At 46.7% G+C, this 72,089-nt stretch overlaps 1 protein-coding gene and 1 pseudogene across 2 annotated transcripts; both read left to right on the top strand.

Moving 5' to 3' along the window:
* The first annotated feature begins 9,920 nt into the window (after positions 1 to 9,920).
* On the top strand, positions 9,921 to 10,075 carry LOC144492018 (U2 spliceosomal RNA; annotated as a pseudogene).
* Positions 10,076 to 11,804: 1,729 nt separating this feature from the next.
* On the top strand, positions 11,805 to 44,726 carry mon1a (MON1 secretory trafficking family member A). Of its 2 annotated transcripts, XM_078209908.1 has the most exons (6): positions 11,805 to 12,009; positions 24,982 to 25,127; positions 32,325 to 32,777; positions 35,400 to 36,165; positions 40,968 to 41,115; positions 44,495 to 44,726. In XM_078209908.1, the coding sequence occupies exons 2-6, from the start codon at positions 25,001 to 25,003 to the stop codon at positions 44,633 to 44,635; spliced, it is 1,635 nt and encodes a 544-aa protein (XP_078066034.1). In that variant the 5' UTR covers positions 11,805 to 12,009; positions 24,982 to 25,000; the 3' UTR covers positions 44,636 to 44,726. The 2 variants fall into 2 exon arrangements, with proteins under 2 accessions (XP_078066034.1, XP_078066035.1); XM_078209909.1 differs by lacking the exon at positions 32,325 to 32,777.
* Positions 44,727 to 72,089: the final 27,363 nt, after the last annotated feature.

A 72,089-nucleotide genomic window follows, 5' to 3' on the forward strand; every position in this document is an offset into this window, starting at 1 on the left:
AGCATGACTACATGGGTAAGGGGAGGCTCTGGGGAATCATTTGGCCTATATTAGCCGATGGTGTGGCAGCACTGGCAGTAACCTAGGTGCAAACATTGGCGTACAGCACAGAGCAGGAGTATTTAAAATGAAAGAGGAATAACAATTGGTGCAAACAATTACCCAAATTGTCCATTTTCTGCGGTAACTGTGATCCTCCAGGTGTAGCGACAGCATCAGAAGTAAGTTTCTCCTTTTTTAAGCTGATGTCCGTCGGGCATCTGTACGGCAGAGTGGGAGCAACAGGATTTTCTTTCCAATCTTTGTGCCCTACCCCTTTGCTGCCTTTCTGTATGTTGGAGTAAACTGGTTCTCCTTTATCTGTGCTCCCAGTGGCAGCATTGCTCCTTGTCTCTGGGTGTGGTATATTTCTAAGAGTAGGATTGTTAGACATGGTTTGAATGTCAGAATTTTGAACCTCTTATGTTTCCGTCACTTGGCTTTGATAAAATCTGTGACAAATGGACATTAATAAGTTATAAAAGCAAATTACTGTGGATGCTGGAATCTGAAACCAAAAGAGAAAACGCTGGAAAATCTCAGCAGGTCTGGCAGCCTTTGTCAAAGGGTCATCTGGACTCGAAACGTCAGCTCCTTTCTCTCCTTACAGATGCTGCCAGACCTGCTGAGATTTTCCAGCATTTTCTCTTTTGGATTAATAAATTATATTCTGCTTTTCTCTCTGTTAATCCCCACAATGTCCTCGCAAAGCTTAACGCATTAAAAAGGTTGAACAGGTGAGCTTACCTGGCTTCTGTCAATTTTACTTTAACTAAGCGATAGGATGTGCTTAATATTTTTAAATTCATTCATGGATGTAGGTATCCCAGCCCTGAGGACATTTAAAAGTCAACCACATTGCTGTGGATCTGGAGTCACATGTAGGCCAGACCAGGTAAAGACAGCAGATTTCCTTCCCTAATGAACCAGATGGGCTTTTACGACACTTTTTATTGAATTCAAATTTCACCATTTGTCATGGTGGGATTTGAACCTGTGTACTCAGAGCATTACCCTGGATTACCTGTCCAGTGACAATACCATTATGCCACCACCTCCCCAGTCTATGAGGCAGAGGTGATTAAATATATTTCCTGATAGCATGCATCAAACTCCTCCATATTAAGTACGGCAAACTTGAATTCTTTATTAACTTCTTAAGGCATTTAGACCACCAAAACAATGTTGATGAAAATCCAATCCTTCACCAACAGGTGCCTTACCAGAATCTTTAGGATGATGTGGAGTTGCCAGCGTTGGACTAGGGTAGGCACGGTAAGTAGTTTCACAACACTAGGTTAAAGTCCAACAGGTTTATTTGGTAGCACAAGCTTTGGGAGCATTGACCCTTCATCAGGTGAGTGAAGAGTTGGGTTCACAAACAGGACATATATAGACACAAACTCAATTACAAGATAATGGTTGGAATGCGAGTCTTAACAAGTAATCAAGTCTTTACAGGTGCAGACAATGTGAGTGGAGAGAGGGTTAAGCACAGGTTAAAGAGGCGTGAATTGTCTCCAGCCAGGACAGTTAGTGAGATTTTGCAAGCCCAGACAAGTCATGGGGGTTACAGATAGTGTGACATGAACCCAAGATCCCGGTTGAGGCCATCCTCGTGTGCGGAACTTGGCTATTGGTTTCTGCTCAGCGATTCTGCGTTGTCGTGTGTTGTGAAGGCCGCCTTGGAGAGCGCTTACCCGAAGATCAGAAGCTGAATGCCCGTGACTGCTGAAGTGTTCCCCAACAGGAAGAGAATACTCTTGCCTGGTGATTGTTGAGGGGTGTCCATTCATCTGTTGTCGTAGCATCTGCATGGTCTCCCCAATGTACCATGCCTCGGGACATCCTTTCCTGCAGTGTATCAGGTAGACAACGTTGGCCGAATCACAAGAGTCTGTACCATGTACCTGGTGGATGGTGTTCTCATGTGAGAAGATGGCATCCGTGTCGATGATCCGGCACATCTTGCAGAGGTTACTATGGCAGGGTTGTGTGGGATCGTGGTCACTTTCTCTGAAGACTGGGTAGTTTGCTTCAGGTTACTTGAAGGCAAGAAGTGGGGGTGTGGGGATGGCCTTGGCGAGATGTTCGTCTTCATCGATGTCATGTTGATGGCTCCGGAGAAGATGTCGTAGCTTCTCTGCTCCGGGGAAGTACTGGATGACGAAGGGTACTCTGTCTGCTGTGTCCCGTGTTTGTCTTCTGAGGAGGTCTGTACGGTTTTTCACTGTTGCGTGTCGGAACTGTCAATTGGTGAGTTGAGCGTCATATCCTGTTCTTACGAGGGCATCTTTCAGCATCTGAAGATGTCTTTTGCAATTCTCCTCATCTGAGCAGATCCTGTGTATACGGAGGGCTTGTCCGTAGGGGATGGCTTCTCTAACATGTTTAGGGTGGAAGCTGGAGAAGTGGAGCATCGTGAGGTTATCCATGGGCTTGCTGAGGGTGACCATCCTTGGTGGAGATGCGTGTGTCCAAGAATGCAAACGATTATGGTGAGTAGTCCATGGTGAGTCTGAAGGTGGGATGGAACTTGTTGATGTCATGATATAGTTGTTTCGATGATTGTTCGCCATGAGTCCAAAGGAAAAAAATGTCATCAATGTATCTAGTGTATAGGGTAGGTGGAAGTTCCTGTGTAGTGAAGAGGTCTTGTTCGAACGTGTGCTTGAAGATGTTGGCATATTGAGGTGTGAATTGGGTTCCCATGGCTGTTCCATGTGTCTGGATGAAGAACTGGTTGTTGAAGGTGAAGGCATTGTGGTTCAGGATGAAGCGAATGAGTTGTAGAATTGTGTCTGGAGATTGGCAGTTGTCGGCATTGAGTCCTGAGGCAGTTGCGGCAATGCCATCGTTGTGGGGGATGCTGGTGTAGAGTGCCGAGATATCCATTGTGACGAGGAATATTCCTGGTTCAACTGCTCCACGGGTGTTCAGTTTCTTTAAGAAGTGCGTAGAGTCCTCGATGTCATCGTAATGTCAACATGTCATCGATGAAGACGAACATCTCGCCAAGGCCATCTCCACACCTTCAAACAATCGCGCAACCTCAAACAGACCATTGTACGCAGCAAATTACCCAGTTTTCAGGAGAACAGTGACCACGACACCACACAAACCTGCCACAGCAACCTCTGCAAGACGTGCCGGATCATCGACACGGATGCCATCTTCACACGTGAGAATACCATCTACCAGGTACACGTGCCAGGTACTCTTGTGATTCAGCCAACATTGTCTACCTGATACGCTGCAGGAAAAGATGTCCTGAGACATGGTACATTGGGGAGACCATGCAGACGCTATGACAACGGATGAATGAACACCACTCGACAGTCACCAGGCAAGAGTGTTCTCTTCTTGTTGGGGAACACTTCAGCGGTCATGGGCATTCAGCCTCTGATTTTCGGGTAAGCGTTCTCCAAGGCGGCCTTCACGACACACGACAAAACGCAGAATCACTGAGTAGAGACTGATAGCCAAGTTCCGCACACATGAGGACGGCCTCAACCGGGATCTTGGGTTCATGTCACACTATCTGTAACCCCCACAACTTGCCTGGGCTTGCAAAATCTTACTCACTGTCCTGGCTGGAGACAATTCTCATCTCTTTAACCTGTGCTTAACCCTCTCTCCACTCACATTGTCTGCACCTGTAAAGACTTGATTACCTGTTAAGACTCGCATTCCAACCATTATCTTGTAATTGAGTTTGTGTCTATATATGCCCTGTTTGTGAACCCAACTCTTTACTCACCTGATGAAGGGACAGTGCACTGAAAGCTCGTGCTACTAAATAAACCTGTTGGACTTTAACCTGGTGTTGTGAGGTTACTTACAGAATTCTTAGGATACACTGGCCAAATGCCATCAATAATGTTAGGCTATGGGAGGCGACAAAACAACACACAATGGACCTCCAAATCAAAAGGTGAAAGCGGAGTTGGAGAGGTCATACTTTGAGGAACCCGCTAGACAACATTACAGGGCAAACTCTCACATGGAACCCCCAAGGAAAGAGAAAGCATGGCAGACCATGAAATACATGGAGGTGGGATACAGAAAAGGAGATTACAGCCACAGGCTACACGTGGCAACAATTGGAGAGTTTGGCCCAAAACAGGATTAGATAGAGAGAATGGCCGGTACTTTACAACCTCGCTCGGGCGAGGCTCGTAAAATCCTCCCCGAGGCCAAAGCAGAGTTCCGTTCTGTGAGCCTCGCCTGCCCCGGAATCAGGGGTAAAATTCCGGCAAATGTGTCTGTGGCCTATGCTCCGTCAAGGAGTGAAAAGGCTAAGAAGAAGAAGGTAGCATACAACAACAATTTGCATTTATACGTGCCTGCACTTCACAAGAGTGTTATCAAACAAAACTTCACATCCAGAAATCTAAGGAGATACGAAGACATCCAACAAAAGCTTGAAGATGGAAGTAGGTTTTATGCAGTGTCTCAAGGGAGGAAAAGGAGGTGTAGATGTTCAGGGAGGAAAAAAGCAGCCCACTTGATTGGCATTCCTTCCACAAACATTCACTCCCTCTACTACTAAACATCTGGAAGGACAAGGGCAGCAGACATCTGGGAACGCCAGCACCTGGAAGTACCCTCCATGTCACTCACTATCCTGACTTGGAAAGTCAAGCTGTTCCTCCAGCTGTCGCTGGGTCAATATCCTGGAACTCTCTCCCTGACTGCACTGTGGGTGTACCCGCCTCACAGAGATTCTGAGTTTCAAGAAGGCAGCTCACTCCCACCTTCTCAAGGTCAATTGGCAATGGGCAATTGACCTTGAGAAGCTGGCCTTCATCCTGTAAATTAATAAACGAGAAATCCAGACCTCAGAGCCTCGGCAGCTGGAAGCATGGCCGCCAATGGTGGAGCGATTAAAATTGGGGATGCTGAAGAGGCCAGAATTGGAGGACTATTTGGGGGGTTGTTGGGTTGGAACGGATTACAGGGCTAGGGAAAGACAAAGTGATGGAGGAATTTGAATAAGTGGGGAGAACAATATGGCTCTATGTGACAGGATAAGCCACATCAACGTACGGAACACAATATTCAAACATTTTTTTATTATTTATTCATGGGACATGAGTGTCGCTGGCTGGGCCAGCATTTATTGCCCATCCCTATTTGCCCTTGGAGGGCAGTTGAGAGACAACCACCTTACTGTGGCTCTGGAGTCATGTATGCCAGACCAGGTAAAGACGGCAGACTTTCTTCCCGAAAGGACATCAGTGAACCAGATTCGTTTTTCTGACAATCGACAATGGTTTCATGGTCATCAGTAGATTCTTAATTCCAGATATTTTTTATTGAATTCAAATTCCACCAGCTGCTGTGGCGGGATTCGAACCCAGCTCCCCAGAACATTAGCTGAGCTTCTGGATTAATAGTCTAGCGATAATGCCACGAGGCCATTGCAGTAAAACTGCTGATTAAACAGTATAAGCAGGGACCTAGGTGGGACCTGCCTGCCATCTTTGCCAGAGATGTAACATCACAAAGGGAAAGCTTGAAATAATAAGGGAAAGAATTTAGAAATAATAATAATGTAAAATCAACTTCAGCTTCCTTCACATTGGCTCAATGCAAATTTCTACATCAACGTCAGTACTTACATATACAGTACTTACCAAAGCGTTCTCTCTTCAAATATTGACAGTAACCTAAAACTTCTCTATGTGCATTATGAAACATTAATTTGATGATTTCTCATCGCAGTCTTCTGAACAGTTCTCTCTGGCTGCTCTTTTGATCTATTTCTCTGTCTTGTTATAAATTTTAATGACGTTCTATGACAAATGCAAATTAACCTTTTGGTTGTAACAATCGTACCATTGTTCAGAACAACAGTAAACACCCAGGCGAACACAGGACATTCATAAAAAACAATGTACTGTAATTATACATGGAACAATGGATCTTGGGAGTCAGGTGCAGACCGCAGTTTAATGAAAGAGTTGGAAAGGTTTGCACATTAAGCAGGAGTCATCAGGAATGATTGATTCAATTTGAAGGGTTCAAGTGATTCAGAGCTGGAAAGTTTGGATTGGTCTTCGCTGTCATCATCTCTTCTGTTTTCTAAAACAGTGACTACGCACTTAATTCACACCTGTAGTGTGAAGTGATGCTTTATTAGGGTATTATTGTCCAATTACAACTTGTGCACATCTACCTAATTATAATATCACCAAGCACATATTTCTTTCTGCATAGTTATGAAGAGGAAGCTTTCCTTCCTCAAGAAATGGCTTGATGCAGAATATATAACTAATCATCATGGAAAGATTGGCAAAGTGCAAAGGGAGTAGTAGTTGGGATCAGGCAGCAGATATAGGGGGAGGCAACGGTACTGTCACTGGACGAGTGATCCTGAGACCTAGCATAGTGCTCCAGGGATCTAGGTTTGAATCCCACCATGGCAGATGGTAGGTTTTGAATTCAATTAAAAATATCTGGAATTAAGAATCTACTGGTGACCATGAAACCATTGTTGATTGTCGGAAAAACTCATCTGTGGCGGCACGGTAGCACAGTGGTTAGCACTGCTGCTTCACAGCGCCAGGGACCCGGGTTTGATTCCCGGCTTGGGTCACTGTCTGTGTGGAGTTTGCATGTTCTCCTTGTGTTTGCGTGGCTTTTCTCTGGGTGCTCCGGTTTCCTCCCACATTCTGAAAGATGTGCTGGTTAGGTGTATTGACCTGAACAGGCGCCGGACTCTGGCGACTAGGGGAATCCCTACACCCTGCTAACAAACGCTGACAGGAACATCAGCCATGATGTGGAGATGCCGGCGTTGGACTGGGGTAAACACAGTAAGAAGTTTAACAACACCAGGTTAAAGTCCAACAGGTTTATTTGGTAGCAAAAGCCACACAAGCTTTCGGAGCTCCAAGCCCCTTCTTCAGGTGAGTGGGAATTCTGTTCACAAACAGGGCATATAAAGACACAGACTCAATTTACATGAATAATGGTTGGAATGCGAATACTTACAGCTAATCAAGTCTTTAAGAAACAAAACAACGTGAGTGGAGAGAGCATCAAGACAGGCTAAAAAGATGTGTATTGTCTCCAGACAAGACAGCCAGTGAAACTCTGCAGGTCCAGGCAACTGTGGGGGTTACAGATAGTGTGACATGAACCCAATATCCCGGTTGAGGCCGTCCTCGTGTGTGCACACATCAGCAACATACCAAATATCTCCCATGTTTGTCATACCCAACAACTTTCCGGTCCAGCAAAATGATCCAAAATAATGTTGGTGACATCTAACATGGAGCAACAATGTCTTCGTGAGACTTTGATGTTGCACAGCCTCTTCATCACCAGTTCAAGTGGCGGACTGGCTGTTCCACCAGTCACATGCCTAAAGGTCAAAATGAACTCCACTGAATGAGAAAACAGCCCAAGGGAAAGTCAGGGGAATTTGAGTTCAATGAAAAGCAGAACATGAAAGGGTGAATTTTCCACTTATGTGCCCCTCCCCTCCCAATGTGGCGTTGTGCCAGCTAGAGACTTTGTACTGAGAAAAAAAACTGTTGGACACAGTCTCCCAACCATTACAGTGTGTGGATAGGAAGTTGTGGGCTGCCTATGTGTCATCTCCTGGTATTGACCACCAGAGCTTCTGTATGGGGAACGCACAGGCAGAAAATCTGCTCTCAATTTGGATGGCAAATCTTCACCCCCTGTGTGAGTTTAATGTCCTTTATGTAGCATTGAATCCATTCTCATGAATTGTTAACTCGTTCATTCAATTGCAAGGTTACTTTAGGTTTTCAAATTGTAGAGGCAGGACTTTATCGAGTCATAGACGTTTACAGCATGGAAACAGGCCCTTCGGCCCAACTTGTCCATGCCGCCCTTTTTTTAAAAAAACCCCTAAGCTAATCGCAATTGCCTGCATTTGGCCCATATCCCTCTATATCCATCGTACCCATGTAACTATCTGAATGCTTTTTAAAAGATGAAATTGTACCCGCCTCTACTACTACCTCTGGCAGCTTGTTCCAGACACTCACCACCCTCTGTGTGAAAAAAACTGCCCCTCTGGACACTTTTGTATCTCTCCCCTCTCACCTTATACCTATGCCCTCTAGTTTTAGACTCCCCTACCTTTGGGAAAAGATATTGACTATCTACCTTGTCTATGCCCCTCATTATTTTATAGACCTCTATAAGGTCACCCCTCAGCCTCCTACGCTCCAGAGAAAAAAGTCCCAGTCTATTCAGCCTCTCCTTATAACTCAATCCATCAAGTCCCGGTAGCATCCTAGTAAATCTTTTCTGCACTCTTTCTAGTTTAATAATACCCTTTCTATAACAGGGTCACCAGAATTGCACACAGTATTCCAAGTGTGGCCTTACCAATGTCTTGTACAACTTCAACAAGACGTCCCAACTCCTGTATTCATTGTTCTGACCGATGAAACCAAGCATGCTGAATGCCTTCTTCACCACTCCTCCACCTGTGACTCCACTTTCAAGGAGCTATGAACATGTACCCCTAGATCTCTTTGTTCTGTAACTCTCCCCAATGCCCTACCATTAACTGAGTAAGTCCTGCCCTGGTTCAATCTACCAAAATGCATCACCTCGCATTTGTCTAAATTAAACCCCATCTGCCATTCATCAGCCCACTGGCCCAATTGATCAAGATCCCGTTGCAATTGGAGATAACTTTCTTCACTATCCACTATGCCACCAATCTTGGTGTCATCTGCAAACTTACTAACCATGCCCCCTATATTCTCATCCAAATCATTAATATAAATGACAAATAACAGTGGGCCCAGCACTGATCCCTGAGGCACTCCGCTGGTCACAGGCCTCCAGTTTGGAAAACAACTCTCTACAACCACCCTCTGGCTTCTGTCAAGAAACCAATTTTGTATCCATTTAGATACCTCACCCTGGATCCTGTGAGATTTAACTTTATGCAACAACCTACCATGCGGTACCTTGTCAAAGGCCTTGCTAAAGTCCATGTAGACAACATCAACTGCACTGCCCTCATCTACCTTCTTGGTTACCCCTTCAAAAAACTCAATTAAATTTGTGAGACATGATTTTCCACTCACAAAGCCATGCTGACTGTCCCTAATCAGTCCTTGCATCTCTAAATGCCTGTAGATCCTGTCTCTCAAAATACCTTCCAACAATTTACCCACCACAGATGTGAGGCTCACTGGCCTGTAGTTCCCAGGCTTTTCCCTGCAGCCCTTTTTAAACAAAGGCACAGCATTTGCCACTCTCCAATCTTCAGGCACCTCACCCGTGACTATCGATGATTCAAATATCTTGGCTAGGGGGCCCGCAATTTCCTCCCTAGCCTTATAGGCATGTGTTAGCCTCGAATAAATTACAGAGGACATTCAATTTATCCATATTTTGGTCTATGTTAAACTCCTGATAACAAGATGGTGAAGGGTGTAACAAGAACCAATCTTTACTCAGCTTAGGTTTATTCATAGAGTGAAAGATTACAAGCGTATACCTCTTACCCAACCAGACTGCAGTGTCAATAAGTCTCTCTTTATGTGTACTCAAGTGACAACACAATCAATGCCCTCCACCTTTACCTATTTTTAAAAATACTTTTCCAATTCAATCAAATCAAGTCCAATTCAGAGTCTCAACAAGTTGAGACATTTCCGATCCAGGCTGACAAGACAGGGCATGCAATCCTCTACCCTGTCTTGGGCCTGATCTACATGAGCCAAGCTGATTGGAGTAGGCAGATGTCTCCGCCCCCCCCCCAGGCTTGATTTCATTTGCATCTTAGCCAAAAGGCCGAGATACCGCTTTTAAAAATTGCTTCATATGAAGCTTAAATGCAACCCACTGGCCACAACCAAGTGCAGCATCTGCAGACTATTGCTTCTCGGCCTTTTGGCTAAGATCAAGTGTAGTATGGTTGGCAGCCCATGGTCGGCCGCACTATGTTTCATATGAAGCAATTTTTTAAAGCGGCATCTCGGCCTTTTGGCTAAGATGCAAATTAGCTCAAGTCTTGGAGGCGGAACCTCCCCCTTGTCCAATCAGCTTGGCTCATGTAGATCAGGTCCAGGACAGGGTGGTTTGGTCGTTCGCCCTGTCTTGTCAGCCTGGATCTGAAATGTCTCAACTTGTTGAGACTCTGAATTGGATTTGATTTGATTGAATTGGAAAAGTATAAAAAAAAATCTGCAGACTACACTTGATCTTAGCCAAAAGCCCTCCACCTTTACCTATTTAACTACAATTCACCTATTATTAAGTGTGGCTTCAGGTGCCAATAATATTGGCTAACTGACTATGGAACAAAAGAAACATTGCAAAGTTAGGCTGTTCAGCCACTCAGAACTGCTGCACTATACAATTCAATCATGGCTACTTTGCCGGTCAACTTCATGTGCCACCTTTGGATCATAAAATGATAACAGCACAGAGAAGGAGACAATCTGGCCAGTCAGGCTGATTCTCTGCAAGACCAATTTAATTTATTCTTTCACATGCTGTAGGTATCACTGAGTGGGCGGCCATTTATTGCCTATCACTAATTGCCCTTGAGAAGGTGGCAGTGAGTTGCTATCTTCAACCGCTGCAGTCCGTGCGGTATCAGTACATACAGTCTATCCCATTCAGCAGGGTAGTAGTGCCTCAAAGCGAAGACAGGATGGCACCTCCACAAGGACTGTGAGGTGGTTGTCTGACTGATACTGTCATGGAGAGATGCATTTGTGACAGGTAGATTGATGAGGAAGTGGGTTTCTCCCTCACCACCTGCCGCAGACCCTTCCTAACGGCTATGTCCCAGAGTACATTCTGTGCTCTATGCTTCCTCCAAGTTGTCTTCAAATGGAGGAGCTTGGGGGTAACGTGGTAATCGTCAGGGGTTTTCCTTGCCCATCTTTCACCTGATAGCATGAGACATCATGGGTCCAGAGTTGATGTTGAAATCTCCTAGGGCTGTACGCCACTTTGCCACCATCTTGCAATGCCACCTTGTGCACTAAGCACATTTGATTTATTAATGTCACACGTATTGGGATATAGTTGCATGCTATACAGACAAAGCATACTATTCATAGAGAAGGAAAGGAGAGGGTGCAGAATGTAGTGTTACAGTCATAGCTAGGGTGTCAAAAAAAATCAGCTTAAAACAAGGTAGGTCCGTTCAAAAGTCTGATTGGAGCAGAGAAGAAGCTGTTCTTGAGTCGGTTGGTATGTGACCTCAGACTTTTGTATCTTTTTCCCGATGGCAGAAGGTGGGAGAGAGAGTGTCCAGGGTGCGTGGGGTCTATGATTACACTGGCTGCTTTGCTGAGGCAGCAGGCAGTGTAGACAGTGTCAGTGGAGGGGAAGTTCCGGACCCTTCGTTGTTGCTTGCGGTCTTGGTCAGAGCAGAAGCCGTACCAAACTGTGATACAACTAGAAAGAATGCTTTCTATGGTGCATCTGTAAAAATTCTCAATCTTACCAGTGCCAGTGTTGGACATAAACCCTAAGCCCTTTGGGGCAAAGAATTCCACATTGCTGTCACCCTCTGTGTGAAAAATGTGCTTGCTGATTTTTCTCTCTAACGGACTAGCTCTAATTTTAAGAGAGGGAGGAGAGAGAGTTGAACACGCTGGGTCAATAACCCTACCGCTGTTCTGGGACTACAGCGTGTTAGCTGCAGACTACAAGTCCCAGCAAGCTATAGAAGTGGGAGGGAGACTGGCTCTTACTCATTGCGAAGCTGGCTTTGACCTTTATGATGCAAGGAGTAAGTTTCCGAGAGGCAATGTCCTTCTGCACTGTGGATAGATCGCACAGAAGCAGCGGGGACCTACACACACGCAGGCTGTAAAGACAGAGGACAGAAAAAAATCCATCAAAACAGGAGTGCGAGAGAGCTGGAGTGCGAGAGGAAATAGCCAACAGAGATATATATAAAACCCAGTCCTTCCTGGCAGAAAGAAAGGCCTGACGATTAAGCAGGTTTGTGACACTCGGCTGCATTGTCTCAGTGAATGATATCATAGGTAATTAATGATTAATAGGGTGGGAAAACAAAAGTTCCCTTTAAATATTTATCGTATTGCTTCTGTCGTTGTTCAACATTGTCGATTGGAACAGAATGCTCCAGGCGAAATTTCAAGGTACAATTTATTATAGACACCTTAACGCTGCATTGTAGGCATTGTTTTCCTGCATTAGTGGACACAATACATCCCTGTTGTAATAGGCATGAGTGGTCTGTGATTGAGAATTGAAGAGAGAGATACTACGGATTAGGAGTAGATGGTTGGGATTGTTTAAGTTTATTTATTAGTGTCACAAGTAGGCTTACATTGACACTGCAATGAAGTTACTGTGAAAATCCCCTGGTCACCACACTCTGGCCCCTGTTCGGGTACACTGAGGGAGAATTTAGCATGGTCAATCCACCTAACCAGCACGTCTTTCGGACTGTAGGAGGAAACTCTGGAGCACCCGGAGGAAGCCCACGCAGAGACTGGGAGAACGTGCAAACTCTGCACTGTGACCCGAGCCAGGAATTGAACCCAGGTCCCTGGTGCTGTGAGGCAGCAGTGCTAACCACTGTGCCACCGTGCTGCCCTATTAGTTAAGGAGGTTACAGGGTGGCGCTTAGAGAATCTCAAGATCCTGAGGGGATTGGACAGGGTGGATGATGAAAGGATGTGGCCCCTTGTGGGGGAAACTGCGCCGCCGTGCCACCCTGGATGAAGTGGTCAGTTTGCAATCACAACGATTCACCCAGACAGGGGTGTCAGGAGGTTAAATTGCCTGCATTTAGAATTTTTGATTCAAAATAATTGGATCGTGTGGTTCTCGCTTGAGCTGCCAGTCCTGTGCTGGAAAGAGGAAGTGGGGAACTAATGGAGCTCCGCCACAATGTCATAGAAATCATAGAAACCCTACAGTACAGAAAGAGGCCACTTGGCCCATCGAGTCTGCACCGACCATAATCCCACCCAGGCCCTACGCCCATATCCCTACATATTTTACCCGCTAATCCCTCTAATCTACGCATCCCAGGGGCAATTTTAGCATGGCCAATCAACCTAACCCACACATCCTTGGACTGTGGGAGGAAACCGGAGCACCCGGAGGAAACCCACGCAGACACGAGGAGAATGTGCAAACTCCACACAGACAGTGACCCAAGCCGGGAATCGAACCCAGGTCCCTGGAGCTGTGAAGCAGCAGTGCTAACCACTGTGCTACCGTGCCGCCCACATGTCTGACCAATGTCAGACCAATGTCTGAGCTGCTTGTGAATGGAGATAACAGTGTCCTTCTTACTGTCCTGTTATTCATTCAGTGTTTGTTCACTCTCTTTCACTTTTCCCCTCACCCAGCTGCAAGGGCAGACAGTCGAGAGGCTTCGCGGGGGGGTGGGGGGGTGTAGTAATATTGCTCTGGGCCAGTTTGCAGGTGTCTTCCACGGGCCACAACGTTCAGACTAGGGTCAGGGAACCTCCTTAACTAATAGGGCAGCACGGTGGCACAGTGGTTAGCACTACTGCCTCACAGCACCAGGGACCTGGGTTCAATTCCTGGCTCGGGTCACTGTCTGTGTGGTGTTTGCACGTTCTTCCCGTGTCTGCGTGGGTTTCCTGCGGGTGCTCCGGTTTCCTCCTACAGTCCGAAAGACGTGCTGGTTAGGTGCATTGACCATGCTAAATTCTCCCTCAGTGTACCCGAACAAGGGCTGGAGTGTGGCGACTAGGGGATTTTCACAGTAACTTCAATGCAGTGTCAATATAAGCCTAGTTGTGACACTAATAAATAAACCAGCAGTTTCAGACATGCATGGGCAATTTGGCTTCTCTGTTCTATTTTTAATCGACCAACTTCCTCTTTGCGAGGGAAGCACCTGAACTCTACTTGGCAGCAGCCCAGAATGAGATTAGCAACATAGCCCCTGTCAAACCGCCACTGCGAGGTGACCAACTCTGCTGCGTTTAGAGGGTGGCTGCACAGAAACCGCCTGCGGATAGGTTCGCATCTTCACCTGCTCTGGCCGATCATCTCAAATATGTCATCGTCCCAGCATCTTGAGTTCAAGGGCAGTTAGAGATCGACAACAAATGCTGGCCCAGCCAGCGACACCTACATCCCAGGCGAGGATATTTGTATTTAAAATCCTGGAATGTGTTGTCTGAAAGGGTGGTGGAAGAAGACTCAGCGGTAACTTCCTTTCGGGAAGTGGATCGGTACATGGAAAGGGAAAGAGCGGTGGAGGGAGGGGAGATTGGGCTAATCGGATGGCAATTTCAGCGTCTTCGATTGTCCGAGGGTCACCAAACACCCGCCTGTGCCATGACTTTACCACAGGGCAGTGTGAGGAAGCAAGCCCTCCCCGTCTACCTCAGCGGGAGCTGGCATTGAACCCCGGGCTATTGGCAAAGCCGTCTCACCAGCTGAGTAACCAGCAATCACCCCCAACCCCCCTCCCCCACCCCCTCCTCCCAATCAGAATATTAGGCCTTACCTTCAGAAATGTTTTGCCTGATTTCCACTCAGGTGAGATAGAGCCAGGGTGCTCTGTTCCGACAGATTTCTTCCGAGGTGGCAATCATCCTTTCAAGTCGTAAAATTGTGCAACACAGAAGAGGCCATTCAGCCCATCTTCAAAGTGTTGACTGTTTTTGAAAGAGCCGTCCAAATAGCCCAAACTCCCCCTGCTCTCTCCCATTTCATTGTCCAATCTAGTTCCCTAATGAAAAAGTTAAAAGTTTATTTATTAGTGTCACAAGTAGGCTTACGTTAACACTGCAATGAAGTTACTGTGAAAATCCACTACTCGCCACACTCCGACACCCTGTTCGGATACACTGAGGGAGAATTTAGCACGGCTAATGCACCTAGCCAGCACATCCGTGGGAGGAAACCCACGCAGACACGGGGAGAACGTGCAGACTCCACACAGACAGTGACCCAAGCCGGGAAACGAACCCGGGTCCCTGGCGCTGTGAGGCAGCAGTGCTAACCACTGTGCAAGTCACTGTTGAATTTTCACCCCCCACCCTTTCAGCCAACACATTCCGGGATGTTAAATACATCTTCTCCTGGGATGTAGGTGTCACTGATAAGGTCAGCATTTATTGCCCATCCCTAATTGCCCTTCAACTCAGTGGCTTGCCAGGCGGTTTCAGAGGACTGTTAAGAGTAAACCACATCGCTGTGGATCTGGAGTCACACATGAACCAGACCAGATAAGGACTGAAGATCTCCTTCCCCGAAGGACATTATTGAACAAAATGAGTTTTTTAACAACATTCGATGACTATTTCACTGAAATTACTTTCAATTCCAGATTTTTTAAAAAATTGAATGAAGTTGCCATGGTGGGATTTCAATCCAGAATTAGCCTGGGGCACTGGATTATTAGTCTAATGAAAATACCACCACACCACCATCTCCCCCAGAGCAGCACAGAGGCTCAGTGGTTAGCACTGCTGCCTCACAGTGCCAGGGACCCGGGTTCAATTGTGGCCTCGGGTCACTGTCTGTGAGGAGTTTGTACGTTCTCCCCGTGTCTGCGTGGGTTTCCTCCGGGTGCTCCGGTCTCCTCCCACAGTCTCAAGATGTGCGGGTTAGGTTGATTGGCCATGCTAAGTTACCCCTAGTCAACGTGGGGAAGCGATGGCCTAGTGGTATTATCACTAAACTATTAATCCATAAACTCAGCTAATGTTCTGGAGCCCCGGGTTCGAATCCCGCCACGGCAGCTGGAATTATAATCTCCTGATGACCATGAAACCATTGTTGATTGTCGGAAAAACCCATCTGGTTCACTAATGTCCTTTTAGGGAAGGAAATCTGCCATTCTTACCTGGTCTGGCCTACAGGTGACTCCAGAGCCACAGCAATGTGGTTGACTCGGGCAACTAGGGATGGGCAATAAATGCTGGACAGCCAGTGATGCACATGGCTCCATAAATGAATAAATAAAAAGAAAAATCAGAGGGATTAGCAGGGTAAATATGGGTGGGGTTACGGGATTAGGACCTGGGTGGGATTGTTATCAGTGCAGGCTCGATGGGCCAAATGGCCTCCTTCTTCACTGTAGGGATTCTATGAACTCAATGAGGTAAATAAATTCCTCATCTTTCCCTGGCTTTTTCTCCTGCCAATTATAAGAAATCTGTTGACTGACCTTCCTGCCATTGAAAACCATTGCTCCCTATCCACCATATCAAAACCCACTTGTCATTTTCAGCACCAAATTGTTGCACTTTTAAAAAGAAAAGCAAGCAACCACATTGCAGGAACCGATCTTATCATATCCATGCACCGTTTCCTTTGCAGGAACCAAAAATCAGGAGGAGGCCACTCAACCCCAAGGCATTCAGTGTCACTGTGGCTGATCAGTGACCCAACTCCATGGACGTGTCCCCCTCCCCTCCATGGGCATGTTCCCCAAAAAACAGAGTTTTGCTTTGTATTAAAGTATATTTCTGTGCTAAAAGGGATGGTCACTGGTGCTCCAGTATGATTCTGTTATTGAAATCTATCCATCATCCTTGGGAGACAGAATAGCAAAGAATGAACCCAGTTCAAATGCATCAGCATGTGCCACCGTGCCGCCCTATTAATCAAGGAGGTTACTGGGTGGCACTTAGAGAATCTCAAGATCCTGAGTGGATTGGACAGGGTGAATGCTGAAAGGATGTTTCCCCTTGTGGCAAAGGCTAGAACTCGGGGACACAGTTTAAAAATAAGGAGTCTCCCAGTTAAGGTGGAGACAAGAAGAATCTTTTTCTCTGAGAGTCGTGAATCTTTGGAACCGTCTTCCTGAGAGAGCAGTAGAGGCAAGGCCGATGAATATTTTTAAGGTAGAGGTAGCTAGTTCCTTGACCAAAAAGTTTATTGGGGTTGGGTGGGAATGTGGAGTTGAGGCCACAATCGGATCTTATTGAATGGCAGAGCGGACTTGAGGGGGCAAGTGGGTGGTATGGTGGCACAGTGGTTAGCTCTGCTGCCTCACTGCGCCAGGGACCCAGGTTCAATTCCCGGCTTGACCACTGTCTGGGCGAAGCCTGCGCGTTCTCCTCGTGTCTGCGTGGGTTTCCTCCCACTGTCCGAAAGACGTGCTAGTTAGGTGCATTGGCCATGCTAAATTCTCCTTCAGTGTACCCGAACAGATGCCTGAGTATGGCAACTAGGGGATATTAACAGTAACTTCATTGCAGTGTTAATGTAAGCCTACTTGTGACACGAATAAATTTTAAAAAGTGGCCTACTCTTGCTCCTAGTTCATATAGGACATTGTATGTTGGCATCTTTATCTGAAGGTGCAGCAATGATAAAGATGCTGGAAGTAAAATAGTGCTGTCTGTGTAAAATTCCCCAATATCTTATGCACGTGATCAATAATTTCATTGTACAGAGGCCACAGTGAGGTACCGTTTAACTGCAGTGGAAATCTAACACTCCTTAAAGAGGCAACACTCAATCATTTGGAAACGAACTGCAAGTAATTTTTAAAGTTTATTTATTAGTGTCACAAGTCAGCTTACATTAACATTGCAATGAAGTTACTGTGACAATCCCCTAGTCGCCACACTGGGTTAGGTGCATTGACCCGAACAGGCGCTGGAGTGTGGCGACTAGGGGAATTTCACAATAACTTCATTGCAGTGTAAGCCTTACATGTGACTAATAAATATACTTTACTTTACTCCAGCGCTTGTTCGGGTTACACTGAAGGAGAATTTAGCATGGCCAGTGCACCCTAACCAGCACGTCTTTCGGACTGTGGGAGGAAACCGGAGAACCCGGAGGAAACCCACGCAGACACAGGAGAGTGTGCAGACTCTGCACAGATAGTGACCCAAGCCAGGAATCAAACCTGGGTCCCTGGCGCTGTGAGGCAGCAGTGCTAACCACAGTGCCATTGTGCCATAGCTCCGTGGTTATTGCATGACTGTAGAAGTGTGCGCTCCTTTTTCCTGTCTGTCATTGTAACGTGTTTCTTGCTTTCCACTTTCCAGTCCTGTCATGCTAGGCCACACCCTGCTGCTCTCTGGTGGGGGTGGGAGGAATCAGTCTGATGCTGTTGCCAGTGCTGCAGCTGGTGGCCAGTAGATACACAAGAGAAGTGTGGAGTTTGCTTCACCCTCCACCTCCCAGTCATGGTGTCTCGACTAAGATTAGTCATTAACCCCGTGGATCGTGGGCTCTTTTGTTGCTGGAATTCATTTTTACCTCTTGTTGGGTTTCGACTGCAGTTAAACACCTCACTGCAGACTGCACAATTAAATTATTGATCGTGTAGGTAAGATATTGTGGAAATCTACCAGTCAGCACTATTTTACTTCCCGCGTTTTATCATTCCTGCACCTTCAGGCAAATATACCAATATACAATCTTCTCGACAAACATATGAGTTAGGAGCAGGAAAAGGCCATTTGGCCCATCAAGCCTTCTCCGTCATTCTATCAGATCATGGCAGATCTGGTTGTGGCATTTAACATCCATATGACAGTGATCATATTATCGATTGATATCAAATTGTAAATGTAGCTTAGGCGTACATGTCTGGTACACAAACTTACTTCCCTTTGCCGCAATTTTTGGTTTAATTTCTCTGACAACTTTATATTTTGATTCACTTTGTCAGTGGGGTAACTGTCAGTGCAGAGTCTGCACGTTCTCCCCGTGTCTGCGTGGGTTTCCTCCGGATGCTCCGATTTCCTCCCACAGTCCGAAAGACGTGCTGGTTAGGTGCATTGGCCGTGCTAAATTCTCCCCCAGTGTACCCAAACAGGCGCCAGAGTGTGGCGACTAGGGGATTTTCACAGTAACTTCATTGCAGTATTAATGTAAGCCTACTTATGACTAATAAATAAACTTAACTTAGTTGCAGACTTGGACTACTAGTTAACTCTGTGGTTCACATTTCACTAAAATCTCTCTCACATGCCATTGTGTAAGTAAATGAATACTGAATGTTTCAAGTCAGCTGGGATATATCCTTTGGTACATATTTGATGACAAATTCTGTTTCTTTGAGGGTTTTTAGATAGTCTGTTGTTACTTTGTCTTGGAAAGTAGAATCTCCTACGATGTTACATTCTATTCACTTTCCCTCAGAGAGTTGGACCAAAAATAAAAATCTGTGGAAGAAAATAAAGGGCTTTGGAATGTGGATGTTGAGACGTTTGCTTAAAATTCCACATACAGATCCTAAGACAAATGAAGAGGTGCTTGAATTTGCCAGAGCAAAAGAACTCTGATTCGATTTGATTTGATTTAGTATTGTCGCATGTATTAGCATACAGTGAAAAGTATTGTTTCTTGCGCATTACGCAGACTAAACATACAGTTCATAGAGTACATAGGAGAGAAGGAAAGGAGAGGGTGCAGAATGTAGTGTTACAGTCATAGCTAGGGTGCAGAGAAAGATCAACTTAATATGAGGTAGGTCCATTCAAAAATCTGATGGCAGCAGGGAAGAAGCTGTTCTCGAGCCGGTTGGTACGTGACCTCAGACTTTGTACCTTTTTCGCGACGGAAGAAGCGGAAGAGAGTATGTCCAGGGTGCGTGGGGTTCGTGATCATGCTGGCTGCTTTTCTGAGGCAGCGGGAAGTGTAGACAGTGTCAATGGATGGGAGGCTGGTTTGCGTGATGGACTGGGCTTCATTTACGACCCTTTGTAGTTTCTTGTGGTCTTGGACAGAGCAGGAGCCATACAGGCTGTAATACAACCGGAAATAATGCTTTTTATAGTGCATCTGTTAAAGTTGGTGAGAGTCGTGGAGGACATGCTGAATTTCCTTAGCCTCCTGAGAAAGCAGAGGCGTTGATGGGCTTTCTTAGCTATAATGTCGGCATGGAAGGACCAGGACAGCTTGTTGGTGATCTGGACACCTAAAAACTTGAAGCTCTCGACCATTCCTCTGAGAAGTGACATCCAGGAAAAAAAATGTCCGTATTTCGGCTGACTGATCACAGTTGAAAAGCTACAGAGATCTCTTCTAGAGGGAAAAGGCAGCAGAAGGAGACGTTGAGATGGAGGTAGTTGGATGGGGGCAGTTAGAATACTGAAAGGCCTGGATAGAGTGGACATGGAGAAGATGTTTCCATTAGTAGATGTGATTAGGATTCGAGGGCACAGCCTCAGAGAAAAGGGATAACCCTTTTGAACGGAGATGAGGAGGAATTTCCTCAGCCAGAGGGTGGTGAATGTGTGGAATTCATTGCCACAGAAGGCTATGGAGGCCGGGTCACTGAGTGTATTTAAGCCTGAGATAGATAGGTTCTTGATTGGTAAGGAGATCAAAGGTTACAGGGAAAAGGTGGGAGAATGGGATTCAGAAACTTATCAGCCATGATCGAGGGGCGGAGCAGGCTCGATGGGCCGAATGGCTTAATTCTGCTCCTATATCTTATGGTCTTATGGATGACGGCTGTCACAGAGTCGTTGCTGATGAGCTACAGTGGACGTGTGGGGATGGTGCAAGACAGATGACTATGACATACCATGACAGCAGATATCCTGGTAGGAGTAGCCACAAGCAGCAGCAGCCATTTTGTTTTATATGTAAAACCCTTCAATTCAGCAACTGGCCTTGGGCAACACCAGGGGCAGTATACTAATGCATTCCAAACGTTCCAGGCAAAACACCCATTGTGATTTGTAATGCATTAGAAATATGCTACTGTCTAGCTGACACTGTCTTTAATCCCAGTGTTTTCTTTCTGGCAATACAGGTCGAGTATCCTTTATCCAAAACCGTCGGGTTGCGTTTTGGATTTCAGATCATTGCTTTACGGATATCTCCCATCGGACTAGGCCTAATTACATTACGGTGGTCGAAGCCTCGGCTAGCTCTTGTCTGTAGTAAATAAAATGACTGGAAAGGTAGGATGTATGACTGAATAATAAACACAGGGTACCTGGAATAATTTCCCACCCTTGGCGCCATCTGCGATTCTGCTGCTAGGAGAGGGTTCAGAGAGGTTTTTGTTTATTCATTCAAAGGGATGTGTGTATCACTGGCTGGGACAGCATTTATTGCCCATCCATTGTTGTCCTTGAGGAGGTGGTGACCTTGAACCGCTGCAGTCTCTGAGGTGTAGGTACACCCACAGTGCAGTCAGGGAGGGAGTCCCAGGATTTTAACTCAGCGACAGTGAAGGAATGGTGATATCTTTCCAGGTCAGGATGGTGAGTGGCTTGAAGGGAACCTAGCAAGTATCTGTTGTCCTTGTCCTCCTAGATGGTAGTGATCGTGGGTTTGGAAGGTGCTGTCTAAGGAAAACGGAGACAAACAACACCCTGCGCTAAAGGTCGTGGGGGTGTTCAGTGACGTTCATGTCAGCTCGGGTCAGGAACATAGCGTGAAAGGAGGCCACTCAGCCCATCGAGTCTGCACCGACCACAATCCCACCCAAGCCCTATCCCCATAACCCCACCTATTTACCCTGCTATCCCCCGAAACTAAGGGGCAATTTAGCATGGCCAATCCACCTAACTTGCACATCTGTGTAGTGCAGAAGGAAACTGGAGCACCTGGAGGAAACCCACGCAGACACGGGGAGAATGTGCAAACTCCACACAGATAGTGACCAAAGCCGGGAATTGAACCCGGGTCCCTGGCGCTGTGAGGCAACAGTGCTAACCACTGTGCCACCTTATAGGTTGATGAGGGTAAAATGAAAGTATGGTTTTTTGGATGTGTTTGGTTTTTGGATTTACAGATAACGAATACTCGACCTGTACATGATTTAATCCAGTGTAGAGGAATTGGAAAGATTGGGGTGATGCAGAGGGGGTTGGGATATTGGGAGTGAGGAGGCAGCTACAATTGGTCTCAACATCCATTCTTAGGGGACGGAAAATTGGGCAGAGTTGACATTCCATGCCAAAACAGATTGTTGGGATGGTGTGTGCATGGTTAATGGAGTTATCACGTTTTGCTACCTTTCTAATGTCCCTCCTCATAACCGTTCAAAGATTTGAAAAATGATGGCAGACGAAATAACTTCTAAGAGGTCGGTGTCCTTTCACCAAAATTGATTTATTTACAATAGTTTGCAATACTCAGGCAGGTACTTTCCCTTACAGAGTATTCACCCCAAGTGCCGGTGACCCGGACACTCCACAGTATAAGTGTCTGTAAAGCTCCCTGATTGGGTAGACTAGACAGGCCTCAATTAGGGACATCGTTTTGTGTCCAACCAAATAAACAAAATCAACTTAACTTAGGGACAACTCAAAAAGGGGCAGCTCCCTAAAAGGAAGGGAACCGCCCGAAACAATAAAAGACAAAGTGGAAAGGAAACTTAAAACATCAAATTAAAATGTGATTAAAGAGGCCACCCCAGTCCCTGCGGTGCCCAGCGGGCACGGAAGGCGTTAACGGTACCCTCGGACACCGCATGCTCCCTCTCCCAGGACACCCGGCTGCGAATATAGCCGCGATAGAGGGGCAGACAGTCGGGCTGGGCTGGGTGACCCCCCCCCCCCCCCCCCACCCCCCCTCGATCGCCCGCTGTCTGGATCTGTAGATGGGCATCAATTAGGAAGCTCGTATTCCAGAGGGTCCAACTCATGAACCTCATTGAAGTCATTACAGCAGGAAATTCATGATATCTCAGGAGACATACACTTTGCTGATATTGACGCATTCAATTTGCCACACGGCAATGGCTGACCTATATTAACTAACTCACGCTTTCTAGGTGTGCTTTGTTTACACATTTTTCATTTGTATATATTCATCTTTGCTACATTTAGTCCTAATTATATATCTAAAAAAGCCATTTACCCTACGTCTGTCTGGTTGCTAAAGGATGGCACGGTGGCACAGTGGTTAGCACTGCTGCTTCACAGCGCCAGGGACCTGGGTTTAATTCCAGCCTCGGGTCACTGTCTGTGTGGAGTTTGCATGTTCTCCCCATGTCTGCGTGGGTTTCCTCCGAGTGCTCCGGTTTCCTTCCACAGTCCAAAGAAGTGCGGGTTAGGTTGATTGGCTGTGGTAAATTGCCCCTTAGTGTCAGGGGAATTTGCAGGGTAAATACGAGGGGTTACGCGAATAGGGCCTGGGTGGGTTTGTGTTTGGTGCAGACTCGATGGGCCGAATTGCCGAGTATTGCAAACCATTGTAAATAAATCAGTTTTGATGAAAGAACACCGGCCTCTTAAAAATTATTTCATCTGCCATCATTTTTCAAAGCTTATGGAACTACAAAAGGTCGTGAATGTAGCCCAATCCATCACGCAAACCAGCCTCCCATCCATTGACTCTGTCTACCCTTCCCGCTGCCTCGGAAAAGTAGCCAGCATAATTAAGGACCCCGCGCACCCCGGACATTCTCTCTTCCACCTTCTTCCTTTGGGAAAAAGATACAAAAGTCTGAGGTCACATACCAACCGACTCAAGAACAGCTTCTTCCCTGCTGCTGTCAGACTTTTGAATGGACCTACCTTGCATTAAGTTGATCTTTCTCTACACCCTAGCTATGACTGTAACACTACATTCTGCACTCTCTTTTTTCCTTCTCTATGAACAGTATGCTTTGCCTGTATAGTGCGCAAGAAACAATACTTTTCACTGTATACTAATATATGTGACAATAAATCAGATCAAATCGAATGGCCTCTTTCTGCACTGTAGGGATTTTATGATTCTATTCAATGACAGCGGGTCTACTTTCATGATATCTGTTTTATTTGACTATCTATCCTTTATGGGTAACATTGTGCCATTAGTCTGAGTGTGTGAGCCGGAGAATCATGTTGCCAAATCAGATAACAGATTAAATTTCCTTTTCCATAATATGCTGTTTATTTGTAGCGTAAACGTAAATATCTGTTCACAATACAGCCTTTGTTAGGTTTTAAATTTGGAAAGCTAAAAAATTAATTTGTTACTTTAGCATAGAGAAACATACAGAAAGGCGTCTCTTCTCTGGCAGCTCTTCCTTAAACCTATGCCCTCTCGTTTTAGACTCCCCTGCCTTTGGGAAAAGATGTTGACTATCTAGCTGATCTATGCCCCTCATTATTTTATAGACCTCTATAAGATCACCTCTAAGCCTCCTATGTTCCAGGGAAAAAGGCCCCAGTCTATCCAACCTCTCCTTATAACTCAAACCATCAAGTCCCGGTAGCACCCTAGTAAATCTTTTCTGCACTCTTTCTAGTTCAGTAGTATCCTTGATGTTCAATTAGTTACCCGAAAGAGGAGCTGCTGTTGTTGTGTTGGTGATTATTCCCCCATTCCAGCATTTAGTCAGCATTTGATTTGATTTATTATTGTCACATGATTGGGATACAGTGAAAAGTTTTTTTCTTGCGCGCTGTACAGACAAAACATACCATGGATAGAGTACAAAGGGGGAGAAGGAAAAGCGAGGGTGCAGAATATAGTTGTTCAGAAGAGTTAGAATAGAATAAAAGCATGGAACGAGAGTAAAAGATGCTGGGGACAGCTCGCAAGAAGCCGCCTCAGTCCGGCGCCATCTTGAATGTGCCCTGCAGGTTACTGGAACTTGAGGTACATATTCAGACACTTTATTTACCAAACCAAAGCAACTTGCTGTGATTTTTTTTTAACCGCAGGGAGGGTGAGGAGACCGACTCTGAATCTATTGCAGCCAAAATGGGATCAAACACCTGCTATAGGCATTAATCTGATCCACAGGGGTCGCTGTTGAACCAACTGAGCTAACTAAACCAGCCCTCTTCACCATATGACATTTACAGTTGTGGTATAGGCCTGTAGATTTGACAAACTCTGGGATAATGCTGGAGCTACGGCATGGGTTTAAGTGGAATATGATCCCATTATAGACACCATCATTACACTTGCCATTGTCACTGATGTGATATCTGACCCCTTGGAGCTCTGAAGGCTCGTCATTTCCGGGCCTGTGAATTTAGTTATCAGATAAATGAACTCTGCTGATGTTCTTTTGCTTGTCTGCAGTCACCCAAGGAATGAGAATATGGAGGCTGATGTTCACAACAGGAAGGTACCATGGGAGGTCAACGGTTCCTTGGCCCCAGCTGAACCCCAGCGCAGTAACAGATCAGAGAGTCCCACTCCCGGCCTGGTGGAAGGCACGGAGCCAGGTAAGACATTCTTATCTAGAGTAAGAGTAAGATTGGGCAAGTGAGAGGGAGAGAGGGCATTCAAGATTCTCATTTTACGAGCACGGATTGTGTGTGAAAGTTATAGAAACATAGGAGCATGAGGAGGCCAGTCGGCCCTTCAAGCCTGCTCCGCCGCCATTCCTTACGATCATGGCTGATCAAGCAACTCAATCCCGCTTTCCCCCCATATCCTTTGATCCCCTTTCGCCTCAAGTGCTAAGTTAAAACCGTACTTTCTAACCCTACAACTGAGTAAGGTGGATTGAATTCTTGTTGGTCTATTTTATAATTTCACAGAATCAAAGAAAATTTATGGCACAGAATGAGGCCACTTGGCCCATCGTGTCTGTGCCAGCCGGAACGGGCTACCCCAGCCTAATTCCACTTCCCAGCATTGGGTCCGTAGCCCTGAAGGTTACAGCACGAGGTGCATATCCAGAAACTTACTAAATGAGTTGAGGATTTCTATGTCTACTTCCCTTTCAGGCAGTGAGTATCGGACCTCTACAATGCACTGGGTGAAAAAAATAATTCCTCATCCTCCTTCTAATCTTTCTCCCAATCACTTTAAACCTACGCCTCCTAATCACTGACTTCTCTACTAGAGTAAATAGGCCTTTTCCATCCACTCTCTCCAGGCTCTTCATAATTTTGTACATCTCAGCCAAATTCCCTTCAGCCTCCTCTGTCCCAAAGGAGAATGACCCCGGCCTATCCAAACCTTGCTCATAGCAGTGATATTCCAGTTTGAGTTTAAAGCTTATTTGTGTCACGGGTCGGTTTACATTAACACTGTGTCTTTACTGTCTAGTGCAATTACATCCTTATTGTCATGAGGTGACCAGAACTGCACACGGTACTCAAGTTGTGGCCTAACTGATGTCTTTTATAGTTCCGGCATAACCTCCCTGCTTTTATAATGTAAAAATATGGAACATAGGAATTGGGAGCAGAAGTAGGCAATTCAGCCCTCCGAGCCTGCTCCGCCATTCATTCATAGAATAGAATCCCTACAGTGCAGAAAGAGGCCATTCGGCCCATTGAGTTTGCATCGGCCACATCCCACACGGGCCCTAATCCCGTAACCCCACATATTTACCCTGCTGGTCCCCCTGACACTAGGGCAATTTACCATGGCCAATCAACCTAACCTGCACATCTTTGGACTGTGGGAGGAAACCGGAGCACCTGGAGGAAACTCATGCAGACATGGGGAGAATGTGCAAACTCCACACAGACAGTCACCCAAGGCCAGAATTGAACCCGGGTCCCTGGTGCTGAGAGGCAGCAATGCTAATCACTGTGCCATCGTGCCACCCCAGATCATGGCTGATCTCGTCCTGGACTCAAATCCATCTTCTTACCTGTTCCCCTTATCCCTTTAACCCCTTTTTAAAAATCAGACATATATCTAGCTCCTTCTTGAAACCACTTAATGATTCAGACTCCACTGCACAATGGGACAGCGAGTTCCACAAATTCACTACCACATGCAATGACCTAGCCTCCACAGCTCTTTGGGGAAGAGAATTCCACAGACTTAAAGATCCTCTGAGAGAGAAAAATTCTCCTAATTTCCGTATAAAATTGGGGACCTCTTATTTTTAAACTGTGCCCCCTAGTTCTTGTCTCTCCCACAAGGGGAAACATCATCTCAGCATCCACCTTGTCAAGTCTCCTCAGGATCTTATATGTTTCAATAAGATCACCTCTCATTCTCCTAAACTTCAATGGATACAGGCCCAACCTGTCCAACCTTTCCTTGTAAGATAACCCCTTCATTCCAGGAAGAGTTAGGTGAAGCTTCTCTGAACTGCAATTATAGCCTTTCTTAAGTCAGGAGACCAAAACTGTACACAATACTCCAGATGTTGTCTCCCCAAAGCCCTGTACAACATTTGGATAACTTTGCTACTTTCATACTTGATTCCCCTTGCAATAAACAGCAACATTCCATTTGTCTTCCTAAATGCTTGCTATACCTACATACTAACTTTTTATGATTCATGTACCGGGTCACCCAGATCCCTCTGTAACACCATTTGTACCGCAGAGGTCTGCAATCTCTGTCCATCTAAATAATATGCTGCTTTCCTCTTCTTCCTGCCAAAGTGACAAATCCACATTTTCCGACTTTATACTCCATCTGCTAATTCTTTGCCCACTCGCTGAAGCTATCTCTACCCCTTTTCAGATTGCAACACAATTAAACTCCCCAGGCCTCTCCCTTGCCTCCCACATTTCATCTGGGATGGAAGTTTTCCACTTAGTGGGGAGTGGAGTTTTCTTCCTAGCATTTATCTGAGGGTAGGTACTAAAATCAGCACACCCCTGCCCCCAACCTCCTCACACAGCTGCTGAAAACCTGAAATAAAAGTGGAAAAAGCTGAGAATAATGGAAGTTCTGCTCAATAAAATATTTGGGGTGGCACGGTAGCACAGTGGTTAGCACTGCTGCCTCACAGCGCCGGGGACCCAGGTGCGATTCCAGCCTCAGGTCACTATCTGTGTGGAGTTTGCACCTTCTCCCCGTGTCTGCGTGGGTTTCCTCTGGTTGCTCCAGTTTCCTCCCACAGCCCGAAGGTGTGCAGGCTAGGTGGATTGGCCATGCTAAATTGCCCCTTATTGTCCAAAGATGTGCAGGTTAGGTGGATTGGCCGTGCTAAATTGATGTGGAGATGCCGGAGTTGGACTGGGGTAAGCACAGTAAGAAGTCTCACAACACCAGGTTAAAGTCCAACAGGCTTAATGGGAGGACAAGCCACAAGCTTTCGGAGCGCTGCTCCTTCATCAGGTGACTGGGAGTTCTGTTCACAAACAGGGCATATAAAGACACAAACTCAATTTACAAAATAATGGTTGGAATGTGAGTCTTTACAGGTAGGGATTCTATGATTCTATTGGCTGGAGTTTACCAATTCTACAATTGGTAGCTCACAATCTCCTTGCCTGTTAAAATCATAGACAGGTGAGTTCACACGATCTTTGTGTCAAAAACTGGATCCATCTCTACTTTCAAGTAAAGTGACCCCTGGATTTGACAATTTGATTTGAAACTGAAGTCCTGAATTTTAAAAAGCGCTGACACATCACAGATACTGACTGAACAGGTTCCACGCCCTTGGCTCCTAAAGACTGACGAGTCCCTGAAGACAAAGTACAGGTAGTGAGTACAAGCAGATAAAATTAACCATGGACAGACCAGGCCCACTAGTTCATATCACCCTGCTGAATAACATAGGTATCAGGAGTCTGAAAACCTTTAAACAATGGGAGATGGAAGAGAACTTTTTAAATCAAAAGAGAAAACGCTGGAAACTCTCAGCAGGTCTGGCAGCATCTGTAAGGAGGGAAAAGACCATAAGACATAGGAGCGGAAGTAAGGCCATTCGGCCCATCGAGTCCACTCCACCATTCAATCATGGTTGATTTCAACTCCATTTACCCGCTCTCTCCCCATAGCCCTTAATTCCTCGAGAAATCAAGAATTTATCAATTTCTGTCTTGAAGACGCTCAACGTCTCGGCCTCCACAGCCCTCTGTGGCAATGAATTCCACAGACCCACCACTCTCTGGCTGAAGAAATTTCTCCTCATCTCTGTTCTAAAGTGACTCCCTTTTATTCTAAGGCTGTGCCCCTGCGTCCTAGTCTCCCCTGTTAATGGAAACAACTTCCCTACGTCCATCCTATCTAAGCCGTTCATTATCTTGTAAGTTTCTATCAGATCTCCCCTCAACCTCCTAAACTCCAATGAATATAATCCCACGATCCTCAGACGTTCATCGTATGTCAGGCCTACCATTCCTGGGATCATCCGGCCTGACATAGAGCTGATGTTTCGAGTCCAAATGACCCTTTGTCAAAACTAAGAGGTATAGAAAGTGGGAGACATTTATACTGTAGGGTGAGGGATGAGTCATAGCCACAAAAACAAGGGGAAGGCTGCTGGTGGCAGTCGATAGAGAGAATAGAAGGTGTGAATGACCAAACGACAGAGAAGCTGAAATCAGAGGGTAAGCTGTGACAGATGAAGATATGAGGGTGGGTGTGTGTGTGTGTGTGTGTGTGTGTGTGTGTGGAGGGGGGGGTGTGGGGGGGGGGGGGGGGGTTTGGGGGCTGGAAATGGGTGGGAGAGAGGTAAAATTGAGAAAAAGGTGGAGGAAAGTAGGGATAAAATAGGGGGAAAGAGTGGGAGGAAAGAAAAATAAAGAAATATAAGGTAGAGAACAGTTAAAAATAAAATAGAATAAAAACAAAGGGGTGGAGGTGGGGTAGAGCAAACCATCTGAAGTTGTTGAATTCGATGTTGAGAGCGGAAGGCTGTAAAGTGCCGAGCCGGAAGATGAGATGCTGTTCCTCCAGTTTACGTTGAGTTTCACTGGAACGTTGCAGCAGGCCAAGGACAGACATGTGGGCATGGGAGCAGGATCGTGTGTTAAAATGGCAGCAACCGGAAGGTCAGGGTCCTGATTGCGCACAGACCGAAGGTGCTCAGCAAAGCGATCACCCAGTCTACGCTTGGTCTCTCCGATATAGAGGAGACCACATTGGGAGCAGCGAATGCAATAGATCCAATTGAAAGAGGTGCAAGAGAAACACTGCTTAACCTGGAATGAATGTTTTGGACCTTGGATGGTAAGCATGGAAGAGGTAAAGGGACTTCTGTGATTGCATGGGAAGGTGCCATGGGTGACAGGAGAGATGTTGGGTATAGTGGAGGAGTGGACTAGGTTATCCCGGAGGAAACGATCTTTGCGGAATGCTGACAGAGGGAGTGAAGGGAAGATGTGTTTGGTTGTGGCATCACGCTGGAGTTGGTGAAAATGTCGGAGGATTATGCTTTTTAAATGCTTTGGTGAAGGTAGCAGTTGGGAATAAAATGACATTGGTATAAGGCTAGAAGCAGATCCCTCCAATAGGACACTGGTGGGGGAGGGCTGGGGTATTTTAAATTTATTCTTGGAATGTGGGCATCACTGGCAAGACCAACATTTATTGCCCATCCCTAACAGCACAGAAGCAGCTACTACTGCGCAGCTTTGCAGTAGAAAAATTCTCCTCATCCCCATCTTAGGCACAGTGGTTAGCACTGCTGCCTCATAGCGCCAGGGACCCGGGTTCGATTCCCGGCTTGGATCACTGTCTGTGCGGAGGCTGCACATTCTCCCCGTGTCTGCGTGGGTTTCCTCCGGGTGCTCCGGTTTCTTCCCACAAGCCCGAAAGACGTGCTGGTTAGATGCGTTGGCCGTGCTAAATTCTCCCTCAGTGTACCTGAACAGTGTGGCGATTAAGGGATTTTGACAGTAACTTCATTGCAATGTTAATGTAAGCCTACATGTGACACTAATAAATAAACTTTAAACTTTAATCTTAAATGAGCGGCCCCTTACTTTTAAACAATGACCCCTAGTGCTAGATTCCCTGACAACATCCACCCTGTCAAGACCCCTCGGGATCTTAAAGGTTTTGATCAATTCGTCCCTTACTCTTCTAAAATCCAGTCAATACAAACCTAACCTCTCCAACCTTTCCTCATAAGACAACCCGCCCATTCCTGGTATTAGTCTGGACCTTGCCAGTGATGCCCATGCCCTTTGACTGAATTAAAAACAAAACATAACCGATACTAATCCACCGCACAAGACTGTCCGTAATTTAATATAAATTGGCATGCAAGTGGCGCATCTCACTCCAATACCACAAGGGTTAACCATCATGGGAACCGGACATCTGAAGCTGCTGATGCGAAGCTGTTTTGAATCTGATCCATGTTATATTTATTCTGGCTACAAGGCGAGGAAAATATTTCCCTCCCCAGAGTTGATAGTCTTCCTCTTAAATCAGAAAGGGTAAACAAAAATATGAATTCAATACAAATGCATCCCAGATGGTACGTATGTGAATGTAAGATTCTGAGTGTGAGTGCATCTTGCTTGTTCAAGGACAAATATTTATCATGTGCCAATGTGTTCTTTATTCATTCATGAGACATGGGCGTCGCTGGCTGACCAGCATTTATTGCCCATCCCTAGTCACCCAAGGGCAGTTGAGAGTCACAAGTAGGCTTACATTACACTGCCATGAAGTTACTGTGAAAATCCCTGAGTTGCCACACTCTGGCGCCTGTTCGGGTACACTGAGGGAGAATTTAGCATGGTCAATGCACCTAACCAGCACATCTTTTGGACTTTGGGAGGAAACCAGAGCACCCGGAGGAAACCCACGCAGACACGGGGAGAACGTGCAGACTCTGCACAGACAGTGACCTAAGACAGGATTTGAACCTGGGTCCCTGGCGCTGTGAGGCAGCAGTGCTAACCACTGTACCACTGTTTTGCCCCCATATTGTGGCTCTGCAGTCACATGTAGGCCAGACCAGGTAAGGATGACAGATTTCCTTTCCTAAAGGAGATTGGTGAACCAGATAGGTTATTCCAATAATTGACAATGGTTTCATGGGTCATCAGTAGATTCTTAATTCCAGATATATTTTATTGAATTCAAATCCCGTCATCTGCCATGGCGGGATTCGAACCTGGGTCCCCAGAACATTAATTGGGTTTCTGGATTGATCGCCTAGCGATGATACCACTAGGCCGTTGCCTCCCCTTTCACGTCAGGGCCTCTGCTTCTTGGCCTATATGCTCTCTGAGGGATGTGTTAACATATTAATTAAAAGGACCATATTTGAAATCACAGCGCCAGGGACCCAGGTTCAAATCCCATCTTAGGTCACTGTCTGTGTGGAGTCTGCATGTTCTCCCCGTGTCTGCGTGGGTTTCCTCCGGGTGCTCTGGTTTCCTCCCAAAATCCAAAAGACGGGCTGGTTAGGTGCATTAGCCATGCTAAATTCTCCCTCAGTGTACCCGAACAGGCGCCAGAGTGTGGCAACTCAGGGATTTTCACAGTAACTTCATGGCAGTGTAATGTAAACCTACTTGTGACACCAATAAATAAACATTAAACTCATGCAGTAAACAATGCTCTGGGTGTTCATTGTTCAAACAGAAACCACCTGAGTTCCATGATAAGATTACAGTCATTCCCAGATAGATATGGTTCTATATCCAACAACCCTTTGAACCCTTTCGGTTTGGAGAAACTGACTCTCAGTTAGTCATTATTAGTTAATTACTGCCAGACATGTCTTTACCAGCACCTATTCCTTTGTCTAGGCGCTGGACAAGAGAGTTCAATGTTTGTCCACACAAGATCATATGAAGACCTGACCGCGGATGAGGAAGTGAAGAGGTGTGTGGACAGCTCCAACGAGGCCGCCACGGAACAATCCCAGATCGAAGAGATCAGCAAAGATTTCAATGAACTGAGCACGCAGCTGACCGGCGTCGCCATGGACGTGAACAAGGAGATGATAGACAGCGAAGTGGAGGGGGACGGGACGTCTGGGAGGCCCTGCAGAGAATTGGTGCTCTCCGAGAAGGAGGAGGACGTGACGGCTGAATCGTGGAGGCAGCACCGGAAGCACATCTTTGTCTTCAGCGATGCCGGGAAGCCCATTTATTCCCGTTACGGGACGGAGGAAGCGCTCTCCTCTATCATGGGGGTGATGGTCGCACTCGTCTCCTTCATTGAGGCGAGCAAAAATGCGATCAAGTCCATCCACGCAGGTGCGTTTCGGAGCTTCACTGACATTTTGTTGCATTTCACTGTCCCGTTTGACCCGGTGGGTGGAATTTTACCGGCACATTCGCCCGAGGTTCGTACGATCCCGCTCGAGGCCAATGGAGAATGCCGTTCTCCGAGCCTCCCCCGTCCCCGGAACTGGGGCAGACGTGCCGGTAAAATTCCGGCCGATATCTCCTGTACTGGCGCCAGTATGGGTGGAAATGACGACCAAACCATTCTGAGAGGATCATCGAAATGATGGTTGTCAAACCCAGCTCCAATCATTCTTACCCGGCATCATCGCATTGCAGTGGCTCTTATTTACATTATCCCTATTTTAAAACACCTGTAGCATCCCTACAGTACAGAGGAAGGCCATTCGGCCCATCGAGTCTGTACCGACCACAATCCCACCCAGGCCCTATCCCCATAACCCCACACATGTACCCTAGCTAATCCCCCATTGTAATGCATTGGGACCTGAATATCACCACAGCAGAGAGTGACATTTGAACTCAATAAAAAGCTGGAATTAAAGGTCTAATGAAGGGCATGTTGTAAAAAACGCACTTGGTTCACTGATACCCCTTAAGGGAGGCATTTCTGCCCACATGTGACTCAGACCCCCAGTATGTTTTTGACTAAGGGGCAATTTAGCGTGGCCAATCCACCTAACCCGCACATCTTTGGATTGTGGGAGGAAACCGGAGCACCCGGAGGAAACCCATGCAGACACGGGGGGAATGTGCAGACTCTGCACAGACCCAAGCTGGAATCAAACCCGGGTCCCTGGCGCTGTGAGGCAGCTGAACCACTGTGTCACCGTGCCACCTGTGATGAGAGCAGGGGGGATTCTTAGTCATCCATGTGATGGAAAGAATGTTGGAGCCTCTACCATCACAATCCAGAGCTCCAGATTACAACATGCATGGAAAAGTGCATGTTGCCACGGTAACTCGGACTCAGTGAACTGTAACACACCACCGGTCCAACTTTCCAATTCTGTTCCCTAATTCTCCCGTTCCCTACACCCGTTTGAGTTTCTTCATGTCATATCCCAGTGGATGAAGATCTTCTCCCAGCTATCCTTAAACAATTGATATGATTGGCCATCTGGGAGAGTACAACAACAGACTGGTAGTATTTTTTTCTGAAACTCCTCACGATTTGAGATGTTTCTGTGTGATCATGAAAAGTTTCTCATGAAAAGCTCCCCAGTCTATCCTAGTTTGTCCCCATAACTCAAGTTTCTCAATCCCCTGGCATCATAATGAATCTCTTCTGCTCTCTCCCCCATGACCTGATCATCTTCTAGAAACAGGAACATCCATAACTGGGCCCCAGCGTTTAATTGTGCCCTGGCCTTCAACTCAACTTACCCGTGTTGTTAATGTCTTGTCATTTACATTGTTAATGTCAATTACATTGTTAAGGTTAAGAGAAACAGATGCTGGGTATTAATTGTTCATGAGCGTGTATAAATAGAGGATATCAAGGTCACGGGGTTGAATTTTTAAAAATTTTGTTTATTAGTGTCACAAGTAGGCTTACATTAACACTGCAATGAAGTCACTGTGAAAATCCCCTAGTCGCCACACTCTGGCGCCTGAGGAAGAGGAAGAATTTAGCACGGCCAATGCACCTAACCAGCTCGTCTTTCAGACTGTGCAAGGAAACCGGAGCTCCCGGAGGAAACCCATGCAGACACGGGGAGAACGTGCAGACTCCGCACAGACAGTGACCCAAGCCGGGAATCGAACCTGGGTCCCTGGCACTGTGAGGCAGCAGTGCTAACCCACTGCACCACCATGCCACCATGGGCAGCACGGTAGCACAGTGGTTCGCACTGCTGCTTCACAGCTCCAGGGACCTGGGTTCGATTTCCGGCACGTTCTCCCCGTGTCTGCGTGGGTTTCCTCCGGGTGCTCCGGTTTCCTCCCACAGTCCATAAATGCGCGCGTTGGTTGATTGGCCATGCTAAATTGCCCATTGTGTCCCAGGGTGTGTAGGTGAGGGGCATTAGCGGGGTAAATGCATGGAGTTATGGGGATAGGGCCTGGGTGGGATTGTGGTCGGTGCAGACTCGATGGGCCGAATGGCCTCCCTCTGCACTGTCGGGTTTCTATGATTCCATGATTCTCTGGCATGGTGAATGGGAGGAGAGGTGTGAGACTGAATGAATCAGTATAAACAGGGGATAGCTGGGACACTGGGTTGAATGGGAAGAGAGCTATGGGACTGAATAAGTCAGTAGACTTGCTTGATAAAGGAAAACTCTGTGTGCCTCGGTTTCTGCTTCACCAACTGGTTTTCATCCAATTAAAACATGTGGCTGATGCAATTTAACCGGGAAATGGGGATTAGAGAGTCATTCGTTATCTGTGAGGAAACCAGAAAAAGCAGTGGCAACCAGAACTGTGATTTGTATTTTTAAAGAAGGAACATCTTCTGGCACCATGGTTACCGGCAGTACATACACCATGGGGTGTTGAGCAGTCTTTTGTCATTTTTATCCAATGAAAGATTTGTTCAGTGATGCCCAGCACTGGCGATTCTTGCGTTAATCATCTCTTCCCAACGCAGTGCAATGTAGATTGATGAAGTCTCTGCTTTCTTTCCCGCAGAGGGTTACAAGGTGGTGTTTGTCCGCCGCAGTCCCCTTGTTCTCGTGGCTGTTTCTCGCACCCGCCAATCAGAGCAGGAGGTGGCTAAGGAACTCCTGTACGTTTACTACCAGATTATCAGCCTGCTGACTTTAACTCAGCTGAACAGGATCTTCGAGCAGAAGAAGAACTACGATCTCCGCCGACTACTCTCGGGCTCTGAGAGGATAACCGACCATCTCCTCAATCTGATGGACAAAGATCCCAGCTTCTTAACGTGCGCAGTGCGATGCCGTCCGCTGCCCTCTTCTGTGAGAGACATGATTAGCAGCAGCCTCCAGCAGGCCAAAGACAAGAGCCTTGTCTTCTCCATTCTGGTAGCCCAGAACCAACTCGTTACGCTGGTGAGAAAAAAGGACCAATTTCTTCACCCCATCGACCTCCATCTTCTCTTCAACCTCATCAGTGCGTCCACCTCCTTCCGGGACGGGGAGGCCTGGACTCCCATCTGTCTACCCAAGTTCAACTCCAGCGGATTCTTCCATGTCCACATCTCCTACCTTGACCAGGCCAGCAGCCTGTGTTTGCTTCTCATCTCCACCGACCGCGAGCACTTCTTCACCATCTCGAACTGTAAAAACAAGTTTCTGGAGCGCATGAAGAGACGCAATACCTTGCAGATGCTGCTGGAAGAGTTGCGGACTCCATCTTACAGTGTTTCCCAAGTGGGCATCCAAGACCTGAGGCACTTCATTTATAAATCAAGAAGCTCAGGGCTTTTCACCAGGTAGGCACCTGTTCATTCCTACACCACCATCTCTCAAAGTACTTCATTGTGAATTAATTCCTTTTAATATCGATAAACTTATTACACACAGAGCCCAAATAATATATATTTTTTCTTTCTTCTTTCATGGGGCATATGCAAGGCCAGCATTCCTTGCCCATCTCTAATTCCCCTTGAACTGAATGATCTACTCGACCATTAGGGCGGCACGGTAGCACAGTGGTTAGCACTGCTGCTTCACAGCTCCAGGTACCTGGGTTCGATTCCCGGCTCGGGTCACTGTCTGTGTGGAGTTTGCACATTCTCCTCGTGTCTGCGTGGGTTTCCTCCGGGCGCTCTGGTTTCCTCCCACAGTCCAAAGATGTGCGGGTTAGGTTGATTGGCCATGCTAAAAATTGCCCTTCGTGTCCTGAGATGCATAGGTTAGAGGGATTAGTGGGTAAAATATGTAGGGATACGGGGGTAGAGTCTGGGTGGGAATGTGGTCGGTGCAGACTCGATGGGCCGAATGGCCTCTTTCTGTGCTGTAGGGCTTCTAAGATTTCTAAGAAGATTACAGAAGGCGGGTAAGAAAAGGGATGTGGGCGTCGCTGGCTGGGCCAGCATTTATTGCCCATCCCTAATGCCTTTGAACTGAGTGGCTTACTAGGCCAGTTCAAAGGGCAGTTGAGAGTTAACCACAAACAAAATGGCGCCGGAGCAAGGCGACTTCTTGTGAGCTGTTTCCAGCATGTCCTCTAATTCCATCTTTTACTCTAGTCGTATGCTCTTAAAACGTAAACTCTAACGCTCTTTCTCTACACCCTATCTGTAACTGCAACACTACATTCTGCACCCTCTCCTTTCCTTCTCCCCTATGTAATTTACGAATTAATTTATGTTTTGTCTGTATAACGCACAAGAAACAATACTTTTCACCGTATCCCAATACATATGACAATAATAAACCAAGTCAAATCATTGTCAAGAGTCTGGAGTCACATGTAGGCCAGACTATGTAAGGATGGCAGAGTTCATAGAGTCATAGCGTCTCTACAATGTAGAAGGAGGCCATTCGGCCCATCAAGCCCACACCATTAACAATTCCACTGAGGCCCTATCCCCGTAAACATACATATTTACCCTGCTAATCCCCTGACATTAAGGGACAATTTAGCCTGGCCAATCAACCTAACCCGCACATCTTTGGACATCCAGAGGAAGGACTGTAGAAAAAGAGATAATCAGCCATGGATATCGAAGGAAATAAAGGAGGGTATCAAATTGAAAGAAAATGCATACAAAGTGGCAAAGATTAGTGGGAACCTAGAGGATTGGGAAATCTTTAAAGGTCAGCAGAAAGCCACGAAAAAGCTATAAAGAAAAGTAAGATGGATTATGAGAGTAAACTAGCTCAGAATATAAAAACAGATAGCAAAAGTTTCTACAAATATATAAAATGAAAAAGAGTGGCGAAAGTAAACATTGGTCTTTTAGAGGATGAGAAGGGGGATGTAATAACTGGAAATGAGAAAATGGCTGAGGCATTGAACAGGTATTTTGTGTCGGTCTTCACAGTGGAAGACACAAATAACATGCCAAAAATTGATGACAGGAAGGCTATGGCAGGTGAGAACCTAGAAACTATCATTATCACGAAAGAGGTAGTGTTGGGCAAGTTAATGGGGCTAAAGGTAGACAAGTCTCCTGGTCCTGATGGAATGCCTCCCAGGGTACTAAAAGAGATTGCGGGAGAAATAGCAAATGCACTAGTGGTAATTTACTAAAATTCGCTGGACTCTGGGGTGGTTCCCGCAGATTGAAAAACACCAAATGTGACGCCACTGTTCAAAAAAGGAGATAGACAAAATGCGGGTAACTGCAGGCTGGTTAGCTTAACTTCTGTAGTAGGGAAAATGCTTGAATCTATCATCAAGGAAAAAATAGCGAGACATCTGGATATAAATTGTCCCATTGGTAAGACGCTGAATGGGTTATAGAGTCATAGAGGTTTACAGCATGGAAACAGGCCCTTTGGCCCAACTTGTCAATGCCGCCCTTTTTTTTAAACCCCGAAGCTAATGCCAATTGCCTGCATTTGGCCCATATCCCTCTATACCCATCGTACCCATGTAACTGCCGAAACGCTTTTTAAAAGACAAAATTGTACCCGCCTCTACTACTATCTCTGGCAGCTTGTTCCAGACACTAACCGGGCGGCACGGTAGCACAGTGGTTAGCACTGCTGCTTCACAGCTCCAGGGACCTGGGTTCGAATCCCGGCTCGGGTCGCTGACTATGTGGAGTTTGCACATTCTCCCTGTGTCTGCGTGGGTTTCCTCGGGGTGCTCTGGTTTCCTCCCACAGTCCAAAGATGTGCGGGCTAGGTTGATTGGCCATTCTAAATTGCCCCTTAGTGTCCCGGGATGCATAGGTTAGTGGGTAAAATATGCAGGGATATGTGGATAGGGCCTGGGTGGGATTGTGGTTGGTGCAGACTTGATGGGCCGAATGGCCTCTTTCTGCACTGTAGAATTCTATGATTCTATAACTACCCTCTGTATGAAAAAACTGCCCCTCTGGACACTTTTGCATTTAAGACCAACACTGGAACTGAGCTAGATTTAAGACTAACTCTGGAACTGAGCTAGATTTAAGACCAACTCTGGAACTGAGCTAGATTTAAGACCAACACTGGAACTGAGCTAGATTTAAGACCAACACTGGAACTGAGCTAGACTTAAGACTAACTCTGGAACTGAGCTAGATTTAAGACCAACTCTGGAACTGAGCTAGATTTAAGACCAACACTGGAACTGAGCTAGGTTTAAGACTAACTCTGGAACTGAGTTAGATTTAAGACTAACTCTGGAACTGAGCTAGATTTAAGACCAACACTGGAATTGAGCTAGAGTCATAGAGTCATAGAGGTTTACAGCATGGAAACAGGCCCGTCAGCCCAACTTGTCTATGCCGCCCTTTTTTTTAAACCCCTAAGCTAATCCCAATTGCCCACATTTGCCCGGGTTCATGAGGGAAGGTCATGTTTGACTAATTTGGTGGAATTCTTTGAGAACATTACATGTACAGTGGACAATGGGGAACCTGTGGATGTGATGTATCTGGATTTCCAGAAGGCATTTGACAAGGTGCCGTACCAAAGATTGCAATATAAGATAAAGGTGCATGGTGTTACGGGTAATGCATTAGCATGGATAGAGGATTGGTTAACTAATAGAAAGCAAAGAGTGGGGGTAAATGGGTGTTTTTCTGGTTGACGATCAGTGACTAGTGGTGTGCCTCAGGGATCAGCGTTGGGACCGCAATTGTTTACGATTTACATAGATGATTTGGAGTTGGGGACCAAGTGTAGTGTGTCAAAATTCGCAGATGACACTAAGGTGAGTGGCAGAGCAAAGTGTGCAGAGGACGCTGAAAGTCTGCAAAAGGATATAGATAGTCTAAGTAAGTGGGCGAGGGTCTGGCAGATGGAGTACAATGTTGGTAAATGTGAGGTCATCCATTTTGGTAGGAATAACAGCAACATGGATTATTATTTAAATAGTAAAAAATTGCAGCATGCTGCTGTGCAGAGGGACCTGGGTGTCCTTGTGCAGGAATCTCAAGGAGTTGGTTTGCAGGTGCAGCAGGTAATTAAGAAGGTAAATGGAATGTTGTCCTTTATTTCTAGAGGAATGGAGTTTAAAAACAGTGAGGTTATGTTGCAGCTGTATAAGGTGCTGGTGAGGCCACATCTGGAGTACTGTGTACAGTTTTGGTCTCCTTACTTGAGAAAGGATACACTGGCACTGGAGGGGGTGCAGAGGAGATTCACTAGGTGGATTCCGGAGTTGAGAGGATTGGCTTATGAGGAGAGACTGAATAGACTGGGGCTATACGCATTGGAATTCAGAAGAATGAGGGGAGATCTTATAGAAACATATAAGATTATGAAGGGAATAGATAGAAGCAGGGAAGTTGTTTCAACTGGCAGGTGAAACTAGAACTAGGGGGCATGGCCTCAAAATAAGGGGAAGCAAATTTAGGACTGAGTTGAGGAGGAACTTCTTCACCCAAAGGGTTGTGAATCTGTGGAACTCCCTGCCCAGTGAAACAGTTGAGGCTACCTCATTGAATGTTTTTAAGGCAAGGATTGATACATTTTTGAACAGTAAAGGAATTAAGGGTTATGGTGAGCGGGTGGGTAAGTGGAGCTGAGTCCATGAAAAGATCAGCCATGATCTTATTGAATGGTGGAGCAGGCTCGAGGGGCCAGATGGCCTACTCCTGCTCCTAGTTCTTATGTTCTTATGTAAACCCACGCAGTTACAAGAGAACGTGCAGACTCCGCACAGACAGTGACCGAAGACCGGAATTGAACCCGGGTCCCTGGCGCTGTGAGGCAGCAGTTCTAACCACTGTGCCTATGTTTCCTTCCCTAAAGGACATTAGTGAACCAGATGGTAGTTTCATGGTCACCATTACTGAGATTAACTTTGAATTAATAAAATCTAGATTTGATTTTAAACTTTGCCAGTTGCCATGGTGGGATTCGAATCCTTGCCCCCACATCATTAACCTGGCCTCATGGTTACTAGTCAAGTGACATTACTGCTACACCACAGTCTCTCTCTCATGACAACAGAAAGTTGTATCTCAGTAAAGAAGAATTATTTCTCTGAAATCTTCTTGGCAAATTAGTGAAGATCCTTTTCTGAAAACTCACACACAGGAACACATCTCATTCTCTCATCTTAGTATTGTCTTTGCAATGCTTTTGGATCCAAGAATGGCATAAATGTTTTATACACTTGTTTTGGTAGCCCAGAAGTTGAAGCTCCTTACATAACCGAGGAAGACCAGGAAAGGCTACTGGAGCTGTATCAGTACCTGTACAGTCGCATCCACAACTCTGCAAGACCTTTGAAATACATCTATTATGCAGGAGACAGAGAGAACCTATTGGCGTGGGTAAGAACCAAGGCTTGTAACATCTTAGTACATTCACAGCACAGGCCATTTGGCCCAACTGGTCTGTGCTGGTATTCATTTATCCATTTTATTTATTAGTCACAAGTAGGTTTACATTCGCACTGCAATGAAGTTACTGTGAAAATTCCCTAGTTGCCACACTCCGGCGCCTGTTCGGGTACACTAAGGGAGAATTTAGCATGGTCAGTTCACCTAACTAGCACGTCTTTCAGACTGTGGGAGGAAACCGGAGCACCCGGAGGAAACCCACGCAGACACGGGGAGAACGTGCAAACACCACACAGACAGTGACCCAAGCCGGGAATCGAACCTGCGTCCCTGGCGCTGTGAGGCAGCAGTGCTAACCACTGTGTCACCCTGGCGTTTGAGTCGCTTCCCACTTGACCTCATCTCACTCAGTAAGATACCTGTAATCTTAATTAAATCCCGCACAAAAAAAGAAATCACAGGAAAATGAGTGGGATCTTGCCAAATCTAATTTAACAACCAAATGTGTAAGTTTTTTTTTATTTGTTCATGGGATGTGGGCATCACTGGCTTGACCAGCATTTATTGCCCAACCCTGAGGGAAGTTAAGAGTCGACCACATTGCTGTGGCTCTGGAGTCACATGTCAGCCAGACTGGGTAGGGAAGACAGATTTCCTTCCCTAAAGGACTTTAGTGAACCAGATGGGTTTTTCTGAGAATCAACAAAGGTTTTGTGGTTGTCATTAGACTTTTAATTCCGGATTTTTATTGAATTCCAATTTCACCATCTGCTGTGGTGAGATCCGAATTCGGGTCTCCAGAGTGTTACCCTGGGTATCTGGATTACTAGTCCAGTAACAATAACATGACGCTACTGCCTCCCCTAATACAAGCAATTTGTTAAAATAATAATTAATTCAAATTGGTGGGTGGGGACGTGTGTGACATGGACTAGAGTAACAGACGCCTTTTAAGGGGCATCTTGACAAGTACATGAATGAGATGGGAATAGAGGGATATGGTCCCCGGAAGCGTAGGGGGTTTTAGTTAAGACGGGCAGCATGGTCGGTGCAGGCTTGGAGGGCTGAAGGGCCTGTTCCTGTACTGTAATTTTCTTTGTTCTTTGAAATTGGATGACACTTTTGAGGTGGAGCTGAGGACTTTCACCACTGGATTAAGTGCTGGAATGAGAAGTCTGTTAGTTCATCTTCTGAGAGTGAAATATTGGCATTATCCCCATGCTGTGTCCACACATTAACACAGTGGCTACCAGAGCGGGTCAGAGGCTAAGAATACTGCGGCGAGTAACTCGCCTCCTGACTCCCCAAAGCCTGTCCACCATCTACAAGGCGCAAGTCAGGAGTGTGATGGAATACTCCCCACTTGCCTGGATGGGTGCAGCTCCAACAACACTCAAGAAGCTCAACACCATCCAGGACAAAGCAACCCACTTGATTGGCATCACATCTACAAACATTCAATCCGTCCACCACCGACGCTCAGTAGCAGCGTGTGTACTCTCTACAAGACGCATTGCAGCAATTCACCAAAGATCCTTAGACAGCACCTTCCAAACCAATGACCACTTCCATCTCGAAGGACAAGAGCAGCAGATAAATGGGAGCAGATAAACCTGCAAGTTCCCCTCCAAGCCACTCACCATCCTGACCTGGAAATATATTGCCGTTCCTTCACAGTCACTGGGTCAAAATCCTGGAATTCCCTCCCTAACGGCATTGTGGGTCAACCCACAGCATGTGGACTGCAGCGATTCAAGAAGGCAGCTCACCACCACCTTCTCAAGGGGCAACTAGGGATGGGCAATAAATGCTGGCCCAGCCAGCGACACCCATGTCCCACAAATGAATATAAAAGTTCACAGGCATATAAACCACAACAAAACAGGGGCTATTTTACAACCCCCGCCTATTAGGAGTGCAGCATTACTGCCAAGCTTCCTTCACCCCTTGTTTCTGTGTCAGTGTATCAGTAAATGCGTGCTGTGATAACTACATTGTTAAGATGATTGCCTCATTAAAGACGGGACATGGCCGCTTTATATGGAGTTTGTATCTCTGCTGAGTGGGGGAGCAGAATAAACTTGCTGAAGGTAAAAGACAAGCCGCTGCATTACTCCTCCATCAACCCTAAAAGTTATTATTAGCACCCTCATTCCCACCTTTTAGCAACCTTGGTGGTGGTGATGGAATGGGGGAGATGGTGATTCCCAAATTTCCAACAAACGTTCTTGGCAGCTGTGGCTGTGCTCTGGAACTACAAGTTTTAAATTTATTAGTGTCACAAGTAGGCTTGTATTAACACTGCAATGAAGTTATTGTGAAAATCCCCAATCGCCACACTCTGTTTGGGTACACTGAGGGAGAATTTAGTACGGCCAATGCATCTAACCAGCACGTCTTTCAGACTGTGGCTGGAAACCGGAGCACCCGGAGAAAACCCACGCAGACACGGGGAGAATGTGCAGACTCCTCACAGACAATGACCCAAGCCGGGAATCATACCTGGCACTGTGAGGCAGCAGTGCTAACCACTGTGCCATCTCGCCAGCCCAACCTCGTAACAGTCCATCAGAGAGTCCAGAGTTTGGCATCAATTGTTGCGAAGCTAAAAATATCAACTGGCCCCAAGCCTAGTTGCTCTGCCGGAAACGGAAATGTGATTCCGTTGCACTAAGTAGCTTTTTTATTAAGGATGTGTTGTTGCGGGAGAGTAAAGTGAGCATCACTCTGAATTGGGGTTTAAAAAGTGACCCATGAGCAATTAGGGCGATGTAAGACCAGATTAATCCCGCACTCACTCCGTACAATGTTTCATCTAAGAAATGGTAGCTGAGTAAATGCAGAGGGAATTTGAGTTATAAGGAGAGGCTGGATAGCCTGGAGCTCTTTTCCCTGGAGCGTAAGAGGCTTAGGGGTGATTTTATAGAGGTCTATAAAATAATGAGGGGCACAGATCAGCTAGATAGTCAATATCTTTCCCCAAAGGTAGGGGGGTCTAAAACTAGAGGGCATAGGTTTAATGTGAGAGGGGAGAGATACAAAAGGGTCCAGAGGGGCAGTTTTGTTTCACACAGAGGGTGGTGAGTGTCTGGAACAAGCTGCCAGAGGCAGTAGTAGAGGCGGTATGGGTAAGATGGGTATAGAGGGATATGGGCCAAATACAAGCAATGGGACTAGCTTAGTGGTTAGAAAAAAAGGGTGGCATGGACAAGTTGGGCCAAAGGGCCTGTTTCCATGCTATAAACCTTTATGACACTATCTCAAGTGTAGCGGGGGGGGGAAGTTGAAGTAGACCGGAATGTTTGTAAATGTAGATGTGGCTGAATGTGCTGTTTCCTAACTTTTGTCCTGTCCCTCGCTCACTGTCCAGGTTACGAGTGGATTTGAACTCTACATGTGTTTTACTCCCTTGGGAACCAAAGCTACTGCAGTGGGAGCCATTACCAAACTCATGAAGTGGATCAGGAAAGAAGAAGACAAACTCTTCATCCTCAACCCAGTAACGTACTGACGGGGCACGGCTGTGATGGATTGTCTCCTTCACTACCTACCAAAAAACACAAACTGACCAACGAGTGAGAATGTATGTATGTGTGTGTATGGGCGGGCGGGTGGGCGGGCTGGGATACACAAAGTTAATGATTATTAATGTTTGTCACAGAGTTTTTAAATGAACAATCAGGTGTTAGCCATTTATTTAAAAAAAAAGCACTACTTCCAATCCAAATACTTGACACCAGTTAGCTGCCATCACCCTTTAGAGTCTGGTTTCCCCTCTCTCTCTTCAGCTGCCCTGTCTCTCCGTCATCCCATCCAGTCCTGAAGTCTCGGAGCTCTGTCGGGAGAAGTGTTCTAAATTACTCCCGGGGTGCCTGGGAGAAGAGAATGATCCCAGTTCCGGAGGAAACATGGTGGACCAATCAATGCGCTTGAGCAAGCGCGGCACCAGCGGACCCCGAGATTGAGGGCTGTGGTAAACTGTGACCTGGGAACGGGGGGGGGGGGGGGGGGGGGGAGGCCATTCAGCCCCATTACGCTGTCCTGTCCAAGGGTGGAGATCTCTATTGGAGAGGAGGACCTTCTTGCAAATCTTAAAAGAACCTTTGAGTTACACTGAAAACAGAAGCCTGAACTTTGACTTCACTGATAAGAAGTCACCTGCGATGGTGTAGCATATCTTAAAAATAAATCTGTGTAAATGCTAGTGGCCAATAAATCACTTATTGCAAAGCAATGTTAAAAAAAACAGCAGAAATTGCCGAAATGTCAACGCTTCTGGGATTGGTGCGATGTTTGATACAAAACCATGGTGAGCCAGAGGGAGTTTCTATCGATTAAAATGGATGGAAAATCAGGCATCCGGGGCTGTGATTCCTCCCATACAATTTTCTTCTATGCTGTAGTCCCAGCCAATAACCGGAACGGTGCCCTGATAGCTGATGCAGCTAAAGTTTGCTCTGTGGCAACAACAACCTACATTCCCACAGCGCCTATAATGTCCTTAAACCTTCCCAATAAGAACATTACCAAACATAATTTGACACCAGACCACATAAGGGGGTGCTGTGACCGACCATAGAGGAAGATTCACCAAAGATCCTGAGACAGCACCTTCCAAACCCACAGCCACTTCCATCTAGAAGGACAAGGGCAGCAGATACAAGGGAACACCACCACCTGCAAGTTCCCCTCCAAGCCACTCACCATCCTGACTTGGAAATATATCGGCCGTTCCTTCGCAGTCACTGGGTCAAAATCCTGGAATTCCCTCCCTAACGGCATTGTGGGTCAACCCACAGCACGTGGTCTGCAGCGATTCAAGAAGGCAGCTCACCACCACCTTCTCAAGGGCAACTAGGGATGGGCAATAAATGCTGGCCCAGCCAGCGACGCCCATGTCCCACGAAAGAATTTTAAAAAAAGATTTTAAGCAGCAGCTTAAAAAGAGGACAGAGAGGGCGAGGGCGACTGAGAGGTTAAAGGAAGGAATTGCAAAGCTGAGTGCCCAGGCAGCCAAAAGTAGAACGATTAAATTCAGCGCTGCACAGGATGTCAGATCGGAGGAGCGAGTGCAGAGATCTTGGAAGGGTTGTTGGGCTATAGGAGATTATAGAAATATGGGGGGTGGGGCGGGGGGGGGGGGGTGGGGGGGGGGGGGTGGGGCGGGGGGGGGGGGGGGGGGGCGGAGGGAGGCCAACGAGGAGAATGTCAAAGTGTCAGCTCTGACAAGGTGCTTGTTTTGCGCTGACTGAATATTTAGATTCTGCTCTGTCTCCGTGAGATTTCAGGGCATTGTCAGCACCATTTCCAGGACAATGCTGCCCGATGTCACCCGTAGAAACCTCTAATGGGTTGGTGAATGGAACGTGCCATTAGGAACAGCAACATGGGTTTAACTGATGCATCATACATTGACGTGTTGTAGAATAGCATCCCTACAGTGCAGAAGAAGGCCATTCGGCCCATCAAGCCTGCACCAAAACAATCCCACCCAGGCCCTATCCCCATAACCACTTGTATTTACCCTGTTAATCCCCCTGACACTAAGGGGCAATTTGATGTGGAGATGCAGATGTTGGACTGGGGTGGGCACAGTAAGAAGTCTCACAACACCAGGTTGAAGTCCAACAGGTTTATTTGGAATCATGAGCTTTCGGAGCGCTGCCCCTTCATCACCTGATGAAGGAGCAGCGCTCCGAAAGCTCGTGATTCCAAATAAACCTTTTGGACTTTAACCTGGTGTTGTGAGACTTCTTACGAACTGTCAATTTAGCATGGACAATCCACCTAACCTACACATCTTTGGACTGTGGGAGGAAACCACAGAGGCAGTTACCCGAGGTTGGAACTGAACCTGGGTCCCTGGCACTGTGAGGTACTTTTCCACCCATTATAATTTTTAAGTTTAAGTATTAGTGTCACAAGTAGGCTTACATTAACACGGCAATGAAGTTACTGTGAAAATCCCCCAGTTGCCACACTCTGGCGCCTGTTCAGGTACATTGAGGGAGCATGGCCAATGAACCTAACCAGCACGTCTTTCGGACTGTGGGAGGAAACCGGAGCACCCGGAGGAAACCCACGCAGACACTGGGAGAACGTGCAGACTCCGCACAGACAGTGACCCAAGTCGGGAATTGAACCCGGGTCCCTGGCTCTGTGAGGCAGCAGTGCTAATCACTGTGTTACCGTGCTGCCCATTGCAAGGTTTGCAATTAGTAATTTACTTCAGTGGTGGTCTCTGAAAAGCTATTGAATTGAGTTCTTTACCCATTGTTTTTGCAACGGTGTTCTGTGCAACCCGGACTCCAAGTGAAATTTTAATTCAGTTGTTGTTGTCAAAAAGTAGCCTCAATGCTGACCCCTGCTGGTAGAGTAGCACACTGCGGAAATAATCGTTCATCGGGGAGTCAGCCATCAGATTGGGGTGTGGGCTTTACATTCTGCACCGCTCCAGAAATTCCAAACACCGGACCAGGAGGAACTGTCGTTGGAACAATAAAACGTGTGGGTCACCTGTGACAGCGGCAACATGCATTTGTGTAGCGCCTTGAGTGCAGAAACATCCCTCAGCACATCACAGGATCGTAACGCGGAAAAGGTTTGACGCTAAACCACGTAGGGCAGGAGGTCAAACGCCTGGTCGAAGGAGCATCTTAAAGGGGGAAAGTGAGGTGGAAGCTTTAGCAAGAGAATTCCTTAACCTCTACCGCGAATGGTAGAGCGATTAAACTCAGGGATGAAGGTTAGAATCAGAGGAGCGTAGATATCTCAGTAATTCTAAATTCATTCAATGTACAGTTTTGTTACACATGTTATACGGAGGAAACTGTCTCCAGGGGCTGTTTCTGTTGAAGTTGGTATTTGTCTTAATTTGTACATCATGTTGTTTTGCCAACCTTGTGTGGAAGGATCAGGTTAAAAAACATTTTTCCAAGCTTTCTGCAGGAATCCTCCAAATGGGATTCGATCTTCAATGTTTTCTCTCTCTCTGTCTCTTTCTCTCTCTCTCTCTCTCTCTCTCTCTCTCTCAGGGAGGGCGTTCATTGGCAAAGAGACTTGTAAAGAAAGCACCTGGGGCCTGGGACACGGAGTCTATAAAGATTTAAAAAAAAACAGTAATTTGATTTAAACATTTCCGAGGCCTTGGCGGGATTTTGCGACCTCGCTCAGGCGAGACCGGAAATTCCCACCCTTTGTCGGATCTGCGCCGATTCCGTGGCGGGCGACGTGGTGGAGTTCCGGCCCTTATCTGTGGGATGGAATATTCCTGTCCCGCCCACCACGGGAATTGTAGCGGGCGGGACACGGATCATGCAAAGGTCCGTTGACCTCCGGTGGGATTTTCCGGTCTCGGGACGAGTGCGGCTGGAAAATCCCGCCTCTGTAGTTTGTGCGTGTGAGAGATAGAGAGTGTTCCAGAGAGGGAGAGATGGACAGCGATAATCTGGTCGAACAGCCCTTTCCCTGTTATAAACAAACAGTGGTGTTTTCATATACTGCGAGTGTTGTGGTGTAAAACAGAACTTATTTCCTTCTAACTCCCGCTGCTTTACTCCATTGACCTCCACCAAGATTCAGAAGGTCTTGGAACGTGACTTTTCCTGTCACCTGACTGATGTAAGCGGGAATGGTGACGGTTCATCAAAAATACATAATTTCAACAGCCTTTAACTTCAAGGCACCACACACACCCTGAAAACTCAGATGACGAAATAAACTGTCGCTTTTCTGTTTAATACATTGAACAATATCCTGAGGAGTTACACCATAGAATCCTACAGTGCAGTAGGAGGCCATTTGGCCCATTGAGTCTGCACCGACCACAATCCCACCCAGCCCCTATCCCCATAACCCAGCCCTATTTACCCTGCTAATCCCCTGACACTAGGGTCAATTTACCAGGGCCAATGCACCTAACCGGCACATCTTTGGACTGTGGGAGGAAACTGGAGCACCTGGAGAAAACCCACGCAGACACGGGGAGAATGTGCAAACTCCACACAGACTGACCCAAGCGGGGAATCGAACCCGGGCCACTGGCGTTGTGGGGCAGCAGTGCTAACCACTCTGCCACTGTGCCACCCAAGACACCTAGTCATTCTCCGATGCAATGTATTGGGATTATTCCTTTCCCTTAAAATGGGCTTTATGACCAACTGGGAGTGGCTGAGACATCTATTTCATGGTCTTTATTGATGGACGTGGAGATGCCGGCGTTGGACTGGGGTAAGCACAGTAAGAAGTCTCACAACACCAGGTTAAAGTCCAACAGGTTTATTTGGTATACATGGTATTTGCTACCAAATAAACCTGTTGGACTTTAACCTGGTGTTGTGAGACTTCTTACTTTATTGATGGAAACAGTGCAGTAACCCATTCCACACAGTCTCCCTCAATATTGGGAATCACTCATGAACAACTGACTCATCAGAGTCCTGTAATCACTTTATCTTCACCTCTCATCCAACTTAAACACAACTGAGTAAAAGTCCCCAAGGGATCTCGATTTCTCCTGGGTTAATTACAGCTTCCTAACGTGATGTCATTTTGCAAGTACATTCCATCCCTCTCTGGTTAATTCATGTGTATATTTGCTGGATAAGTTACTAAATTAAATGACATTACTGTTCCCTATCCTAAGGACGCATAGAGAATACTTTTATTCATTGATCTTTCTATAAGTGGCCATGATGTGGCCTTCGCTTTCCATTCTCCCTCTCTCTTCAATATTTATTGGAAAGAGAGCTATTCATCTCGTTCACTCTGCTTTTACACCGAGACTGTGGCCGGGATCTTACGGCCTCGCTCGTCCCAAAGCCGTAAAATCCTGCCCGAGTTCAACGGACCTTACCATGCTCTGCCCCTCGCCCGCTCCGATTCCTGTGGTGGGCAAGATGGTAAAATTCCAGCCTGTGTGTCTGTCTGTGTGTCTGTGTGTTGGAAGTCTGTGGCAGGTCACGGCGTGTGCGTGTGTCTGTCTCAGTGTGTATGTCTGTGTGTGTGTGTATGACTCTACTTGTGTGTTTGAGTGTGTGTGTGTCTATACATGTATGTTTGAGTGTCTGTGTGATTCTGCATGTGTGACTGTGTGGGTGTATGTCTGTGTGTTGGCAGTGTGTGTCGTGTCACTGTGTGTGTGTGTATGTGTCTGTATGTCTGACTTTGCTTGTATGTTTGAGTGTCAGTGTGTGTATGGGTGTGTGACTATACATGTGTGTTTAAGTGTCTGTGTGACTGTGTATGTGTGACGGTGTGACTGTATTTGTCCGTGTCTGTCTGTGTCTGGTAAGGTGGCCCCTTTAAGGGGCAATCTTTTGCGGACTACGTGATTGGGCCGGACCCTATGGAGTGGCTGCGCAGGAGGCTGGGTCAATTGGGAGCAATGAGTCACATCCTGGGACAGGGAGGAGCCTCAGTTAGAGCCAGAGAGGAGAGAGTAGACCTGGGCATTTGTTCTGTCAGATCGATACCCTTTGTATATATATAAATATATATTCGTTTAATAAACCTTTTCTTGTTGGACTATGAGTCGCCTCCAAATTTACTACAGTGTGTGTGCCTGTGTGCGTGTGTGTTTGTGTGTCTGTGCGTGTGTGTGTCTGTGCGTGTGTGTGTCTGTGCGTGTGTGTGTCTGTGCGTGTGTGTGTCTGTGCGTGTGTGTGTCTGTGCATGTGTGTGTGTGCGTGTCTGTGTGTGTCTGACTGACTGTTCCCCTCCAAGTCCCTCACCATCCTGACTTGGAAATATATCACCATCCCTTAACTGTCACTGGGTCAAAATTTGGAACTCTGTCCCTAACAGCACTGTGGGTGTACCTACACATCACTGCAGCAGGTTCAAGAAGGCAGCTCACCACCATCTTCCCAAGGGCGATTAGGGATGGGCAATAAATACTGGCCTGGCCAGCGACACCCACACCCGTCAAATCAATACAAAAATCGATTGGAGAAGCTGGCGTTATTTTTGGAGATTTGATGAGGTGTGCAAGATAATGACAGGTTTAGTTTCAGTAGCTAAAAGCTGGCGTAGGGAGATGCAGGCGGAATGTGTGCTGCTGACACCCTGCCTACAGTGTTGTACAGTTTTATTCTATGATGCCATTGTGAGTACAGTCAGAAGTGTCACAACACCAGGTTAAAGTCCAACAGGTTTATTTGGTAGCACAAGCTTTCGGAGCACTGCTCCTTCATCAGGTAAGTGGGAGTTCTGTTCACAAACAGGGCATATATAGGCACAAACTTAATTTACAAAATGCGAGTCTTTACGGGTAATCAAGTCTTAAAGGTACAGACAATGTGAGTGGAGAGAGCGTTAAGCACAGGTTAAAGAGATGTGTATTGTCTCCAGCCAGGACAGTTAGTGAGATTTTGCAAACCAACAGATAGTGTGACATGAACCCAAGATCCCGGTTGAGGCCGTCCTCATGTTTGCGGAACTTGGCTATCAGTTTCTGTTCAGCGATTCTGAGTAGTGTGTCGTGAAGGCCGCCTTGGAGAACGCTTACCCGAATATCAGAGGCTGAATGCCCGTGACTGCTGGAGTGTTCTCCAACAGGAAGAGAACACTCCTGCCTGGTGATTGTCGAGCAGTGTTCATTCATCCGTTACCGTAGCGTCTGCATGGTCTCCCCAATGTGCCATGCCTCGGGACATCCTTTCCTGCAGCGTATCAGGGAGACAACATTGGCTGAGTTGCAAGAGTATGTACCGTGTACCTGGTGGATGGTGTTCTCACGTGAGATGATGGCATCGTGTTGATGATCCGGCACGTTTTGCAGAGGTTGCTGTGGCAGGGTTGTGTGATGTTGTGGTCACTGTTCTCCTGAAGGCTGGGTAGTTTGCTGGGGACAATGGTCTGTTTGAGGTTGTGCGGTTGTTTGAAGGCAAGAAGTGGGGGTGTGGGAATGGCCTTGGTGAGATGGTTGTCTTCATCGATGACATGTTGAAGGCTCTGGAGAAGATGTCGTACTTTCTCCGCTCCGAGGAAGTACTGGACGACGAATGGTACTCTGTCCGCTGTGTCCCGTGTTTGACTTCTGAGGAGGTTGGTGCGGCTTTTCGCTGTGGTGCGTTGAAAAATGGGATTGGCTAGATTTTGTTTTATTCTTTCGCAGGACATAGACATCGATGGCAAGGCCAGCATTTGTTGCCCATCCCTATTTGCCCTTGTTGACCCTCAAACTAGGGTGTCAATTGACGTGAAGGACAAAGAGACACTAACATGAGATATTTTGTGCAAACATTTATTAATGTTTCGACACTTGGTAAACACTGAACTGTGCTTAATTTCCCTGGTTAGAGCATTGACTATGTGGGAGTTACAGTGAGAATCACAGGACCCACAGCTTGGACTCAAATACCACCCCTTACAGGATGAGGTGATTAAGCTCCCTTTGATGGGTCTTCTTCTTCTTTGAGTCCTGAACTCCGGGTGGTCTTCGATAATGTTGATCCCACAGGTCTCACTGCTGAGCCTGCTAACTTCACCCTTTTATCCAGCTTCTTCCAGCATCGAGAAGGTACTTCAGCCACATACGCCTTTTCTTCAACACTTGCTTGCAAAAACAGCCCACACCTACTGACCTTGTTTCCTATGTTGAGTACACCTTATCACACATGCTTGCAAAAACAAACTGCTTCATAGACCTCGTGTTGTGCAAGTTGGCTACTTTTCCCATCATGCTTTGTGGGTAGCCATCTTGAACTGAGCAGCAGTTACGAGGCACCCACATTGCTGAGGATCTGGAGTCACATGTAGGCCAGACTGGGTAAGGACGGCAGATTTCCTTCCCTGAAGGACATTAATGAACCAGATGGGTTTTTACAGCAATTGACGATGGTTTCATTTGACTTTTAATTCCAGATTTTTTCTATTGAATTCAAATTTCACCATCTGCCGTGGTGTGATTCGAACCCGGATCCCCAGAGCATTACCGAGGCTCTCTGGATTACTAATCTAGTGACAATAGCATTGTGGATTGCTCTACGAAGAGCCAATATGGCCTTGATGACCAAATGGCCTCTTTCTGTTTAGTAATGGCTCTGAACTCCAAACCACTTGTAAGCAATATGGGATGTGGCCACCCAGTGTAGGAAACATTGCTCTTGGAGAGAGGAAGGTGATGTAAATAGAAGCGCAGTTTCTATCCAGTATCCAGTTCTGTCAAGTATCAGAGGCAGTAGTTGAGGATGTGTGAAAGGTGTGGAGATTGTCAGCAGCAGGTGCGATAGGGAATGTTTAAGAACTGTCAGAATGTTCCGGATGAGGAAATTGCGTTTCTATTTCTGGAACGCGTTGAGTTTAAAGATAACTGATATTGCTGAAAAATGTCAAGTCCAAACCCCGAAGGAAAAAAACAGTAAAAACTGGCAAATAATAGAACAGTACAGAAAGAGACCATTCAGCCCATCGAGTCTGCGCCGACTCTCTGACAGAGCATCTCATCCAGGCCCTATCCCCGTCACCCCACTTATTTACCCCACTAATCTCCTTAATTGATTGGCCATACTAAATTGCCCCTGAGCATCGTGGGATGCGTAAATTAGAGGGATTAATGGTGTAAATATGTGGGGTTATGGGAATAGGGACTGGGTGGGATTGTGGTCGGTGCAGACTCGATGGGCCGAATGGTCACCTTCTGCACTGTAGGATTTCTATGATTCTATGATCTTTGGACACTAAGGGTCAATTTAGCATGGCCAATCAACCTAATATGCACATATTTGGACTGTGGGAGGAAACCGGAGCACCCAGAGGAAACCCATGCAGACACGGGGAGAATGTGCAAACTCCACACAGACAATGAACCAAGGCGGGAATCGAACCCAGGTCCCTGGCGCTGTGAGGCAGCAGTGCTAACCACTGTGCCACCGTGCCATCCTGGTCTGAACTGTTTTTTTTCTTTCCTATTGGGAAGCTGTATGGAGTTCATTGGTGGATGAGTGGTTTCCTACGGTGGCTACTCTTAAACCACCACCCAAAATATTACCACCGAGTTAAACGCAAGGTGTCTGGAGTTTCCCTTGGAGCCTGTTCCAGCTGCCTCCCCAGCCCAGACCAGGGGCTTCCGTCCAATTTCCGGCAGAGGTACGGCATCAAAGTGGGAGCATTCCGTGACAATTCCTGGCCCCTGTTCAAATATCCGTTTGGGAAGAATCCCGTCTCCTTCTCAGGCACTAACACCATCCCGTACAGCTCTGGAAATCTCGCCTGTTCTCAGGAGACTCGGTGAAGATCAGGGGCTTGGGAAGAGGTCGGGAATTCTCGTTCTAATGTCCTCCAGGATCAACGCGAATTCCCAAACTGGCAGAAGTGGTCATTTGTCACTGGGCAGGATTTAATTCCAGCTAAGATCACCACCTTCTGGCCACCTTTCCAAAAATGTAGCAATCCTGAACAATGGGAATGGTTGGGAGGAGCCGGGATTCTCCCTAGCATGGTGTACGGTGGAATGAGGCTTATCTTGGCTAACGTGGCTCTCACAGTAAGAAGTCTCACAACACCAGGTTAAAGTCCAACAGGTTTATTTGGTAGCAAAAGCCACAAGCTTTCGGAGCGCTGCTCCTTCGTCAGGTGAGTGGGAGTTCTGTTCACAAACAGGGCGTATAAAGACACAAACTCAATTTACAAAATAATGGTTGGAATGCGAGTCTTGACAGGTAATCAAGTCTTAAAGGTACAGACAGTGTGAGTGGAGAGAGGGTTAAGCACAGGTTAAAGAGATGTGTATTGTCTCCAGCCAGGACAGTTAGTGAGATTTTGCAAGCCCAGGCAAGTCGTGGGGGTAACAGATAGTGTGACATGAACCCAAGATCCCGGTTGAGGCCGTCCTCATGTGTGCGGAACTTGGCTATCAGTTTCTGCTCAGCGACTCTGCGCTGTCGTGTGTCGTGAAGGCTGCCTTGGAGAACGCTTACCCGAAGATCGGAGGCCGAATGCCCGTGACTGCTGAAGTGTTCTCCAACAGGAAGAGAACACTCCTCCTGGTGATTGTCAAGCGGTGTTCATTCATCCGTTGCCGTAGCGTCTGCATGGTTTCCCCAATGTACCATCGGGACATCCTTTCCTGCAGCGTATCAGGTAGACAACGTTGGCCGAGTTGCAAGAGTATGTACCGTGTACCTGGTGGATGGTGTTCTCACGTGAGATGATGGTATCCGTGTCGATGATCTGGCACGTCTTGCAGAGGTTGCTGTGGCAGGGTTGTGTGGTGTCGTGGTCACTGTTCTCCTGAAGGCTGGGTAGTTTGCTGCGGAGAATGGTCTGTTTGAGGTGGCTCTAACGTGACTCTAACCAGGCCCTTTTACTTAAAGTGAAACGCAGTAATCATCACTTTCTTGCTTAAGTGTGCTTTCTATAATCTCTTGTGTGCTTTGACAGAAGTAAATCATTCCCCTGGATTTAGCTTGGTGGCAAGGACTTGCGGTGCGTGAGTCGTGTGGGAATAGTTCACACAAAAGCTGGGAGCCATGGATTAAGTTTACGTGTTGCAGTGTTGACTTTGGTCTGAAGACGGTGCTCCCTGTTTCCTAGCTCTCCCCTGCCACCTGGTGTAGATAACTGTCATTACAAAGCTACTGTCACAGAGTCCCTACAATGCAGAAAGAGGCCATTGTGCCTGCACCAACTCTACGAAAGAGCATCCCACCCAGGCCCATTCCTCCGCCCTATCCCTCTAACACTGCACCATTTGCCATGGCTATTCCACCTAACTTACACACCTTTGGACATTAAGGGGCAATTTACATAAAGACAAAATACTGCGGATGCTGGAATCTGAAACAAAAACAGAAAATGCTGGAAAATCTCAGCAGTTCCGACAGCATCTGTGGAGAGAGAATAGAGCCAACGTTTTGAGCTCTGACAGAGGGTCATGATGATTTGAAACGTTGGCTCTATTCACTCTCGATGTGGAGATGCCGGCGTTGGACTGGGGTAAACACAGTAAGAAGTTTAACAACACCAGGTTAAAGTCCAACAGGTTTATTTGGTAGCCTGTGTGGCTTTTGCTACCAAATAAACCTGTTGGACTTTAACCTGGTGTTATTAAACTTCTTACTCTATTCACTCTCCACAGATGCTGTCAGATCTGCTGAGATTTTCCAGCATTTGCTGTTTTTGTTGTTGCAAGTGCAGTTTATCATGGCCAATCCACCAAAATCTTTGGATTGTGGGAGGAAACCGGAGCACCCAGAGGAAACCCATGAAGACATGGGGAGAATGTGCAGACTCTGCACAGACAGTAGCCCGAGGCCGGAATTGAACCCTGGGCAGCCACTTCCAAAACTAGAAGGCCTGAAGGATCCCAAAATTGTGAAAAGCACCAAGATCTCAAGGTAAAGATTCATGGGTGCCAGAAAAGACTCTTTAATTTCCAATTTCAAAGCTTGAGGACTCAGTGGTGCGGTACTGAGTCAGGGTGTGTGGGTGGGGTTAATGGGATCAGTACTTTGTCTGCAGAATATTAAGGTTGTATTAAAAATACATCCTGTTTGTTGTGCATTCATTTTTCAGACTCCTAACTAACATAATGTTGTACAGGAACTGGAAGACATCTAATATATTTAATACACGGTGGCACAGTGGTACAGTTGTTAGCACTGCTGCCTCACAGCGCCAGGGACCCGGGTTTGATTCACGGCTTGGGCTCACTGTCTGTGTGGAGTCTGCACGTTCTCCCCGTGTCTGCGTGGGTTTCCTCCGGGTGCTCCAGTTTCCTTCCATAGTCCAAATGACATGCTGGTTAGATGCGTCAGCTGTGCTAAATTCGCCCTCAGTGTACCCGAACAGACGCCGGAGTGTGGCGACTGGGGGATTTTCACAGTAACTTCATTGCAGTGTTAATGTAAGCCTACCTGTGACAATAATAAATAAACTTTAACTTTACTGCATGTGTCTGCTTGTCCAGAGACCCTTGGTGATGCTGAAGAAATGTTCCCTCTAGTGGTGATTAGAATGACATTGTTTCAATAAACTGAGGGCGATCACTGTAATTAAACAGAATCCAAATAAGTTCACTGTTTTGCTTGGGCTTTCAGGACTGCTACTTTGGTGAAAAATGAGACAAAAAATTGGAATTTAAATAAACAATTGTTGGAAGGAAACCAAGTGCCTGTGTTTTTCCTTCAATTCTTTCATGGCATGTTTTCAAAATTCAGAGGAATTTTACACTAATTCAACAAGAGGAAATGGCTTGTCACAAATTGGGAGCAGGTTTCTGGCCGGGAGTTGGAATAGTGAGGAGAGCAAAGCAAGAGGTGATTGGTTGAAGAGAGCAAATTTCAGACAGTGTGAATGACAAGAGGCTTTTTTGTGTTCCGGGAGCTAAACTCAGTGGCACAGTGGTTAGCGCTGCTGCCTCACAGCGCCACAGACCCGGGTTTGATTCCCGGCATGGGTCACTGTCTGTGTGGAATTTGCACGTTCTCCCTGTGTCTGCGTGGGTTTCCTCCGGGTGCTCTGGTTTCCTCCCATAGTCCAAAGATGTGTGGGTTATGTGCATTGGCCATGCTAAATTCTCCCTCAGTGTATCCGAACAGGTGCCGGAGTGTGGCGACTTGGAGATTTTCACAGTAACTTCATTGCAGTGTTAATCATAGGATCTACAGTGCAGAAGGAGGCCATTTGGCCCATCGAGTCTGCACCAACCACAATCCCACCCAGGCCCTATCCCCATAACCCCACATATTTATCCTCCTAATCTCCCTGACACTAAGGGGCAATTCATCATGGCCAATCCACCTAACCCGCACATCTGGAATGTACATGTACTTGTGACACTAATAAATAAACTTTAAACCCCGTGAGGTCTAGGCTGCTCATTCTAGTTTGCACTTTGATTTCTTACCTGGCAATTTTTCTTTTGTATCCTCGGGATGTTGACACTGCTGGAAAGGCCAGTTTTTTATTCACCATCCCTAGCTACCCAGGTTTGGATGAGTGACCGAGGCCGCTTCAGAGGGTTAGGCCCACGCACACGCACACACCTAGAGACGGGGTCAGAATCGACAATTCATGAAGACACTGAGAGTCTATTCAGCCCACTGAATCCACAAACCCAATCCTGCAATCCCCCCACCATCACCTGACCCTCATCCTACCGGAGAGGGTAGGTGATCGCTAGACTGTTAATCCAGAAACTCAACTATTGTTCTGGGGACCCGGGTTCGAATCCTGCCGCGGCAGATGGTGGAATTTGAATTCAATAAAAAATATCTGGAATTAAGAATCTACTGATGACCATGAAGCCATTGTCGGGAAAATCCATCTGGTTCATTAATGTCCTTTAGGGAAGGAAATCTGCCATCCTTACATGGCCTGGCCTACATGTGACTCCAGAGCCACAGCTGTGTGAATGACTCTCAACTGCCTCGGGCAACTAGGGATGGGCAATAAATGCTGGCCAACTAGCGACGCCCATGTCCCATGAATGAATAAAACAAATCCTCACCTTTGGCTTGGGATCTTTCAGTGATCCTGGGTCTCTGGTGGGCACATTGCTGACAGCTGGAGTTCTGGTTCCAGTGGCAGACCCGGTCATGAGTGGCCAATTAAGTGTGTGAAAGTCAGAGAATGTGGTCGAGCTTCCACCATGGAACTGAGGGGGGGAGTCCCTGCCCATTCTCCAACCGCTGGGTGAGATCGCTGTTGGGCTGATTGAATCCCACCTCGTTTTGGACCTCTGGATATCAAAGTCAGCTACTGATTAGCCTTTTGGAGCATTTTCTCTATTCACTCTATTACTTGTGGCCTTATTGTCTCTTCGGACCGGTGGCGGCAGAGTGGCACGATGGTTAGCACTGTTGCCTCATAGCGCCAGAGACTCGGGTTCAATTCCACGTGACTGAGTGTGGAGTTTGCACATTCTCCCCGTGTCTGCGTGGGTTTCCTCCGGATGCTCCGGTTTCCTCCCACACTCTAAAGATGTACAGGTTAGCTGGATTGGCCATGCTAAATTGCCCCTTAGTATCCCAAGATGTGTAGATTAGGGGGATTAGCGGGGTAAATATGTGGGGTTATGGGATTAGGGCCTGGGTTAGGTGCTCTGTCAGAGAGTCAGTGAAGACTCGATGGGCTGAATGTCCTCCTTCTGCACTGCAGGGAATCTATGACCTTCACTGTCTCTCGCTTTTCACTGTTTATCATTTTTAAAATCCAAGGTGAATGAGCTCACACTTGCCGTGTTGAAACCCATTAGTCACAGTCTTGTCCGTTCAATCTATCAACACTTCTTTATAATGTCATGCTTTCAACCACTCTGCTTGCAATGCCACCCATCTTTGTGTCATCAGCAAACTTAAATATCCCAACATCTAAGTCCCTAAAAACATGGGGAACAATTGAAGACCCAACTCAGACCTTTATGGGACATTACGGCATAGATGGTCACCAACCCGGGTCCCTGGTGCTGTAAGACAGTAGTGCCAACCACTGTGCCATACTGACCTCTACTGGCTTCCCGTCCAACAACAGTAGCTGCAGCGGAATGTTCCGGCCCCCTCGTGGTGGGGGAAGGATCGGTAGATGCGGCGAGCCATTCAAAGGTCCGTAGACTTTGGCGGGATGAGTTGTAAAAAATCATGCCCTTTAATTTTAAAATCCTCGTCTCTTTTTCCATCATCGTCACGCACATGTGAGTTTTTGATTTTGGTTTTCTGAAGGTTCCTGGGAGCCTCTCAATGTTTAGGCAGGAATTGGCCACGTGCTGCTGACTGATTTAACATTACAAGCGTCTGGGAACAGTTTGTTCAAACAGTGAGTGTTGGTGACCTGGTTAGTGTTTACTCTTCACTTGTTTCTCAAACCGCAGAGAGTGATTTGATTTGATTTGATTTATTATTGTCACACTTATTAACATACAGTGAAAAATATGGTTCCTTGTGCGCTATACAGACAAAGCATACTGTTCATAGAGAAGGAAAGGAGAGAGAGCAGAATGTCGTGTTACAGTCATAGCTAGGGTGTAGAGAAAGATCAATTTATTGCGAGTTAGACCCATTCAAAGGTCTGATGGCAGCAGGGAAAAAGCTGTTCTTGAGTCGGTTGGCGCGTGACCTCCAACTTTTGTATCTTTTTCCCGACGGAAGAAGGTGGAGGAGAGAATATCCAGGATGTGTGGGGTCCTTAATTATGCTGGCTGCTTTTCCAAGGCAGTGGGAAGTGTAGACAGAGTCAATGGATGGGAAGCTGGTTTGCGTGATGGATTGGGCTACATTCATGACCCTTTGTAGTTTTGTGGATAAAGGAGATGGTGGATCCTGTCGGATAACTCTCTGAACAGACTGATTTAGCAGAATGCCTCATCGCCAGAACTTCCAAATAGACACCAGGATGTAGCCTGGCCAGTGCTGGTGGAAAGGGCCTTTCCCGTCAGATCCTCCCCGCATGCCCGGTCTAACCCCTCCACATATTTCCCTCAAAGCGGCCATGGCTGCTTACATACACTACATATAGAACAAAGAACAGTACAGCACAGGAAACAGGCCCTTCGGCCCTCCAAGCCTGTGCCGCTCCTTGGTCCAACTAGACTAATCGTTTGTATTCCTCCATTCCCAGGCTGCTCATGTGACTATCCAGGTAAGTCTTAAACGATGTCAGCATGCCTGCCTCCACCACCCTACTTGGCAGCGCATTCCAGGCCCCCACCACCCTCTGTGTAAAAAAATCCCTCTGATATCTGAGTTATACTTCGCCCCTCTCACCTTGAGCCCGTGACCCCTCGTGATCGTCACCTCCGACCTGGGAAAAAGCTTCCCACTGTTCACCCTATCTATCCCCTTCATAATCTTGTACACCTCTATTAGATCTCCCCTCATTCTCCGTCTTTCCAGGGAGAACAACCCCAGTTTACCCAATCTCTCCTCATAGCTAAGACCCTCCATACCAGGCAACATCCTGGTAAACCTTCTCTGCACTCTCTCTAACGCCTCCACGTCCTTCTGGTAGTGCGGCGACCAGAACTGGGCGCAGTACTCCAAATGTGGCCTAACCAGCGTTCTATACAGCTGCATCATCAGACTCCAGCTTTTATAGTCTATACCCCGTCCAATAAAGGCAAGCATACCATATGCCTTCTTCACCACCTTCTCCACCTGTGTTGCCACCTTCAAGGATTTGTGGACTAGCACACCTAGGTCCCTCTGTGTTTCTATACTCCTGATGACTCTGCCATTTATTGTATAACTCCTCCCTACATTATTTCTTCCAAAATGCATCACTTCGCATTTATCCGGATTAAACTCCATCTGCCACCTCTCCGCCCAATTTTCCAGCCTATCTATATCCTGCTGTATTGCCCGACAATGCTCTTCGCTATCTGCAAGTCCAGCCATCTTCGTGTCATCCGCAATATACATGAATGCACAACACACACACTAACACAACACCCACACATTCTACACACATACACACATGATACATACTACGCACATACACACATGACGCACACACCAATACTTACACACAGACACCCACACCACATGCATACACACACTCACATGTTCCACACACACATGCACACAGACATACACCCACACACACACATACCACACACACAGATACACACACTGCACACACACAGGTACCACACACACGCTACACATAAGTTCATAAGATATAGGAGCAGAATTAGGCCATTCGGCCCATCAAGTCCGCTCCGCCATTAGACAGTATTACAGTTGATAAGGAGGATGTGCAGGATATTCTAGAGGGTCTGAAAATAGATAAATCCCCTGGTCCGGATGGGATTTATCCAAGGATTCTCTGGGAGGCAAGAGAAGTGATTGCAGAGCCTCTGGCTCTGATCTTCAGGTCGTCGTTGGCCTCTGGTATAGTACCAGAAGATTGGAGGTTAGCGAATGTTGTCCCATTGTTTAAGAAGGGGAACAGAGACTTCCCCGGGAATTATAGACCGGTGAGTCTCACTTCTGTTGTCGGCAAGATGTTGGAAAAAATTATAAGGGATAGGATTTATAGTTATTTGGAGAGTAATGAATTGATAGGTGATAGTCAGCATGGTTTTGTGGCAGGTAGGTCGTGCCTTACTAACCTTATTGAGTTTTTTGAGAAAGTGACCAAGGAGGTGGATGGGGGCAAGGCAGTGGACGTGGTATATATGGATTTTAGTAAGGCGTTTGATAAGGTTCACCATGGTAGGCTTCTGCAGAAAATGCAGATGTATGGGATTGGGGGTGATCTAGGAAATTGGATCAGGAATTGGCTAGCGGATAGGAAACAGAGGGTGTTGGCTAGCGGTTACAAGTGGTGTACCTCAGGGATCTGTTTTGGGGCCACTGCTGTTTGTAATATTTATTAATGATCTGGATGAGGGTATAGTTGGGTGGATTAGCAAATTTGCTGATGACACCAAAGTCGGTGGTGTGGTAGACAGTGAGGAAGGGTGTCGTAGTTTGCAGGAAGACTTAGACAGGTTGCAAAGTTGGGCCGAGAGGTGGCGGATGGAGTTTAATGCGGAGAAGTGTGAGGTAATTCACTTTGGTAGGAATAACAGATGTGTTGAGTATAGGGCTAACGGGAGGACTTTGAATAGTGTGGAGGAGCAGAGGGATCTAGGTGTATGTGTGCATAGATCCCTGAAAGTTGGGAATCAAGTAGATAAGGTTGTTAAGAAGGCATATGGTGTCTTGGCGTTTATTGGTAGGGGGATTGAATTTAGGAGTCGTAGCGTTATGTTGCAACTGTACACAACTCTGGTGCGGCCGCACTTGGAGTACTGTGTGCAGTTCTGGTCCCCACATTACAGGAAGGATGTGGAGGCTTTGGAGAGGGTGCAGAGGAGGTTTACCAGGATGTTGCCTGGTATGGAGGGGAGATCCTATGAGGAGAGGCTGAGGGATTTGGGATTGTTTTCGCTGGAAAGGCGGCGGCTAAGAGGGGATCTTATTGAAACATATAAGATGATTAGAGGTTTAGATAGGGTGGATAGTGATAGCCTTTTTCCTCTGATGGAGAAATCCAGCACGAGGGGGCATGGCTTTAAATTGAGGGGGGGTAGTTATAGAACCGATGTCAGGGGTAGGTTCTTTACCCAGAGGGTGGTGAGGGATTGGAATGCCCTGCCAGCATCAGTAGTAAATGCGCCTAGTTTGGGGGCGTTTAAGAGATCCGTAGATAGGTTCATGGACGAAAAGAAATTGGTTTAGGTTGGAGGGTCACAGTTTTTTTTTAACTGGTCGGTGCAACATCGTGGGCCGAAGGGCCTGTTCTGCGCTGTAATGTTCTATGTTCTATTCGACCATGGTTGATATGCTCCTCATCCCCATTTTCCTGCCTTCTCCCCATAACCCTTCAACCCATTACCGATTAAAAATCTGTCTAACTCCTCCTTAAATTTACTCACTGTCCCAGCATCCACCGCACTTTGGGGCAGCGAATTCCACAGATTCACAACCCTTTGGAGAAGTAGTTTCTCCTCAACTCTGTTTTAAATTTGCTGCCCCTTATCCTAAGACTATGACCTCTCGTCCTAGAATGCCCCACAAGAGGAAGCGTCCGCTCCACGTCTACTTTATCCATACCTTTTATCATCTTGTATACACACACATGCACACACACATATCACACACAGACACACACGCAGGTACCACACACGCTAAACACCTACACAGACACATGCACAACACACGCAGGTACCACACACGCTAAACACACACAACACACACACAGGTAACACACACCCATCAGACACACAGGTGCACAACACACAAGACACAGGCACACCACAAACACGCACCACACACACACCACATGCACACATATTAACACACACACTGACACACGTGTGTGCACCCAACAGAACACAGGTACACACACATTCACACACCTGAGGGCAATAAACATGCATCTCAGATAAGAACATAAGAACATAAGAAATAGGAGCAGGAGTAGGCCATCTAGCCCCTCGAGCCTGCCCCGCCATTCAATAAGATCATGGCTGATCTGACGTGGATCAGTACCACTTACCCACCTGATCCCCATAACCCTTAATTCCCTTACCGATCAGGAATCCATCCATCCGCGCTTTAAACATATTCAGCGAGGTAGCCTCCACCACCTCAGTGGGCAGAGAATTCCAGAGATTCACCACCCTCTGGGAGAAGAAGTTCCTCCTCAACTCTGTCCTAAACCGACCCCCCTTTATTTTGAGGGGTCATAAGAAGATAAATGTAAATCCTGTGTTAGACATGCCTGCACTGCTGACATGTACAGACGGGTGGTGATCATTTGTGTGGAACACAGAGTGAGTTGCCACAAGAGGGAGACTGGTGCTGCAGACAGGACAGGAGAGAGGTTAAAAAGCAACTGCTGGCTGGAAAGTCGGGTTAAAGTAGAAATTCTCCAGCCCAGCCCAGCCCAGGGGCAGTTTCAGTGTCAGCGCGACTCAGCGGAGTTGCAGCGTTCCCCAAGTGAGACCGAACCCCCCCAGCTAGAATCCAGGTGAGGGGAGAAGAACATCTCCAGTTCCAGTTCCAGCTCAGACACTCTGGATTCATACTGAGACACAAGACTGCAAGAGGAAAGCTTTGCTAATCCGGATCGATCTCTCTCTCTCTCTCACCCAATTTACCTGCTCGGTTCCGGGACACGCTTCACTTTCCAAGTGGCTTAAACCAGGTGAGTCTGGACTCCCTAACAAAACTTCACCAGGACTTCACCAGTTTCCCCAAAGATCCTGAAACGCACTGAAAGTTGATTAGCAGCAGCAAGGACCTCGGGAATGGGGAAGAATGATTACTTTTAAAAGTTTACTGAGTTTACCAAAAGTTTACCGAACATTCCCAAACCCTTAGGGTGTGGGTTAAATTACAGACCCCGTCCCAAAATACCCCAGCTTGAAGACACTCAGGTGGTGAGGAATTGAGAGATCTATCTGAAATTGGCCCAACCAAGCTGGGGCCAATTTTAACTTCTGTTCCCCCCCCCCCCCCTCCCTGAAAGATAGAAACAGGAATAGATCTGGTCCCGGTGAATAAAAATGAAGGGGGAGGGGGAAGGAACATTGTTAATTACTTCAGCGCATGTTGTATCTTCCAGGAGAGTGTACTTGTTTAAGCTTTCGTTTGGGATCAGCCAACACCATAAGCAGCACCTAGGGAAATTCCCAAGTCATTTAAGGAATGGGCCTGTCGCTGGCTTTTTCCCAGGAAGGTGCTGTGTCTGGAGGAGGGGAAAAGTGGGATTGGACAGAATGGAGATGATTTCAACTTTGATTGTCGCCTGCTGTCTTGCCACGGTTAGCACGGCTGCCTCACAGCGCCAGGGACACAGGTTCGATTCCCGGCTTGGGTCACTGTCTGCGCGGAGTCCGCACATTCTCCCCATGTCTGCGTGGGTTTCCTCCGGGCGCTCCGGTTTCCTCCCGCGCTCCAAAGACATGCCGGTTAGGAGGATTGGCTGTGCTAAACTGCCCCCTCGTGTCCAAAGATGTGTAAGTTAAGTTTATTTATTGGTGTTGCAAGCAAGGCTTACATTAACACTGCAATGAAGTTACTGTGAAAGTCCCCTAGTCGCCGCACTCCGGCGCCTGTTCGGGTATAGTACACTGAGGGAGAATTTAGCATGGCTAGTTTTATTTTCTTTGCCCCCCTCTCTGAAAGGTACAAACAGGAATAGATCTGATACTGGGTGGAGAAAATTGAAGAGGGTGTTGGGGGAAGAAAGATTGTTGATTATTTTAGCACATGCTGTAACCTGCTGGAGGGTGTATTTGTTTAAGCTTTGGTTTGGGATCAGACAGCCTAACAAACACCGTAAGCAGCACAGAGGGTCTGGGTAAGATTCTCTGTCAGAGTTGGTGCAGACCCGTTGGGCCAAATGGCCTCCTTCTGCACTGTAGGGATTCCATCCATAAAGGACCTCTTGGCAGCATTCTGCCATTCTTGAATGGTTATGTTCTCCCAAGAAGTTTCATGGCTGGATATCAAAACAGTTAAGTGACTGTGGCTTTAAAGGAATAGAACACTCAGAGAGAACAAACTGCTCGGACCAGTATTCCTACTTCCCAATTATTACTGATATTCCATTTTAGGGGCATAGCGACAGGGATAGGCCACTCAGCTCCCCCCCCCACCCCCAGCTCTGCCATTCAGTAAAATCATGGCCGATAGAACCATAGAAAATTACAGCTCAGAAACAGGCCTTTTGGCCCTTCTTGTCTGTGCCGAACCATTTTTTGCCTAGTCCCACTGACCTGCACTTGGACCATATCCCTCCACACCCCTCTCATCCATGAACCCGTCCAAGTTTTTCTTAAATGTTAAAAGTGACCCCGCATTTACCACTTTATCCAGCAGCTCATTCCACACTCCCACCACTCTCTGCGTGAAGAAGCCCCCCCTAATATTCCCTTTAAACTTTTCTCCTTTCACCCTTAACCCATGCCCTCTGGTTTTTTTCTCCCCTAGCCTCAGCGGAAAAAGCCTGCTTGCATTCACTCTATCTGTACCCATCAAAATCTTATACACCTCTATCAAATCTCCCCTCAATCTTCTACGCTCCAGGGAATAAAGTCCCAACCTATTCAATCTCTCTCTGTAACTCAGCTTCTCAAGTCCCGGCAACATCCTTGTGAACCTTCTCTGCACTCTTTCAACCTTATTTACATCCTTCCTGTAACTAGGTGACCAAAACTGTACACAATACTCCAAACTCGGCCTCACCAATGCCTTATATAACCTTACCATAACACTCCAACTTTTATATTCGATACTCCGATTTATAAAGGCCAATGTACCAAAGGCACTCTTTACGACCCTATCCACCTGTGACGTCACTTTTGGGGAATTCTGTAGCTGTATTCCCAGATCCCTCTGTTCAACTGCACTCTTCAGAGTCCTACCATTTACCCTGTACGTTCTACTTTGTGGCCTAACTCCATGTACCTGCCATAGGCCCATATCCCTTGATAGCCCTGCACAATAAAAAATGTATCTATCTCAGACTTAAACCTAACATTTGAACCAGCATCCACTACCATTTGAGAGGGTTCCAAACCTCCACCACTCTCTGCGTGTCGAAGTGTTTTCTAACATCTCTCCTGAATGGCTTGGTCCTAATGTTTAGATTATGGCCTCTGCTTCTAGAACCTTCAACTAGTGGAAACAGTTTATCCCTATCTGTTTAGGGGAGGTGGTGGTATAGTGGTTTTGTTATTCGACTAGTAATCCAGAAACCTAGAGCGATGTTCTGGAGACTTGGGGTTCGAATCCTGCCAGTGCAGATGGTGGAATTTGAATTCAATAAAAATCTCGAGTTAAGAGTCTAATGATGACCATGAAACCATTGTGGATTGTCGTAAAAACCCATCTGGTTCACTAATATCCTTTAGAGAAGGAAATCTGCCCTCCTTACCTGGTCTGGCCTACATGTGACTTCAGACCCACAGCAACGTGGTTGACTCTTAACTGCCCCCTCAAGGGCAAAGCGTGGCACGGTGACACAGCGCCTAGCACTGCTGCCTCACAGAGCCAGGGACCTATGTTCAATTCCCACTTGGCTCACTGTCCGTGCGGAGTCTGCACGTTCTCCCCGTGTCTGCGTGGTTTTTCTCTGGATGCTCCGGTTTCCTCTCTGTCCAAAAGACGTGCTGGCTAGGTGCATTGGCCATGCTAAATTCTCCCTCAGTGTACCCGAACAGGCGCCGGAGTGTAGCGACCAGGGGATTTTCACAGTAGCTTCATTGCAGTGTTAATGTGAGCCTACTTGTGACACTAATAAATAAACGTTTTTACATTTAAAAAAAATTAGGGATGGGCAATAAATGCAGTTCCAGCCAGCAACACCCACGTCTCATGAACTAATTAAACAAACCTACCCTGTAAATATTTTGTAGATTTCTATCAGATCACCTCTCGACCTTCTGAATTTGAGAGAATAATTGTCTAATGTGTCTAATCGCTCCTCGTATCTTAACCCCTGAAGTCCAGGTATCATTCTTGTCAAATAAACGCAAAGTACTGCGGTTACTGGAATCTGAAATAGGAAGTGCTGGAAAATCTCAGCAGGTCTGACACCATCTGTGGAGAGAGAATTGAGCCAACGTTTCGAGTTTAGATGAGCCTTCATCAGAGCTCTGACGAAGGGTCATCCAGACTCCTTGCTTTGGCTCTACTCTCTTTCCACAGATGCTGTCAGGCCTGCTGAGATTTTCCAGCATTTTCTATCAGTCTTGCGCATCTGCGTTGAACTTCCTCGAGGCCAAAACACCTTTCCTGAGGTGTACTCTAAGTGGGGTCTAGCTAGGGTTTTGTACAACTGCAGCATAACATCTGCATCCCTTTTGGTCTCCAGCCTTTTTGATATGAAGGCCAGAATTCCGTTGACCTTCTTGACTATTTTCCACACCTGTTCGTGGCATTTTAAGGAGCTAGGCCCTGAACCCCCTGAATTTAACTTTGTGCCTTCTAAAAAAATACCCAGATCTGTCCTTTTTTGATCGGAAATGGATAACCTCACACTTGTTTATATTAAAATCAATTTTCCACAGCTTGGCCCATTCACCCAATCTATCAATATTCTGTTGTAGTTTTATGCCATCCTCAACACCATCTACAATGCTGCCCAATTCTGTGACATCTGCAAATTTGGATATGTCATTTTGTATAAGACCATAAGACTTCGGAGCAGAATTAGGCCACTCGGCCCATTGAGTCTGCTCCGCCATTCAATCATATTTTTCTCATCCCCATTCTCCTGCCTTTTTCTCTGATACCCTTATTAATCAAGAACCTATCTATCTCTGTCTTAAAAGACATTCAATGACCTGACCTCCACAGCTTTCTGCTGCAAAGAGTTCAACAGATTCACCACTCTCTGGCTGAAGAAATTCCTCCTCATCTCTGTTTTAAAGAATCGTCCTTTTAAGCCTGAGGTTGTGCCCTCTGGTTCTAGTTTTTCCTACTAGTGGAAACATCCTCTCCACATCCACTCTATCCAGGCCTCGCTGTATCCTGTAAGTTTCAATAAGATCCCCCACCTCGTCCTTCTAAACTCCAACGAGTACAGACCCAGAGTCTACAACCATTCCTCCTACGACAAGCTCTTCATTCCAGGGATGGTTCTTGTGAACCTCCTCTGGACCCATGCCATTATCTAAACCATTAATGAATATTGTAAATAATTGAGGCCCCAAGATAAATCGCTGCCGGACATCACGAGTCACATCCTCGTAATCTGAGTGCTTACCCATTGCTACAACTCTCTGCTTCCTGTTGCTCAACCAGTTTCCTACCCATGTCAGCACTCTACCTTCAATTGCATGGGCTTCCACCTTAGCTAACAATCACTTGTGCGAGACTTTATCAAAAGCCTTCTGGAAGTCCGTATAAGCGGCATCCATTTTAAGGCAAAGGTGTGTAGGTTAGGTTGATTTGCCATGTTAAATTGCCCCATATTGTCAGGGGGATTAGCAGAGTAAATACGTGGGGTTCTGGGAATAGGGCCTGGGTGGGATTGTGGTCGGTGCAAACTCAATGGGCCGAATGGCCTCCTTCTGCCCTGTAGGGATTCTATAATTCTATGATTGTAAGCTATACATGAGCAGTTTGGACCCAGTATTCTTATTTCCCCATTTTACTGGTGTTTCATTTTAAAGTACACATGACCAAGTCAGTCTAGTGTTCTTATTTCCCCGTTTTGAATGTTTTTTTTTCATTCTGGGACAGTTATCCCCAGCTCTCCCCCCTCCCTCCCTCTGGCAGAATAATACCTATTATCTCAATCTTTGTCAAGTAGCTTGTTTCCTGTTTGAAAAGTGAATGATGTGCGGGCATTCTGCTAATATAACTCTGGCTGATTGAGTTGGTTAGTCTGAAATGTAAGTGATCCCTTTAAGAGCAGTGACCTTTTCTTATCCCTCTGCGTCTCTCCTGGTGGAAGTTAAAGGGGTGGCACAGTGGTTAGCACTGCTGCCTCACAGCGCCAGGGACCTGGGTTCAATTCCGGCTTTGGGTGACTGTGGAGTTTGCACATTCTCCCCGTGTCTGCGTGGGTTTCCTCCGGGTGCTCTGGTTTCCTCCCACAGTCTGAAAGATGTGTTGGGTTAGGCGCATTGGCCGTGCTAAATTCTCCCTCAGTGTACCCGAACTGGTGCCGGAGTGTGGTGACCAGGAGATTTTCACAGCAAGTTCATTGCAGTGTTAATGTTAGCCTACTTGTGACACTAATAAATAAACTTCAATGTGAATGCCCAGGGAGACACTGCCGTCGCATGAGAATTAAAGTCTCTGTGTGGTGGGATGATTATTTTATGTTCAGAACTAACAACCAGAAATCAAACTAACAATTCCTCCTGTTCAGCAAAGAATGAAGGAAATATATTGCGTCAGTTTCAACAGCTGGGGCAGTGTTTGGCAATGCTTTAGAGAAAGAACTATGTGAGTGGGCTGTTTTTATAATTGAACTGTTTGCAAGTTTCGGCTCTTTCTGTCATTTAGTGCGATATTTAAAGTCTTTTTATTGCGGTAGTGGTTGATTATGAGGTGTGTGGTTTGTGTCTTTAACCTATCTGGGAGTTTTAGTTCTATTTTAGTCAAAATCCAGGGATGGGAAGCTGATGTCAATTACACGATTGTGCAATGCTGTACATTTCACAAACTGGCATCTGCAGGGAGGACTAAATATTTTTTCACCGTGTGCGTGTGTGCATGCGTGTATATATTTGTCTGCTGAGAAGGTGCCTATGTTTTCTGTCTTCTTCTGCCAAGAGTTTCCTTCCTCTCCTGCAAGGTCTAATTCCTTGTTATTATGCAGTTCCACAGCCTCTCGGGTGTGGGACTTCCTCCCAGGTGGAGGTGCAAGTCCCAACCTGAAATGCAAAGAATTGCACAATGAGAGTGCACATTTTAAGACTTTTACTGTAACGGACAAACTAAAATCAACATCGACTAAACATTACTTTAGTAGGCAACTAATACCGCTCCACCTTTACACATTGCGCCACACTCTCAGCAGAAATATAGGGTGGGATTCTCCGAGCTCGTCCGGCCTGTCCCCCACTGCCAGCGAGAATGGAGAATTTGACGCTCGGTCAAAACTCCATTCTCGGCAGCAGGACTGGAGAATCCCAGCCGTGGGTGAGGTTGGAGATTTTCAGTGATAGTCCTGTGTAGAATGTCCCCAGCTCCTACAACCTTTAATGGGTCCCCTCTTCTCTCTGTCCCACCAGGATGAATCTTGCAGTGTCTTTCTCAAAGACAGACCCTTTAATTAATCTTCTGAGCACAATTGAAAGTACTTCCGATAGCAAAGCACCCTCTAGCGGGAGAGTGGGGGAAGGGTAGGGTGCTGCGGGGGTTCGAGGTTTTGAAACCAATAATTGGCCTTGCCTAATATCCTCCAATCCAGCAGCGTCAGTGGATAGTGATCGGGAATAGGATATGCTATAAACCAGGTGGATCAGGGTCAGTTCTAATGTCCTTTGTAACCACTCCATTGGTGACAGAGACAAACGGAACCAGAGATCTTCCTGGGCTGCTCCAATGCAGCTCTTTAGAGTCATAGAATCCCTACAGTGCAGACGGAGGCCATTCGGCCCATTCGGTCTGCACCGACCACAATCTCACCCAGGCCTTATCCCCGTAACCCCATGTATAGACCCTGCTAATCCCCTGACACACAGGGGCAATTTAGCATGGCCGATTCACCTAACCTGCGCATCTTTGGACTGAGGGAGGAAACCCACGCAGACACGGGGAGAAGGCTGGAATTGAACCCGGGTCCCTGGCACTGTGAGACAGCAGTGCTAGACACTGTACCACCGTGCCATCCTAAATGCAGTTCTTCATCACTGAAACCATCAGGTAGCCCATGGGTAATTGTAATTTTCAAAATGGCTTCCTTTGCCCTCATCCCGACAGGACATGTGACAAGCAGGGACTGTTGCCGGGTGCAACTAGTTATTTCCGAGGTTAAAAGTAGGTTCTAGAATTTATAAGCATGTAGTTTAC

Source organism: Mustelus asterias, chromosome 3 (genome assembly GCF_964213995.1).
Source record: "Mustelus asterias chromosome 3, sMusAst1.hap1.1, whole genome shotgun sequence".
Lineage (NCBI taxonomy): Eukaryota > Metazoa > Chordata > Chondrichthyes > Carcharhiniformes > Triakidae > Mustelus > Mustelus asterias.

Coding starts and splice junctions, on each gene's coding strand:
- mon1a (XM_078209908.1), top strand. CDS start 25,001: ATGGAGGCTGATGTTCACAACAGGAAGGTACCATGGGAGGTCAACGGT. Junction 32,778..35,399: donor GATCAAGTCCATCCACGCAG/GTGCGTTTCGGA, acceptor TCTTTCCCGCAG/AGGGTTACAAGGTGGTGTTT. Junction 36,166..40,967: donor AGCTCAGGGCTTTTCACCAG/GTAGGCACCTGT, acceptor TTGTTTTGGTAG/CCCAGAAGTTGAAGCTCCTT.